The sequence below is a fragment of the Nicotiana sylvestris genome, chromosome 3, assembly GCF_000393655.2.
Source record: "Nicotiana sylvestris chromosome 3, ASM39365v2, whole genome shotgun sequence".
Taxonomy (NCBI): Eukaryota; Viridiplantae; Streptophyta; class Magnoliopsida; order Solanales; family Solanaceae; genus Nicotiana; species Nicotiana sylvestris.
Genome location: NC_091059.1, coordinates 127561729 through 127633817, shown reverse-complemented (window position 1 = coordinate 127633817; position 72089 = coordinate 127561729). Strand labels below are relative to the sequence as shown.

At 38.7% G+C, this 72089-nt stretch overlaps 4 protein-coding genes and 1 long non-coding RNA gene across 7 annotated transcripts; 4 read left to right on the top strand and 1 right to left on the bottom strand.

Annotated features, from left to right (window-relative positions):
• The first annotated feature begins 8106 nt into the window (after nt 1-8106).
• LOC104229178 (uncharacterized) lies at nt 8107-9411 on the top strand. Its single transcript, XR_711545.2, has 3 exons — nt 8107-8418; nt 8856-9072; nt 9335-9411. It is a non-coding gene; the product is annotated as an uncharacterized lncRNA (long non-coding RNA).
• A 2942-nt stretch (nt 9412-12353) lies between these two features.
• Nucleotides 12354-14667, top strand: LOC104229177 (uncharacterized). The gene has a single exon (XM_009781762.2). It carries the CDS (start codon nt 12462-12464, stop codon nt 14373-14375), a length of 1914 nt encoding a protein of 637 aa, XP_009780064.1. The 5' UTR covers nt 12354-12461; the 3' UTR covers nt 14376-14667.
• Nucleotides 14668-23189: 8522 nt separating this feature from the next.
• Nucleotides 23190-37159, top strand: LOC104229176 (urease accessory protein F). Of its 2 annotated transcripts, XM_009781761.2 has the most exons (4): nt 23190-23328; nt 23448-23555; nt 32013-32300; nt 35682-37159. In XM_009781761.2, exon 4 carries the CDS (start codon nt 35692-35694, stop codon nt 36421-36423), a length of 732 nt encoding a protein of 243 aa, XP_009780063.1. In that variant the 5' UTR covers nt 23190-23328; nt 23448-23555; nt 32013-32300; nt 35682-35691; the 3' UTR covers nt 36424-37159. The 2 variants fall into 2 exon arrangements, with proteins under 2 accessions (XP_009780063.1, XP_009780062.1); XM_009781760.2 differs by lacking the exon at nt 32013-32300 and having other exon boundaries at nt 23192-23328.
• On the bottom strand, nt 30588-32562 carry LOC138888008 (uncharacterized). The gene is made up of 3 exons (XM_070169803.1): nt 32070-32562; nt 31644-31720; nt 30588-31544 (listed from the first exon to the last, which is right to left on the bottom strand). Exons 1-3 carry the CDS (start codon nt 32560-32562, stop codon nt 30588-30590), a joined length of 1527 nt encoding a protein of 508 aa, XP_070025904.1.
• Nucleotides 36794-39403, top strand: LOC104229175 (transcription factor TCP19). 2 transcript variants are annotated; one of them, XM_070171001.1, is made up of 2 exons: nt 36794-36877; nt 38044-39403. In XM_070171001.1, the coding sequence occupies exon 2, from the start codon at nt 38068-38070 to the stop codon at nt 39145-39147; it is 1080 nt and encodes a 359-aa protein (XP_070027102.1). In that variant the 5' UTR covers nt 36794-36877; nt 38044-38067; the 3' UTR covers nt 39148-39403. The 2 variants fall into 2 exon arrangements, with proteins under 2 accessions (XP_070027102.1, XP_009780060.1); XM_009781758.2 differs by lacking the exon at nt 36794-36877 and adding an exon at nt 37668-37771.
• Nucleotides 39404-72089: the final 32686 nt, after the last annotated feature.

The following is a 72089-nucleotide window of genomic DNA, read 5'->3' as shown; positions in this document are numbered from 1 at the left end:
AGGAGGTGGAAGGCTGTAGTCAAGTGTGTGTCTCTAGGTGCTTGCATAAACTGACTGATAAGTTGCACATTGTATGCTATGTCAAGTCTTGTGTTAGTTAGGAAGTTCAGCTTTCCTTCTAGTTTTCTATAGTAAGTAGGATCTGGAAACAAGGTTCATTCATTGGCCTTTAGTTTCAATGAAGGATCAACTAGAGACGACAAACTACTGTATGCAAAGCAGTCATATTCCTTGAGCAGGTCTAAAGCAAATTTTCTTTGAGAGATGAGAACTCCATCTGATTTGTAAAGGACTTCTAAGCCCAAGAAGTAGTGAAGCCTCCCTAAGTCTTTGATTCTGAATTGTTTGTCAAGAAAAGCCTTCGGGTTAGCTTTCTCTACTGAATCAGTGCCAGTGACTATCACATCATCAACATACACTGCCACGAAGATGGTGGAGGATGAAGTTTTTTTGGAGAATAGTGAATAGTCATTCTCGTAGTAATTGTATCCCATGGAAGATAGAGCCTCAGTCAGTTTGGCATACCACTGCCTGCTGGCTTGCTTCAGTCCATAGAGGGATTTGTTCAGTTTGCAAACCATCTTGTGTGAACTGGAATGATTAATCAAGAGACCTGGTGGCACCTCCATATACACCTCCTCATACAAATTACTATGGAGGAAAGCATTTTTCACATCAAATTGGGAAATATCCCAGCCTTTCTTTACTACTACAGTAATTAAGGCTCTAACTATTATCATTTTGACAACAGGGGGAAATGTTTCTGTGTAATTAATCCATGCTTGTTGGGTATAGCCTTTTACTACTAGTCTAGCCTTAAATCATTCAATAGTTCCATTTGTCTTATGCTTAACCTTATAAACACATTTACAACCTATAGCTTGTTTTCCAGCAGGTAGGGGAACTAGATCCCAAGTATGATTGGCATGAAGAGTTTCAAATTATTGTGTCATGGTTGCCTGCCATGCAGGACTAAGTGCAACCTCTTCATATGAAGATGGCTCACTATCATGACAAACATTTGTCACTAGGTGCTGACTTTCAGAACATAGAGCATCAATACTGATGTGATTGTGATTTGAGAATAATGTATTCAAGGAAGGTGAACATTGAGAAGTGGTAGGTTGGGTTCTGCTAGGAAGGGTGTAGACATAATCTTTTAGATGACTAGGAGTTTTGTGTGTTCTGGTGGACTTTCTGATTGTGGCTATATCCAATTGAGGGGACATGGATGAATTAAGATCAGCAACCTTATAAGAGGATGCAGGAACAAAATTATGGGATGAAGAATTATTAGGTGGTGTTGAAGTATCATTTACAAGAGAGAATTCAGGGTATTGGTGTAAACCTGGAGATGTGATATCTACAATGTCTTGACTGTCAGGAAGGAGATCTTCACTCTCAACACATGAAGGAAATGTAACTAACTTAAACATGCTATATGGGAAAACATTCTTGGAACTCAAAGTAAAAGGCAAAATATTTTCATGAAATATGACATCTCTAGATATGTGAATTTTCTTAGTGGCTAAGCTTAGTACTTTGTACCCCTTTGTCCCAAAAGGATATCCTATGAACACATGGGGAGTTGTTTTGGGCTCAAATTTGTCCCTGTGCACTTTAGATGTAGTAGGGTAACAAAGGCAACCAAAACTTCTTAAATGAGAGTAGTTGGGTTTCTTATTGTACAAAAGGGCATTTGTTATTTAGGTAGGTGGTAGGCAATTTGTTAATTAGATAGGTGGCTATCAAGATACATTCTCCCCAATATTGGGTTGGTAATTTGGATTGAAACATGAGTGCCCTAGTAGTTTCCAAGAGGTACTTGTGTTTTCTTTCCATTACTCCATTTTGTTGTAGTGTGTAAGTGTAGGTTTTCTGATGAATAATCCCTCTGGATTGGTAGAAAGTGATAGCTTCGTGACTGGTGAATTCCAGCCCATTATCTGATATGATGATCTTAACAGATGTGTTAAATTTATTTTCAATCATGACTATAAAGGCCTTAAGGGTTTGGAGAGCATTGCTCTTGCAACTTAGCAAATGTCCAAGTGGATCTACTGAAATCATCCACTAATGTGAGGAAATATTTGTAATTATTATAAATGTTGACATGGTAGGGACCCTATATGTCAACATATATTAGCTCAAATATTTTGGTAGAGACATTGGTTCTTTGTGAAAAAGGAAGTCTGGCCTATCTAGCCATGGGGCATATTGAACAAATAAATAGTTATCTGGGTGAAAAGGATACAGGTATGGAAGATATTCTTTTCATTTTGACAAAGAGAACATGACAAAGCTTATTGTGCCACAAGAGATTTACATCATACTTATCAAATACAATTGAGGACTCATTCTTATTATTGTGAGGGAATGTATTTATATTTGATGAAAGATGATATGAATGAGTAGGACTTCTGAAGTCTTCACTATTTATACTAGTAGTGGAAAAATAGTTGCAACAAGAACCAGATACATCAAGATTGGAGAAAATGTTTTTACCCTTTAGACATCTGGAACACAGATAGTACAGCCCCTCCCTGCTACTACCAATCACCTGAGGCCTCTTCACTGAAGGGGCATGTAACAGACACAGTACATTAGTAGAGAGTACAATACATTTAAGCAAGAGAATGGACAGATATTAGGTTATATTTGAAAGAAGGGACATAGAGGATTTTGTGTAGGATGATATCAGGACTAAGTATTACATCTCCAAATTCAAGTACCTTCACCCTATATCCATTTGGTAGGCTGATTAATAAGGGATATGGTAGAGTAGTGATGTTACTAAGTGCTTTTCTATTAAAGGTCATATGGTTAGATGCTCTTGAGTCTATGATCCAAAGGTCAGACTTTGATTCAAAGCATTTGCATAATGTTTTGTCAAAATCAATAGAAGAAGTGCAGACCACAATACCTGAAAAGTTGGCAGCAGCATTAGTGATGTTGGCATTGTTAGATAATGCTCCTATGTTGCTTGTCTGAAAATGTTGCAGAAGACTCATTATCTCCCCATACTGTTCCTTTGTTAGGTTGACATTTTGATCTTCTTCATGTGTTACTGAATCATCTTCCCTCTCATGAAACACGTCAACTGGGACTCCATGTACATTTGCCACAGCTCTTTTTCCTCTGTTGAATCTGTGAACCATGTGCCTGGTTTGAATTGTTATTTTGATTGAACTGCTGAGTATTGGCTCGATTAGGATTTTGATTGTTGTATGAATTTCCTTGGGTATAGCCATGGAACTTGTAACACTTTCCTTTGTGTGACCCGATCTCTTTGTAGTCACAGAATAGACGGCCTCTGTTGTTTGGAGTATAATGTGTCTTGAAATTTTTAGCTCCAAATGGACTTTGGTGCTGTGTAGGTGTAGCATTCACATGTAATGAAGTAGATTCTAGGTTCAGTTGACTACTTGGCCTGAACTCCCTTTGTTTCTCTTCCTGTATTAGGAGGGAAAAGAATTGTGCCAAATATGGTAGGGGCTTCATCATCAGGATACTTCCTCTCACTATTGTATAGACCTCATTTAAACCCATCAAAAATTGAATAAGGCGTCGATCTTGTTCTGCCTTGTGCATTGTCTTCTTTGATCCACATGTGCAAATGCAACTACACTGAGATTTAGCACTCATAATGCTTAATTCTTCCCACAACCTCTTCATTCATGTATAGTAGGCAGTAATATCCAATGATCCCTGAACAAGGTTGTTGATCTCCTTTTGGATCTTATATAACTTCGCTCCATTTGTTTGATCGTATCGGTCTTCCAGCTCCTCCGTAACTCAACAGAGTCATTCACATACTCCACGCTATCAGAAATCTCCTTTGCAAGGGAATTGAGAATCCAGGAGGTCACCATATCGTCATATCTTTCCCATTGGCGAAATTGAGCTGAATTAGGGCTAGGTTTCCTACATTCCCCATTAATAAACCCTAGTTTGTTTTTAACCGACAAAGCTCGTAATACACTTTTTCTCCAAGATCTATATCCAATTCCGTCGAAAGGAACTGGCACTAACATCGCTCCAGGATTGTCCGATGGATGAATATATAGAGGACAGCTTGCATCAATGGCCGGCTAGTCATTTCTGGTCGCATCGGATGTTGTTTCTTCGCTTTGATTTATGGCCATTTGAGAAATTCTGATTTATGAAATTAGTCAATGTATCGATCGATTTTGTGAGCAGAATGATCGATTTCACTGAGGAACTCCGATTCATATGAAAATTTCAGCAAAGATCGAGGGATCGAGAAACCCTAGAAATCAGAAAAGAGAGAAGAGGAATTTTGAGATACTGAAAGAAGAACTCCGGCAGACTTCGAGTAGATACGGTCAACCGGGCTCTGATACCATATTGAGATTAGCTTGGGACTGAGAAAACCAAGCTTATGCAGGACCTCCAATGGAGGTTCTAGAGACTTCTGAGAAACAAAGAGAGAGAGAGAGAGTAAAGACAAAAGATAGAAAATGAAATATATGTTTTCTTATTATCACTGTAAAAGAAATGTGTATGTATATATGTACATGTGCACCCACGTGTGACACCTAACTACTCCAACTCAGCTAACTACTCCAACTATGTAATTAACTACTATGCTAACTATCAACTCTACCTACCCTGTATACAATACAATACAAGTACATGAGACATATTAAATTAAGTGCCTATTCTCAATATAAGCCGTTTGGGCTGCTCTCTTGTCGTTAATATAAACTCTTGATAATACTACATCATATAATAATTAAAGTTTTTCCTTTTTTTCTTAAATAAAATATGAAAATATCGTATAGAGCAGAAAATCATTTTGAATGACAAACTTATACAGACTACAGTTTATGCGCACCTCGACTATTCCATCAAGCACCTGCTAGACGAAATTTGTATTTTTAATTTTTGTGCATGTATTCGCATGTATTCCTATATAATATCCAGATTTGGACTATTAAACTGCTGCAATTGTTCAGCTTCATTAAACTTGAACATTGTCTTAAGAGGTAGACATTGTTTCTGCGTTAATGCGGGCCGCACGCGAATGCGCGCCGTATGTGATCAGAGGCGCAAAAGATTTGAAACTGACGGGCATAGGATAGTGAAGATAATGCTATCAGTTCGGGTTATCTAGATATGCAAAACGGAAACAAATGTCGACACTTTGAGTAATATGAGAGTAACTCAACAAATTCATAGCCTGGAATCTTAAAAATTTAGAAGCATAAGCAAGACTGGCATTCTGGAAATCGAAAAGCCACATGAAAGGTAAAAAGAGAACCCAAGAAACATAGAGATTTAATTTGAAAAAGAAAATAAGAAGAGGAAACCAAGGAATATGACAAAGGATATGCTGTTTGAAGGTTCTCATTACCTCTATTGTAACAAGTCTCAAGAGTCAAGTGACAACTTCATATAGGCATAAAATCAAGCAGCATCTCCAGCTTTCAGCAACGTTTTCCTGCATCTCTCATATTACTCGAGAGAATCTGGTGAAAATATTTTTTTAAAGGAGCTTTCACAAAATGGATTTGTAAAAGGGACACCAAAGTTATCCCCATTTTCTGACCCTAGAAAAAGCAACCCTCTAATGGATATGCCGATTCTCCAGTAGTTTATTCCGTCTCTTAAACTCGGACTTCTCTATAAAGCATGGAAAGGGGCTCTTTTGTGATGAACCATAAGCAGAAAATTGAGTAAGAATTGCGTTGGTGAATGAATGATAATCTTGAAAATAAGGGAAACAGTGATAAGGCTACTCTCTATTGGCATGCAACTTTTTTTGTGGCTCCATACTGCTGCTTGATCACATATTTGAGCTGACATGCCAAAGGAGAGTTGCCCTGTTACTGTCTCTGCTTAATCCTTAGACGCACCTCCACTCTTTATAATACTAAGATGCAGAAGGTATTGTTATACTTAGCGTGTCTTAAACGTTTACGTTGGTTTAATTTTAATTTCTCCTTCTTTGCGGCAAGAATTGATGTAGAAGCCAATTAATTATCAATTCAGCTTAGTCTCTTCTACTTGAATTCTCTGTTTTCTTTGTATGTCTTCTCATAAATGCGTAACGTTATAACTAGGCGCCGTAATTGAGTCGCTGCATTCTTCTTCTTCTCTAAAAGCTGAAACTAAATTTCCGGCTGGGGTGCACAACACTGGCTGCTACAATGAACAATCTGTCGATTAGACCATAAATTGCAAGAAGGGATAGTTTCTATATAGTCTAAGGGGTCGTTTGGTAAGGCGTATAAGAATAATGTTAAATAAGGTGCATTGGTAATGCACGGGTTAGTAATGCAAGCATTAGTTATACAAATATTATTTCTTATGCATTGTTTGGTGTCGTGTATTAAAAATTAAAATGCATTGCATAATTTTTAAGAAATTTAATTGTTTACAAAAATGCCCTCCATATTCTTTAACTTAAGGGACTTTAAGGATAATTTTGTCTTTAATCATACTAATGCATGTATTAATAGCCTTTGTATAGCTAATGTCATGGTTTTCTATGCATTAGCTATACATAGGATAATACCAAATAGAGTGTATAACTAATGCTTGTATTAGTTATACATAGGTTGAAAAAGTGTACTCCTACCAAACAAAGCATTACTAATACACAAAGTTAATACATGCATTATTTTCTCTAACACACTCTACCAAACAACCTCTAAATCTGTATCTTGTCAAATGTGAAATAGTTATTGAAGGAAATCCACCAGCGTCATATATTTGGTACTGTGCGATTGTGAAAATATTTAGAACTCGTCGCCGATAGCTCCACTAGGTACAGCTTTGTCACTTGCCAGCCTAATGTACTTTTGATTGTTACCGAATTGCCTCGTGTACGTGTTAGTACTAAGTTTTATGAATATATTATGTTTATTTGGCATAAGTACTGTTGCGACTTGTTTTACGGGTATAGCTAATTATCTTTTTAAAGATAACAAACGCAGATAAACACAGCTATGGATATGCCTATAATGCAGTTATATAAATAGACTAGGGGTCGATCCCTGATTGCAATGTCTTTGTTGAAGTGAGAATTTTAAAGATATGGTTTGTTTTGTTTGGATTATGTTGATAATTAGGCTTCGGTGGAAACAAATTGACATAGCTTGCGTACTAGGTTATATAATGGTAATAGTGAAGCAGCACGGCCAAGGCGGATTTAGGGGTTTCGCTAGAAAATTATATTGTATATATATATAAGGCAAAATCATTTTTTGAATCTCCTTGTCATAGTCCAGAAGCATAGTTCAGTGATTACGGAGTTCAAAATCTTTATAACGTTGCCGCTTCAATTTCCTTCTTTTGATGAAAAGACAATTATTTTTTCCCTTACAAAGTTGGGCTTATATTGGCCTCAGTTAATATAAACATGACACATGTATACACGGCAGCATAAATTTCGCGGCTGAGAAATCACATATTGGAAAAGAAATAAGTAGGCCTTCTAACTAGTCATTTTAAGGGCCTTGTCAGTGACCATAGCACTCTGCCACTCTACTCATATTAAAATGAGAATGTACACTATATTCTTTTTTAAACTTTCCACCAATCTATATACATATATAAAACTGGGACTTTGACCCGCTGATGTGGCCTGCCCAATTGATCAGCAATTACCTTTATCTTTTTTCTCCATTTTTTGAGTTTTCTCTTATTTTTCCCTATTTACCTCATTCAATAATAAATTTCTTCTTCTTCTTTCATTTACCGGTTAATTTAATTGACAAATCCAACCGTTACATATTTCCTTCATTAATAGTACAGCCCACTAATTTCTACCAAACCCTTTCTTCTTCCTTTTTGATGACAACAGTTTCAAACGCTAATATCTTTTCTTTCGCTCCATCTATCTATTTCTGTGGATAAAAAGAGAATTCCTCTTTTCTTCTGGAAATCCATCAAAGTTATTGTCAAAATTGCACCGTATGTGATGTGACTTGTAATTCAACTCAAGTTCGTAATTTAAGGGGGGAAGGCTGGTAACTTCTTTTTTTTCCTTTTTCTTTTTATTTCTATAAAAAAATTCTTGGTTCAAATATGATATTCTTCACATTTTGCTCTTTTGATTTTTTTATTTTGATAGGGAAACGATGTTGGCCAGTGTTATCAATACATGCCGTCACCAAAAGTTCAAGCTTTGGTCATCTGCCTTCACTTTCTCTTGTACATTCAATCATAAATTAGAAGATAAGTTTTTTTAAAAAAAAAAAATTGTAGCAAAATATCAACCACTATTATCATTAGTTGGTCTTATATTTAATTCCATTCTTCTAAACTGTTGCTTATATGCCTTTTTGGAGACGGGCATATGTATCGTCCTTCCACCGAACTTTACAACTCGTGCTTATGGCGACGGAAGAAGAGAAGACGACTCGCCATTCTCCTCTCGATTTTTCCATTGTGAGGTTCTTAACAAATTAAATTTTTAAAATTTATTTTTGGAGATAATAAAAGTTATTCAGAGTTGTAATTTACTTTGTGCTAAGAGTAAAGCCTACATATAGAAGATAAAACAATAATTTGTGTAATCCAGATAATTTTTTGTCATATTAGTGTGAATGGTGGTTGTTGTTTGGATGATTAAAATTGTACTAATGTCCTCAAATTTCCAAATCCTACCGCAATATTGAATTATTCGTAATTATAACTTGATTTGTTTTCAATTTTCTTTTTATCTCTTATCCCCGAACGATACTATATTTTATCCCATATAAATTCAGTTATAATTTTTATATTTAATTCTCTTTTCCTATTTAATAACCTTACGTAAACTTTGGGTTACAAAGTAAATTCTCATTTTATGATCTTACCAATTCACAACTTTCACTGTCTGTCAGTTTTAGTGGGAATCCGGACTATGCCAAAGATGCAATTCCTCTGCTTGCAAGTTACAGTAATGACCTGCATCATATCCCCTCAACTGCTATCCAAGTTGGCTGTGGTGGATATATTTGATCTGATGTCATGGTGGTGGTCGGGATAGCCCCGCAACTCCAATATGCATGACGATGATAACTTGAAGAACTCTAAGAACTTTTTGAAAGCATTGAAAAAGTAATATGAAATTTTCTTTTGGTTATGATTTTTGTTTCAGAGTTATTTTTCCATTAGCAAATCATTGTTTTCCTTTACTTCACAACTCCATGATATTCAATGTTGTATTGCTACTTGAAGGATGAAGATAACATGTCCGGATATTGAGTATTTTAGATATTTTTAATTTTTAATGATAATATAAATATTGCATAATTTCAACCTGGCGAATCAGTGCACTGTTTGGTAATATGAATGTTAATTTAAGTTTACTCTTCTGCAGTTATGCTTGAGGTTGGTTTCAGATAGGATAAAAAGATTCAATGGTCAAAGTTGGAAGCTAATGAAGGATGATTTTGGGTCGGTTAATGGATTTTAATGGAACTGACTGTGTTAAAGATCTTAGTTATTGTTTTGTTCGGAAACTGTAATTCTAATGTGAAAGTTTTAGTTTTAGTGTCCATCAAGAGAGAAAATAATCATGACAATGTGTATGAATTAAGTGTAACAGAACAAAGAGCTAGATATACTTTCTTGTAGCATTCACATATTCTTCGGCTAAGGCAACATTATATTGTGCAACTGCAATGATAAGAAAGAAGTAGCAACCAAGACGACACAATTTCTGATCATTACACTATGGGATAATGGTGGAATTAATGCAGATGTTGAACAAGTGGATAACCAAGGAAATGCATTAGGTTTAACTGCTCATATGTCTGATGCTCATACTCTCAATAGGAAACAGGACATTTTTCCTGTTCTCAAAAACGTAAAATTAAAAGATCGAAATTGATTTTAGCCTATTATTTTGATTGTATCCAAACTAAGGTGTTTAGAATGTTTTATACAAATGTAAAATATATGTGGCCTTTCTTTTTTTAATAAGTAATAATTTTGATATTTATTTGATGCATCAGGTATTGACTTTTAGCTTCAATATTTTTCTTCAGATTCCTTTGCCATGTAAGTTGGAAAGGAAAATTAAATTGTTAATATGACAGACTTACATTGAAGTTGCCATTTCAAATGGTAATAGATACTTTATGAAGCAAATGTGAATTCGAACGTAAAAGTGAAGCTAAATGGAGAAACACCATGGCTAATGACTTAAGTCTATTCATCCTAAATTTTTCTTGTGCTTCCTTCTGATGTAAAAATCTGCGTATGATATTTCATTTGTATAGTTTCTTATTTTGTTTTATTTTTCCAAAATTTTCTCTTAGATAAATATTCATCGGCTTTCTGTTATTTTCTAATATTATATATTTAGAAGAAGACTAACAATGCTGCATGAGTTTTCATCTAAAGGGTTTAGTAGACCCTCATGAATGGAAATATTAGTACCACATTTGCTTGAAGACAAAAATACACATTACTTTGCTCGAAAAAATTATATCGCTTTACCCTTGAGGCCTTGATTACATAAAATACATACAATACTAGACATTCTAGTTTGTCTTTGACAAATATGTTGTATGTTAGATGTTCTGGTTTGTCTTTGATGAGCTCTCGATTATTCTGTCTATCTTCAAATTACAACTACAAATGCATTCCATATATATTTATGTTTTATTAAATCAACTTACTTGGTTTCAATTATTCTAGGCTTTAAAAGCAAAAGCTTCCAATAGTACAAAGAAGATTAGAATCATTGGCTGTCAATTCCTAGGATAAATTTTTGTGTATTTTAGATGAAATTGTATGACCGCGCGAAGCGCGGACAAATTAACTAGTACATTATGAAGTCAATTAAATGTACTAAATCTAAAAAACAAATCGGAGAGTAATATCTCCTAATAAAAGCAAAAAAGAACAGTTCTTAGAAGGAATAAGAAAAATCCAATGGTTGGTTTATTTGGATTATATATCACCTAATTCAGTTATTCTTTACCAAATCAATCCATCAACTATATATAATCTTTGTTATGTTTCATGCCAAAAATAAACTTTTGATATACAACTTGCTCTATTGATTAGTTTACTAGTAATATACACTTTTTAATAGAGCAAGTTGAATAGAAGTGACCATTTAATTATCACTTAATTAGATAATGAGATTAGTTTTATTTTTATATGAGTAATCATTTATACGCTCTAAACTAAGAGCAATGTGATTTCAGCTCTTTTCTGGGAGGTGCATGACGATAATGTCTTGACTTTAGACTTTTTTCTTCTGTCCAAAAAGGGGAAAAGGAAAAAAAGGAGCCTTTTGTACAAGCATCAACTGCAAATCATAAGTACAGCACGCATGCTATGAGGAAATGGGAGACCCATTGTCCAATTACTTAATAAGGTAGAATTGCTCCTGCATGTTGTTCAGTTGTTTAACGAAGCTCCTTTTGTCAGCAATAAACGCCTTTTGGGCCAGCCCCTGCATTCATGTTGCCGCACAGTAGTGGAGACTCTTCTTTTCTAAATTCTCTCCTTCTACCTTTTCTCTCTTTTTTTTTTTTTCCTTTTTCATTTCTTTGCTCACTTGCCCACTACTGTTTTGCTTATTTTTTTCCTTTAATTAGTCCAAAATAGGCCGAGCGCACCTCAATTATTTCATCAGGAACTTGCTAACACATGTATCTTGCTACCTTTTATTAGCACATGTATTAGATAACTCTGTCCATCAAAACTTGATAATTGTCTTAGATGTTTGTTTTGCTTTCTTTTACCATTCAATCAGGGGCGAGCTACCTTTAGTAGAAGGGGATTCAACTGAATCTTGTTCGCCTAAAAATTGTAGGATAGAAACAACAAAATTCCGTGTATGTATAAACTCTTGAATTAACTTGGCATTGTTTCATATCTTCGATGTGACATTTTTATTTGTATTTGCTTGAATCCCCTTACTCAAAATTTTGGCTTTGCCACCAACCAAATAAAAGAAGGAAGGAAATAGTGATTAGTTAGAGACCCAAACAGAGTGATAATATTGTATGAAAGGAGGGCCTGTAAGTAGTAAAATATAGATTCATACATTGACAGTAAAAAGTAAGGTATGGACTGATTAACTTTATAATAATATTCTGTGGAATTAGTAAAATACGTAGCGAGTGAGATATATTTATCTTTTTTAAATTTTTTAAAGCTGAGTCAACTTTAGCAGATACTGGAAGCAAAGACGAGAATGAGTGGGAAAAGGGCAAAAAGGAAGAACTTTTCTTTATTGAATATGGAGAAAAGGTCAAATACAGTAGCTCGAAGAAATCTATAGTAATCATCCCAGGTCCCATTGATAGCAACCTGGCCAAAACGCGCTCAAGGACAATGATTATGGGTCATTTTCTTAACAAGTAAGCATAACTATTTAAACATGAAAGCTGACTTGATAGAAAGCAACAACCAAGCAATTACAAAGCAAGAGTTGAATGGAGATAATTCATCAAACTGTTTAGAAAAAATCCAGAAGCTAAAGTATGTCATCCTCTTACATGAAAGAGGCTGAGAAAATATCAGGCCAACAGGGTTGTTGCCCTAATCCTCTCCTTATACTACTTGAGTCCCAGAACCAGCAGCCTCTTCCCAAGATCAAAAGCACTACTGCAGCTTGCCGCCATAGCTTCGCAGCCACAACAACTTCCTCTTTCTTCCCAAATACCCATTTCACTAACCATGAATCCCTTCCTTCATATCAAGAATCATTTGCTCAGTTCATCAAAACCTACCCTAAATACTCAGAAACTCGCCAAATAGACAAAATTCGAAGTCAAGAATACTATCATCTGTCAATCTCCAACCATGTGTGCCTGGATTACATTGGCATTGGTCTCTTCTCTTACTCACAGGTTCAATCACAGCTCTCTGCACTTGTCCCTATGACTTCCTCTTCTTCTCCATCATCATCTAATGAATGTTGTGATTATCCTTTCTTTGACATATCTTGTAAGTCTGTGAATCTCAAATCTGAACTACTACATGGTGGTCATGGATCAGAATTGGAATCTAGTATCAAGAAAAAAATCATGAATTTTCTTAACATGTCTCAAAATGAATACTCAATGGTTTTTACTGCTAATAGATCATCAGCTTTCAAGCTTATAGCAGAATCTTACCCTTTCCAAACTAGTCGAAAGCTTCTTACAGTTTATGACCATGAGAGTGAAGCATTGGAGACCATGGTCAATACATCAGAAAAAAGAGGGGCTAGCATATTGTCAGCAGAATTCAAGTGGCCACGGCTAAGAATTCACTCGGAAAAACTTAGGAAACTAATTATAAGGAAGAAGAAGAAAAAGAAATCAAAGGGATTGTTTGTGTTCCCACTACAGTCGAGAGTGACTGGAGCGAGTTACTCTTATCAGTGGATGAGTTTGGCACAGGAAAATGGTTGGCATGTCTTGCTTGATGCATGTGCATTGGGACCAAAAGACATGGATAGCTTTGGACTTTCACTCTTCCATCCTGACTTCCTTATTTGCTCTTTCTACAAGATTTTTGGTGAAAATCCTACAGGGTTTGGATGCCTTCTTGTCAAGAAATCACTCGTATCAATGTTGGAAGCTTCTGTCAGTGCAGGTATTGTAAGTCTTGTTCCACCCACACAGTTATTAAATTCACTAGATTCATCAGGCAGTGGCACAGAGCTTGAACAAAAATCCAACTTTTATACAAAGCTGGATGAACTACATATATCTGGCTCGCGTTCAGCTCATGTTCCTGCAAACAGTGAGAAAGAAGAAAGAGAAGTTGCTCAAAAGGAAAAGAGCAAAGAGGAACCAGATCAATCCATTGTTTCACTAGGAAACAATACTAAGGTGGAAGAAAAGGAAAGCTTGGAGATTCATTGCAGATGCTTGGATCATGTGGATTCGCTGGGATTGATGCAAATCGGTAACAGAAGAAGGTATCTAGTTAATTGGCTCATTAGTGCACTACTGAAACTTCAGCATCCAAATAGGTTGGACCATTTTCCTCTGGTCAGAATCTATGGACCAAAGATAAAATTTGACCGGGGAACAGCTCTGGCGTTTAATCTGTTTGACTGGAAAGGAGAAAGGGTGGAACCAATTCTCATACAGAAGCTTGCTGATCGGAACAATATTTCTCTCAGCCATGGGCTTCTTTCGCGCTTGTGGTTTCTAGACAAGTATGAGGAAGAAAAGCAGAGGAATACAGAAAGAAATAAGGGTGAAGAAAAAGATGCAGAGAGCAAGAAATCTAAAAGAACTGACTTTGGCATATCAGTAGTTACAATTGCCCTTAGCTTTCTGGCCAACTTTGAAGATGTTTACCGGCTTTGGACATTCATAGCCCAGTTTCTTGATGCAGACTTTGTGGAGAAAGAACGGTGGAGATACATCTCTCTGTATCAGAAAACCATCGAAGTCTAAAGCAGCAGTTTTTGCCGGCAAGTCTTTTTACTGCAAAAGATTTGAAGAGTGATACTTGTATTAGTCAATGTGAAATGGAAACAAATGCAAGATCTTTGTCCAGAAAATGGATGAGAGTCCAAACATTTGAAGAAAAAGGCACATAAGGGTCAGGACTTGGATTCACATTTTTATCAGTTTTTTCACCTTGCTTCAATTGCTAGAACCTGTGTATTGTGAATATTTGTGGATGACGAGAGAGAGCTATAATTAGTTGATAAGAACGTTGCAGTATCTAGTTGCGTTTGAGAAATTTATTCTGCCCCACAAATCCTTTCTCTATAAATAACTTGGATAGCAGGTCATAAATTTTCAGGAAGAAAAGTTGGTACTATATTTTAAACAAATGAGTGCAAACATAATAACATGTAGCATATTCTGACATATGTAGCGCAGTCATTGCACTATTCGGCAAGATTATAAGAATGCAGCGCATCAAAAGGAACACTAAATGCTGATATGCCATTGTTCCTAACAAAAGGACCTTTAGTTTCATCCCTTGAGGTCTAATGTCATGTCAAATGCAGTGAGGCCATCAATGGCAAAACCAAAAAGCACAAAAAGGATAAGTAGTAGACAAAAATTTCAAAGCTAACCACCATGTAAAATAAAGGCGCTAACCACCATGTAAAATAAAGGGCATAATGGCTTTCTAACCACTTAAACTTATAGGGTTTTAAAAGCACATACACGAACTTTAAACTTTCCCATTTGAATATTCGAACTCATGACTCCCTTAATCAATAAACACATCTGATCATTGAACCTTACACAGACGTGTCCATCCAGTTAGCAAATGACCAATGAATTTATTACACATCTCATGATGAGTAGGCATTTTATACCATTAATTAGTCAAACTTCACTAAAAATATTTTTGAGCTTATTTTAGAAGCATAAACAAAGAGGCTATAAGAAGCTCCATTAATTAATAACATATCAAGTAAGCAAGAAATGATGAAGAATCTCCACTCAGCCATTAATGTTGTCGTTTTATCACTTGTACTCATTTCCACGGAATCATCTCGGACTGTCTGCATTATCGGCATCGGAATCAGCAGCTCCTCCGTGGCACACTTCCTGTGGAGCTATTCAAACTCTGAAATCGGCACAATCAGAATCTTAGAGTGGCACGATGCTGTCGGAGGGCGCATGGCAACTACCACGCTTTGAATTACACTAAATATCTTATATTTCTCTATCCGACCTTCTGAATATGATTCCTCATTTGGCATTTAGGATGGACGTGAGTTTGTTTTCAAAACCTTCACTTCCCAATCGAAGCTCCCTATATTCCAAAGCCTTGTGTCCTTCGCCAATTCCATCTTGGTTTTCTTTTGCTATGGCTTCTCTCTGTTTTGCATGAACACCTTCGTTGAGGTATTCCAACTTCACTAGCAATTGTGGAACATGCCAACAACTACTTTTTTCCTTTTCTTATTAACTAAAAATTTGTGGAAATATAACGAAAAACAAGATTTTTTTAGTTAATGCTATAGTGAAAAACTGATGCAGTGGGCAAAAGATTAGGAGAATATAGTTAATATAGCTCTATTGTTCTGTAAGTTAGTAATGGGATCTAAGGAGCAACTTGCGGTGTAGGTATTTAAAAGCAAGCAAGGTTGTTAATTAAAGGGACTGAGGCTTTGTTAGTTGGTACAGATTTCTATCCATATACAACCAATTTTGGACTGTTGGGCGTTGGGAAGAGGACTTTCACGCTCCTGTGCGTCGTGTTCCTCACGCAGCAGGCTAATTAGGACCAACTGATGCCACATGGGCATGGTCAACAGTCAAATGTATTTATTAGTTAAGGGAATCATGTTCAAACGGGAAAGTTTAAAGTTTATATATTGAATTTTGAAAGCTCTACAAGTTTAAGTGGTCAGGAAGTCATTACGCGTAAAATAAAAGAGTTAAATAAACTATAGAGATTTTTTCATTCCTATATAATATTTAAAACTTATTTACCCCCCCCCAACAAACAAGGATTACTTACAAATTACATACATTCCACCCTCAATTTCCTTATTCTCTGCTGGCTCTCTCCACCCAAAAATTTGCATTCCTTTTAATTGCACGTTCCCTATTCAACTCTAACTAATCTTCGTCACGTTCCCTATTCTCTTTCCATAGTTGGCATATCAACTATTCCTTTTAATTGCAGAATTATTTTGCATTCCTTAGTTGTCAGCATGGTTTTCCTTAAGGAATATAAATTGTTTCCTTCATTGCAGAATCTTTGCTTTTCTTAACTGATTTATCTTTTTCCTTTTTCACCTAGTTCATCCTAGAAATTATTTGGAACAGATTTGTGCTATCCTCCATGTCCTTATTCAAAGCTTCTGTAAATATTCCCAACTTTTGAAAAGTTTTCCGGCTTCACCAAGCTCTATTTTGATTGAAATTTTAGAGAGGAAGAAACACACACCACAAACAGGACATATATATCAATGATCTCGAGATTAGTTGGAGTTGAAGTGTAAGCAGAACAGTGAGATGATAAATCTGTATAGTACAACAACATACAAATTAAAAAATAAATTTCGTAAAAAATTAATACAAATTTGATACATCTACAACACCATATAAACTAAAAATAAATATTATACAACTAATTATATAACATACAACTTATTTATAACTTATCTACAACTTTCATACATACTAAAAATAAATTTCATACAACTAACTATACAGTATACACTTATTTTCAACTAATCTACAACTTTCATATATTATTTTACCCAGTTAAATACAACTACAATATCATACAACTTAAATATAATTTTTATATAAATTTATATAATATATCTTTTGTATATTTGGTATCTGATTTGTATATATTTTATGTTTGGTGTGTGCTTCTTCCTCTCTAAAATTTCAATCAAAATGTACTCTCTTAATACAATTGTAACGACCCAGCCGGTCGTTTCGAGAGTTGTAGCCCCGTTCTCCCATTTTCTATTCCTTTTGTTTTCTATAGTTGTTATATGACTTATCGGGTTAGCTGGTTCGGGTCTGGAGTAATTTCAGAATGAATTGAGACACTTAGTCTCTTATTTGAAAGCTTCAGTTGGAAAAGTTGACCGGATGTTGACCTATGTGTAAACAACCTCGGATTTAAATTTCGATGGTTCCGTTAGGTGATTTTGAACTTAGGAGCGCGTCTGGATTTTGATTTGGAGGTCCGTAGTAGAATTAGGCCTGAATTGGCGAAAGTTGGAATTTTGGAAAGTTTTGACCGAGAGTTAATTTTTTTATATCGAGATCGGATTAGATTTTTGGAAGTTGGAGTAAGTTCGTGGTGTCATTTATGACTTGCGTGCAAAATTTGAGATCAATCGGACATGATTTGAAAAGTTTTGATGTCGTTTGTAGAATTTGAAAATTTTGAAATTCATTGGGCTTGAATCCATGTGTAATTCGTATTTTTGATGTTGTTTGAGGTGATTTGAGGATTTGACTAAGTTCTTATGATGTTTTGGGACCTTGTTGGTATGTTTGGTTGAGGTCCGGGGGCCTCGGGTTGATTTCGAGTGGTTAACGGACTTGGTTTTGAGTTAGTGAAATTGCTAAAGCTGGTTTGTTACTGGTGTAAACGCACATACGAGGGTTTCGCTGCAGGTGCGGCAGGGTTGGCACAGATGCAAAACTGGAGCTGGCCTAGGGAAAATGCAGGTGCAAAAGAGAATGCGCATTTGCGAACCCGCAAATGCGAGACAGGCTCCACAGATATACGAAGTTTGAAGGTTTGGTTGTTTCCGCAGATGCGGACAAAGGACTGCAATAGCACCTCTGCATGTGTGAGACTTGGAGCGCAGGTGTGAGCCTAGTGATTTAAGTGGTTTCCGCAGAAGTAGAGGAATAACCGTAGAAGTGGTTCTGCAGGTGTAGATAAGATGTCGTAGGTGCAAAAAGCCTGGGCAGAATGTTCAAAAATAAGGGTTCGCGATTTTAGTCTCATTTCAACATTTTGGACTCGGACTTAGGCAATTTTGGAGAGAATTTTTGAGGGGATTATTGAGGTAAGCTTCTTGTACTCGTTTTTTATCATAAATCTTGTTTCCCCATTATTTTTCCCTCCTAGATTGTGTGATGTTGAGGTGAAATTTGGAGGTTTGAGGCTAGGGATTTGGAGAGTAAGTTTTGGGAATTTGAATGACCATTTGGTGTCGGTTTTGGATAAATTTGGTATGGTTAGACTCGTGAGTGAATGAGCTTTCGGGTTTTATTGATTTTTGTCAGATTTTGAGACATGGGACCGGGGAGCCGGGTTTGAACCAATTTTGGATTTTTAGCTCTAATATAGTATTTTTCTTGTGGAATTGATCCCTTTAGCTTATATTGATTGTATTGTACTATTTGTGGGTAGAATCGGGATGTTTTGAGACCGATTTGAGAGGCAAAGGCATTTTTTAGTAGAGTTTTGCTCGGATTGAGTTAAGTAACACTTTCAAACTTGGTTCCGAGAGTTCAAAATCCCAAATTATGTGTTATGTGATTGGTATTGAGGTGAGCACATGCCAAGTGACGGACAACGAGCGTACATCGTGAGAGTTGTGACCCAGTTGATTCCATGGCACTTTATAGTGACTCTCTTATTGATATCCGTATTTTCATCATGTGATAAAGTAATTGAGCTGTCAATCATGCTAGATATCATGTTTAGGCTTTATGCCGGTACTGTTGGGGCCCATAGTGGTCATTTCTTGCTGTCACCTTACTGTTTTCAATGATATTTCGTACTCAACCATATTCATTTATTTCATATCATATCTCAGTCTCAGTTCTTATTTATTGAAAGATCATATCATTATTTCGGGCTAGTTTTTATGACATTGTGAGCCCGTGAGTGAGACTGGAGAGATTGATGACTGAGTGAGGCCGAGAACCTGATTGTGAGTGACAGTTATGGGATCGGGTTGCACGCCGCAATGATTATACTAATATTATGATAGCGTTTGGGCTGTAGGAGCCCCTCCGGAGTCTGTACACACCCCCAATGAGCGCTTGATACTAATGAGGGATGGATCTTCTTTGTACATGGATCTTGTCCGAAGTACTTGATAACTGGAAATGGATCTTCTCCACAGGGCTGGATTGGCCTTCCTCGGTACTGGGTGACTTATAGTCGATGATATATATATTCTGGGTTGGATCTTCCCTGGGTTGTATGGGCCATATACAGTACCGAGTGGTTGAGCATTGAGAGTGTGAGCACATAAGGATGACAACATAGTACATCACATACAGCATGTGTATTTGCATGTAGAAATAGAAGAGTTATATTCTTCACATTGCTCAGATCTGATCTACTTTACTGTTTTGAGCTATTTGTTTCATTTGAAAGCATGCCTACATTTCTGCACTGTTATCTCTATTGTTAATTGTACCGGTTGAGTTCGTCACTACCTTTTAGTCCAAAGGTTGGACTTGTTACTTACTGAGTTAGATGTACTCATGTTACTCCTTGCACCTCGTTTGCAGATCCAGGCGCTTCTGGTCACGGCGGCTGCTGAATGAGGCATTAGAGTTCGGAGACTATCGAGGTAGCTGCACGGCATTCACATGCCTTGACTCTCCTTCTTTATCTCTATTTGTATTTCAGTTGTTATTCTCTAGACACAGTAGTGGACTATATTCTTGTTTAGACGCTTATATACTTTGTGTCACCCTGGTTTTGGGATAGATTGTATCGTATTTTGGATTATTCTGTTTTCAAAAAAGCTTTTCTTTAATATTAACTGCTTCCATCTTTATTTTCAAAGTTTTTACTGTGTTGAGATATTAAGTAGAGGTTGGCCTAGTTTCACGATAGGTGTCATCACGGCTGTTGATTTTGGGTCGTGACAACAATTTTGATACATATCAACAACTTTATGTAGAAAGATAGTATTGATAGCTTAAATATAAATTTTATAAAATAATTCATACATTATATAATTATTTTTCAACTTTCATACAATATTCAGATAAATATATATATATATATATATATATATACAACAGAATATAATTTACATAAAATTATAATACAACTTTACTATAATTTCGTAAGTATATTGTATGTCATGTGTCCTTCTTCTTCTTCGAGTTTCAATCTGAAATTCAACCAAAATCAAGTCTAATATTCACCAAAACACCCTAAAAATTGAGATATAAACTCCAAACAATATTCCCAATTGTTTGCAACAACACTCAATCCAAACAAATGATGATTTTTGAAAATCCAAATTCGATTTCAAAGCTTTAAAACTTTTTAATGGCTATTAATGGTGGAGAGTCAAACACCTTCAAAATTTATTTATTGACAATTTCAATTTGAACACCAATTGTGCAACATGAAAGGAAAATTTCTAAGTTAAAACGATTAAAATCCACTGATGAATTCCATTAAAACTATATACAATAAGAAAGTATAAAAAAACATAGAACATCGAATGAAGAAAATTTGGGGAAAAATAGAGAAGGAGAGTAAAGAGACGAAGAGGGGGGGGGGGATAGAGAGAGAGAGACGGAGAGAGGGAGTGGGCAAGTATAAAGGGATAAAGAAATAACTTATATTCCTTATTCAATTCCTAATATAAAAGGGATACTCATTTAAAACTTCTTTGTATATAATTGGTAAATTGATATGACCATGTAATTAAATTGAAACTTGAGTTGGGAGGATGATAAAGTTTCAAATAGTGTATAGGAAGGTAAAAATTCCTAAACTATATAACCTTTGTTAGTTGCCTACCTAAATTATCACTTGTCTCCGAAAATCCTGAACTATATCCCCCTTCATAATATAATGCACTCTCCAAATTATTTTTAAAATCCGCCATGTGGCAATCTATGTGGATAGTTGTCTAGCTTAATCAAAAAATTACACTTAATTAAGATTTAATACTTTATTATATCATTGTAAAAAATTACGGTAAAAATAAAAAAAGGAGGCTAGGGTTAAAACTAGTTGGACAATTGCAAAAAATTCATTTTCTCTTTGTTCTCATTGGAGACTTTGCTCTCATCGGAGAATGGCCACACTAATCTCTCAGTAGTGATTTTCTCTATTAATTTTGGTTCTAATCTCGATTGCTTTGTCTATTCTTGCTTCTGTTAAAAAATTGAGATACAAACTAGGGTTTCTACTCCTGAATCGATATAGAAGATTAGGGCTTTGACATGCCTGAATTCTAAAGATTGTTGAAAGGAGATACCGAAGCCGTTAAAGAAGATAACTACACACAAATCCTATTTCTTTATTCCTTAATTTCTTGAAAGGCATTAAACCTCATGCTCTATAAATAATTGAAAAGGTGTTTCTTCTTTTAAATAAATTTGGGTAAGAAATGAAGGATGAATAAAACGAGAAAGATAAGAAATAGACTCAGAAAAAATAAGAGAGAGGGAGAATTTCAAATGGATTCAGATGAAGAAATGGAGAAGAAAGGTGAAAAATAAGGAAGGAAGGTGAAATATAAAGAAAAAGAGAAGAAAATAATAAAAAAAGGGTAATTAGCCGTTAGACATTGTCGGATGGGCCATTTTAATGGTTTTTTGTAGCCTTCACGAGCTCTTGGGCGATTTATTACGCACATTATGTCATATAAGTGACGAGGGAGTTTTATTATAAAGGGTGATATAGTTCAGGAATTTTTTGGGGACAAGCAATAGTTTAAGAGGAAAATGATAAAAGTTATATAGTTTAGGCGGGTTTAAGGTATTAACTCTAAAATAAATATATTTTGATAGGTCTGTTTTTTTTTTGGGCAGTAAAAGCTCAATTTTATTTAACTATTATAGAGAGCCATTAAGCTACTTTTTATTACTACAACATCTGAGGCGGATTCTGTATTTGGGGAGAGGTGATCAGACAAGACATGATGATACTTCAGCTGATCAAGGATATGACCTTGATAGGAGGTGTGGAGGTCGAAATTAGGGTAGAAAGCTAGGTAATTGAGTATTTTCCTCTTTCATACCAGTAGCAACAACATTAGTATTGTATTTTCTAATTAGTAGATGTCCGTTACTATTTGTTGTTTCTTTCACTTTGATTTTCTTATTGGATTGTTGGTATTACTGGTTATTGTTACTGCTTCTTTTTTTCTTCTTTATCATTCCAACACACTCACTCGTGGGATTACATTGAGTTTATTGTTGTTGTTGGAATTAACCTTAAGATTCTTAGTATTTAACCTATTATATTTTTAAAGTTATGAATTCGTATCTATTATTTGTTACAATTATAGTAAATTCTTACACATTAATTATGCCCTCGTTGAAAGTATTGGATTCAGATGAACACCATACATTTACGCTGTATCCGCCCAGATAAAATATCACATAATTTTACCTAAATATCATAGAAAATTACTAGTGGAAGTACTACCTTTTTGTGCATGATATAATTGTGACTTTATGTGAGACTAGGTAAAATTGAGTTTTTCTTTATTGTAAACTCTAGACATAAATTAATTTGCGATTGATCAATCTGAACTTAGAAAATTTTGCAACAATCAGCTCATTCTAAATGTAAATTTCTAATGGCATTTTAACAATTTTAATAAAAAAATAAATTATCAAATACAATAATATTCATTCTTAATTTGATACAATACTATAAAAAATACATAACTACTTATTTAAAAAATCAAATTCTAACACTTCATATGGAGTATTACTGTACCAGTTACCTTCAGTCATTATAAGTCAAACGGGCTTGTAATCAAGTAACCCATGCTCCTCCAATCGATTTCCAATTTGGGCTCGGATCCGGTTTATATTAGCCCATCAGTTTATTCTGAGCTTCTTCCTCCGTCTCTGTTTCTGCGTCTCTCCCTCTCTTTCACCTTCAACGCTTCCTTTCCCATCCAACGGTAGAAATCTAATACTCCCCACAGTTTAATTAAAATCAGCACAGGTTGGTCATAGTTCTTCTTGATATCTATAAATAAATTCGCAGTCTTATTTGCTTCAAGTGATCATAATTCAGACCACGTAATATATTAATCTTTATGTTGTTTGTTTTGAATTGTTCAGATGAAATTCGAAGACTGAGAGTTGTTCACTTACTCCTTGTATGAACAAAACTACATGCTTCAATTTCTAACCACGCAAATTTGAGCATTTGACATCATTTGATCTAAGGTATACCCTTTTATCCAAATTAGCTATTCAATATGGCCAGTGAGTTAATTTAGTATGTTAGACGATTAGTGAAAATTATAAGTTAAATATTGTTAACGAATAACGATTTATCGTCTATCTAAATCATCAATTATTAGAGATTAGATTCTAGATGCTAGTCAGGGGATTGTAAGTGACAAGAGTCTGACGTGTATAAAATTTAAACTCGTACTCTGTCAAATTATTAATTATAGTATAGAAAGATGTCGAACCCACAGAGATTGGTTTATCGAGTCTACAGACGTTTCTTGTTTTAATTAGTATTTGAGAAAACCAGGAAGAGTTGAGTTGTGAATTAACTAACTAAAAATGCATGAATAGAGCAATAGAAAATATTTTATTTTTCACAAATATAATAAAAAGGTGTTGGGATCATAACTTCACTTAATATTTCTATTATATAATAGGTAAAATTATCCTTCAATTTTTATTTCTCACAAATGTATAAATGCCTCTCACGATTACATTTATATATCATTACTTAAGTTGAACAATTAATTGCATTCCTCTCGGTTATACAAATTAATCGTCAGAATAATAATATTAAAGAGCCAGAAATATATGCTTAAACTAAAACTTGCTCTTTTTAGTAAGTCCTTTTCGGTTACCCTACTTGTTATAACTGATTACTACAATATTTGCCTCTTTCGATTACAAATAAGTGTAGAATCAATTTTAACATATAAGAGTTAGATGTCACTAAATAAATGTTAACATTTATCAATACCAAAATTAACTATTTACTCTTCCGCCTCTTTCGATTACAGAATTAGTAAGAGTTAATGTTTAGTATGAAATAGATAGATGTTAACAAATTAAATAACACCTAACTATAAAGCAAATAAAATTTAAATGAAAAACTTCTGCTCAAACATGTGAAATTGAGGGATAATATCTACTATTATATAGAAATATTAAGATCCATCACTCTCCCAACACAAGAAAAGTTACTCCATAATGGAGTTAGTACTGACAACGGAAATATTCTTGCCCATTAAATAAGAAAATAGAAAGAAATATTCAAGAGAATAATTCCCCCTATTTAATTAAAAACAGGTGATAGAGTAATTTTCAATATTATAATTTATTCGGAACTAGAAATGAAGCCAGTATAGTGGCTAAAAGAAGAAAGAAAATATTCACAAAATAAGAACTTAGAAAATTGAAAGAAATGAGTTGATCAAGAATGAGGCTTCTGCTTTCTGCCCTCAATCAACTCAAGATACAACTATTTATAGCAAGTTCTCCCCAACACTTCCCGTTATTTCTGGACTTCTTTTTCAATTAAATAAAACTTTGTCAGCCTTTTCATTTAAGTTGGCCCGAGTTGCCAATTAACAAATGCCAAATTGATTTCACAGCAACTTGGATCTGCTTGGCAAATTAAACTGTGTCTTGAAATTGGTTTTGCTGACAAAGTTTTCTTTCAAAAGTAGCACATGTCCACTTGCTACTAATGATTTTATTCCTTTTTGGTTTCCTCTTTCCAGCAATGGTTGTCCCTTTTCTTTCTCCATTTTGTTTGTCTTGGGTTTTTTTATGTGCACAACTACTTTCATCATTTGTAAAGTTGCATAAACCACTTTACTTTTAATTTTTCAGCATTATAGTTTTTCTTTGCAAATTTGGAAAGTGAACTTTTTCTTCTCATTGTTCCTTTTTCTTATAAGTTTAATTATTTCCTGCAAAGAAAGAGAAAAATATTAGTACTAAAAATTAGATTCCAGCTCAACTTATGCATGATATTTTTCTCTTATCAAATTCTCTCACACTTAAATGTTTGCTTGTCCTCGAGCAAAAAAGAATATCAAATAAACATGGTAGCTAAACACTTTAAGTGAAATCATGAGAAGTTTTGACAGAGAAGAATTAATTAAGACTAATCCACGAGTTCAAACAACTTTAACCGTACTCATGTTCACCTATTGAGTATCGAAATCATAATAATTTTTTAATCCCAAGTGTGTCTCACTAGATGAAGAGAGATGCCCATATATTGCACAATATATAGATAAAGAACAGAGAAGGGCAAGAATAAAAAATTTCGCTTACTCTAAAAAAAAAAAGTACCTCAAGCTACTGGAAATTACCATAAGCTTGACTATAATGTGATTCTCTACTAATATAAGACTCTATGAGTTGAGATCATGTAGAACTTTTACAAGGTTGTAATGAAGGCTTAGGGATCGAAAGGATACATATGGATAATAGTGACTCAAATTCCCTGTAGGCTCTACACTTTACTTTATCGCTCAAGCACGACTGTTTTCCATATTTCTTTAAGCAATCGACATCCCCCTTCTTCTTCTTCTTCTTTTTTAAACCCATTCACAACTTTCATTTTTTTTTTCACAAGCAACTTTTGTTTTATTTTATAAAAACATCTCAAGAGATCAACAAGCTCAAATACTTGTTCTTACATCAGTTCTTTCCACAATTACACCTCACCCCTAGATTTTTACATTTAGATCAACTCTTAAAGTGCCCAAAGGGAATTGGGTGAACAAATAATAAGTCTTAACAACAAACAAGATAAGAGTTGAAGCTTGGCTACCAAAAATAATAATAATAATAATAATAATAATAATTTATTTAGGCTCAGCTGGGCTAACTAGGGATAAAGATCATCAAGGTAGGTTAATTTAGGCAATGGCTCAACAAAGAAGGCCTACTTTCATTTCTCAACTCAAAGATCTACCTAGAATTTCGCTTCAAACCACATTCAAGGCAAGTTCTAGATTTCCAAATAAGCAGGAGAACTAGACAATATAAGCTAACCGCACAATACACTTGGAGCCACAAAAATTATGATTTCAATCACCAATAAGTAAGTATGAGCTTAGAAAGGTAATCATAAAACCCGTGATTGGTACTTAATCAATTTCGTTTTTTTTAAGTCTCATGCTTTTCAAGTCAAATCAAGTTTAGCCAACTTATTTACCAAAACAAATTAAACAACTAAAAGTCCTAAAAAAAATGTTCGATTCAAAATATTACGACCATGACAAAGAACCGAACAAGAAATCCATGTAAGTACATGAAATAAGTCGCCTTAGGAATAAGGCAACTCAATTTTTATCAAGTTTTTTTTTACCTTTTGCTTTTAATAGAGGAAAAAGAAAAAACTTTAAAGAAAAACATATATAACAAAAATATTCCTCTACCCCAAGCTTAAATAGTATCATGTCCTCATGATAAACAAATAAAAAAAATAAAAAATAAAAGGAGATAAAGGTGCTTCCCTGATTTTTTTTCGATTTTGGACTCATTTCCTTTTCCATGGCTTCTCAAGGTTTTTCTCATATAACAAAGATAAGATTATGGCAAAGAAAATATTCTTTTTCATTATAGGAGAAAACTTTCATTGTCAAAATCATGGGAGTGCTTCTTTATCATGGCAAAATATATTAATACATACTAAATACACACACACATACATACATATATATATATATATATATATATATATATATATATATACAAACATGCAATTATTATTATTATTTTTTTAGTTTTTTTTATATAAGAAGGAAAAAAACTAAATTTATTAAATAAATTTACTAAAAAGGAAATATTATATGTTACTACTAATAATTACTTAAACAATTAAAGAGATGGAAAGAAAATAGTTCTGAGTTTAACGTCGCCAGCTCGACTTATTTTAAAAATTAGGCAAAAAGGATTGTTGAAGTCTGTTTGTTGAAGAATCTGCTGATATAAGGCTTCAAACGATGACCGTTTACTTTGAATTTGTCTCTCTCATCTGTATGTTGTATTTCAATGGCACCATAAGGGGTAACTTCTGTTACAATGTACGGTCCTGACCAATGTGACTTGAATTTTCCCGGGAATAATCTCAACCGGCTATTGTACAAAAGAACTTGGCCTCCAATTGTAAACTCCTTATGGCGAATGACGTTATCATGCCATTTTTTTGTTTTTTCTTTGTACAAATTAGCATTTTCATATGCTTCAAATCTGAACTCCTCCAATTCATCAAGCTGCAACAGACGGTTTTTACCTACATCTGGGAAATTTAGATTTAACAACTTTATAGCCCAATATGCTTTATGTTCAAGTTCCACGGGTAAATGACAAGCTTTTCCAAAAACTAATCTATAAGGAGATGTGCCTATGGGAGTTTTGAAAGCAGTTTTGTATGCCCATAAAGCATCATCTAACTTTAAAGACCAATCTTTTCGAGAAGAACCAATAGTTTTTTCTAAAATTCTTTTTAATTCTCTATTAGATACTTTAACTTGTCCGCTTGTTTGAGCATGATATGGAGTTCCTGTTTTATGAGTTACTCCATATCTTGATAACAAACTAGCAAATTGTTTATTTACAAAATGAGTTCCCCTATCGCTTATGATAACTTGTGGAGTTCCAAATCTAGAAAAAATATTTTTCTTGATAAAAGTACAAACAACATGAGCATCATTTTTTCTAGTGGCCATTGCTTCTACCCATTTTGAGACATAGTCAACAACAACTAAAATATATTCACAACCGTTTGAAGGAGGAAAAGGACCCATAAAATCAATGCCCGAAACATAAAATATTTCACACATAAGGATAGAGTTAAGAGGCATCTCATCCCTTTTTGAAATGTTACCGCTTCTCTGGCATTTGTCACAAGTGGCGACATAATTTCTTGCATCTCTAAATAAAGTGGGCCAAAAAAACCCAGCTTCAAGCATTTTTGCGGCTGTTCGTCTTCCTTCGTAGTTTCCTCCTACAGCTCCATCATGACAGTGGCTTATGATATTGTTCATCTCTATTTCTGCTACACATCTTCTGATCATACCAACTGCACAAAATTTAAACAAGTCAGGATCTTCCCAAAAATAGTATCTTATTTCTTTTTTGAGCTTTTTTCTTTGTTTGTAAGATAAATCTTTTGGGATCCATCCTCCAACTAAGTAGTTGGCAATGCCAGCAAATCAAGGTGTCTGATTTGTAACTGTAGCGATTGTATAAACATGCTCATCAGGAAATTCCTCCTTGATATCTGTTGTTTCAGTTGGAGGATTTTCCAAACGTGATAGGTGGTCAGCCACCTGATTTTCTGAACCTTTTCTATCTTTTATTTCAAGATCAAATTCTTGCAAAAAAAGTATTCATCTTAGCAATCTAGGTCTAGCATCTTTCTTTGCTAAGAGATATTTTAAAGCAGCATGATCAGTAAATACTGTAACCTTCATTCCTATCAAATAGGAACGAAATTTGTCAAATGCAAATACTACTGCAAGTAGCTCCTTCTCAGTTGTGGCATAATTCTTTTGAGCTTCATTGAGGGTTCTATTGGCGTAGTAAATAGGCCTGAAAATCTTGTCTCTCTTTTGTCCCAATATTGCTCCAACTGCTATATCACTTGCATCACGCATTATTTCAAATGGTTCGCTCCAATCAGGAGAAATAACAATTGGAGCATTAGTCAAATGTTCCTTCAGAATCACAAATGCTTTCCTGCAATTATCTGAAAATTCAAAATTCACATCTTTCATCAGTAGGTTAGTCAGAGGTTTTGAAATTTTTGAAAAATCTTTTATAAACCTTCTATAAAAACCTGCATGACCTAAGAAGCTTCTTATACCTTTAACAGTGGTAGGAGGGGGTAATCCTGCTATAAGATTAATTTTAGTCTTATCAACTTCTATTTTTTTAGCAGAAATTTTATGTCCTAAAACAATTCCCTCTGTTACCATGAAGTGACATTTTTCCCAATTAAGAACCAAATTTGTCTCTTCACATTTTTTAAGCACCAAAGTTAAATAATAGAGGCAATCTTCAAATGTCATACCAAAAATTGTGAAATCATCCATGAAAATTTCAAGAAACTTTTCAGTCATGTCTGAGAAAATTGCCGACATGCAACGCTGAAATGTAGTAGGAGCGTTACATAGTCCAAAGGTCATTCTTCTGTAAGCATACGTACCTTGGGGGCATGTGAATGTGTTTTTTCCTGATCTTCTGGAGCAATTAGTATCTGATTATACCCTGAATATCCGTCAAGAAAGTAGTAAAAACCATGGCCTGCAACTTTTTCAAGCATTTGGTCAATAAAAGGTAAAGGAAATGATCTTTCCTTGTGGCATCATTAAGTCGTCTGTAATCAATACAGACTCTCCATCTTGTGACTGTTCTAGTAGGTATGAGTTCATTATTTTTATTTTTTATTACTATCATACCTCCTTTCTTTGGTACTACCTGTACAGGACTCACCTAAGGACTGTCAGATATTGGATAAATGATACCTGCTGCTAGAAGTTTCACCACTTCTTTCTTGACGACTTCCTGCATTGCTGGGTTTAGTCTCCTCTGGGGTTGGACTATTGGCTTGTAATTAAGAATCCTATGCGTGCAAATAGCTGGACTGATTCCATTGATGTCAACTATAGTCCATCCTAAGGCTCTTTTGTGTTCTCTTAACACCTTCATTAGTTTTATTTCTTGTTCTGCAGTCAAAGAAGATGAAATAATTACTGGAAATAATTCAGGTTCAAGAAAAAGATATTTCAAATGAGAAGGAAGAGTTTTGAGTTCAATTTTTGGTTGAACTTCTTCTAGTGAGACTTTCTCAGTTTCAGAATTTTTTTCCAGTATTTCAGCTTCTTTTCTGATTGTGATGTCATCATCACTTGTGGTACCTGACTGTGCCAAACATCTTTCCAATGAATCAGTAATCAGTTGATCATCTTTATATTCATCTGCAAGGTGATTCAACAAATCAATTTGAAAACAAGATGATGATGACTCATCTTTAGGATATTTCATTATTTTCTGCATATCAAAAATCACTCTTTCCTCATCAACTCGCAAAATTAATTGTCCTTGATGGACATCAATTATTGCTCTTCCTGTTGCAAGAAATGGTCTGCCTAAAATCAATGGTACCTCAGTATTTTCTTCCATTTCAAGTACTATAAAATCTACTGGAAATATAAATTTATCAACTCTAACAAGGACATTTTCAAGTATTCCTTTCGGTTTTTAAGTACTTTGATCAGCCAATTGTAGAGACACACCAGTGTCCTTCATTTCACCAAGTTCTAATTTTCTGAAAATTGAAAAAGGCATTAGATTTATTGAAGCACCTGAATCACATAATGCTTTTTCAAAGTTATGCTTTTTCTGTGGAAGCTTATTTTGAAGTATAACACTACATTTTTCTGTAAGCATAATTACTGAAACTTCTTCCAGTTTTCTTTTACTTGACAAAATTTCTTTAAGAAATTTAGCATATGCCGGCATTTGCTTCAAAGCATATGTAAAAGGTATGTTAATGTAAAGCTGTTTTAAAATTTCTAGAAACTTTGAGAACTGTTTGTCAAGCTTTTCTCTTTTTAGCTTTTGGGGAAATGGGAGGGGTACAGAGTAAGGATTTGTCATCAATTCATTTTCTTGTACCCTTTTTCCTTTATCTTTTTGTTCTTTTAGAAGTTCAGAGTCTCTTTTATTCTCACTTTCATTTACCTGTTCAACTTCTTGTGGATTTCCTTGTCTATCTGCATATGGATCATCAAGAGTTTTACCTGACTGCAGAGAGATGGCTTTGAAGTGTTCCTTTGGATTTTTCTCGGTGTTACTTGGTAAAGAACCTTTTATTTGCCCAGACATGAGGGTTGCTAATTGGCTTACCTGAATTTCCAAATTCTTGATAGCTGAATGTTGACTTTCAACCTTCTCGTCAGTAGCCTTAATGAATTTGTACATCAGGTCTTCAAGGCTTTGTTGATGGGCTCTGTGGGGCTGCTGCTGATTTTGTTGAAAATTTTGTTGCCCTTTATTTTGATTTTGAAAACCAAGTAGTCCTTGTACCTGCTGCTTTTGATTAAAAAATCTTTGAGGATTTTCAGCACCATTAGGATTACTCCACTGAAATCCTGGATGTTTTTGTGTCATGGGACTACCAAATGAGTAATTATTTCTATAACCAATCATATTTACCTATTCCTCATTTTGTGTTGAAGCTTGACACTCATGATTGGGATGATTACCTCCACAAACGTCACAATTCTCAAGTTGAGATGATGATTGATTATTTACCTGAAAGGCCTCAACTTTTTGTGTCAGAGTTGCAATTTGTTGCGCTAATGAATTCCAAGCTTCCACTTGATTGACTCCTGCTGTTTTTTAACAATCATTCAGTCAAAGGGCCATTGAACAACATTTTCTGAAATTTCATTAAGCAATTGCATAGCGTCTGCAATGGTTTTGCTCATTATGGATCCTCCTGATGTTGCATCAATAACATTTCTAGCAAAGGGTTTAAGACCATGATAAAAACTATATAAGATGTCAGGATCTTCGATACCATTGTGTGGGCATTTTCTTAACATTGCTTTTAATCGTTCCCATGCTTGGTATACAGATTAAAATTATTGATTTCTTGCTTCATTTTAAATGTTTTTGCAGGTGAAAAATATTTATTAAGAAATTTCTGAGTCATTTGGTCTCATGTAGTGATTGAACCTCTTGGCAGATTTCGCAACCATGTTTTTGCTTCACCTTTTAATGAAAAAGGAAAAAGCCATAACCTGATAGCGTCTGTTGTGACTCCATTATACCTGCAAGTTTCAACTAATTCAAGAAAATCAATTAGATGGGTGTGAGGAGCTTCACTCGCAACACCAGCAAACTGACATGACTGTTGAATGGTTTGAATCAAGCCTATGCGAATATCAAAGTTGTTTGCTGCAATTGGTGATCTCCTCACACTTGATTCTCCTTCAAAATGATCAGGCCTTGCATAATCTCTGAGTATTCTATCATGTCGTGGAGCCACCTCATCGAGCTGTTCTTCCACTTGATGTGGTGGAAGTTGGTTATTATTAAGCTCTTCATTCTCCATTTCTTCACAAGTTATACTTTGAGGAGATGATGTTTGTTCTTTCCTGCGCAATCGAAGAGTTTTTTCAATTTCTGAATCGTAATTCGCCAACTCTTTTGTAGAAGAGCGAGTCATAAACTACCTGAATTCCTTAAAGAAAAGAATTTTTTTTTGAAAGAAAATCAAACTTAGTTCCTAAAATAGTAGTGGTGATACTAAAAAGAAAAAAATGGATAATTAAAATAGTAGTAGTAATTAATATAACTAGTGATACTAATTAAAAATAGAAAATAAAATATGTTTTTTTAATGAAATGAGCTAGCTGATCCTAGAAACAATAGGATGATACCAACAACAACAGCCTAGTATAATCCCACAAGTGGTGTCTGGGGAGGGTAATATGTACGCAGACCTTACCCCTACCCCGAGGGGAAGAGAGGCTGTTTCCAGGAGACCCTCGGCTCAACACAGCGACAAGAGATGATATATTAGTACTATCAATAGACTCATAATAAAATAACATAACATAACATAAAATAAAAATAACAGCAATATAAGAAATATAGGAAGTACGAAAAAGATGGAAGATATAATAATATCCAGCAGATAAAGCCCTGCATCAGTAGCTGACCAGTAGCATCCTAAGACTAACTTCTAACTGGCTAGTCTCACTCTAGTGCGCTGTAGAAATACTCACAACTTCCCCCTAACCTACAACCTTAATGCTCGACCTCCACAATTTCCTGTCAAGGGTCATGTCCTCAGTAATCCTAAGTCGCGCCATGTCCTGCCTTATCACCTCTCCCCAATACTTCTTAGGTCTCCCTCTACCTCTCCTCGTGCCCACCACAGCCAGTCGTTCACACCTCCTCACCGGTGCCTCAGTGCTCCTCCTCTGAATGTGCCCGAACCATCTGAGTCTTGCTTCCCGCATCTTATCCTCCATGGGGGCCATGCCCACCTTCTCTCGAATATCTTCATTCCTAATCTTATCCATCCTTGTATGCCTGCACATCCACCTCAACATCCTCATCTCTGCTACTTTCATCTTCTGGATGTGTGAGTTCTTAACCGGCCAACACTCGGTCCCATACAACATGGCAGGCCTAACCACTGCTCTATAAAACTTACCTTTTAGTAACGTTGACACTTTTTTGTCACACAGGACTCCCGATGCTAACCTCTACTTCATCCACCCCACCCCTATACGGTGTGTGACATCCTCGTCGATCTCCCCGATCCCCTGAATAACTGACCCAAGGTACTTGAAACTACTCCTCTTAGGAATGACTTGAGAGTCAAGCCTCACTTCCACTCCCGCTTCCGTCGGCTCGGCCCCAAATTTGCACTCGAGGTATTCCGTCTTTGTCCTGCTCAACCTGAAGCCTTTAGACTCAAGGGCTTGTCTCCAAACCTCTAGCCTCTCTAAACAATAGGATGATACCGTAGAATAAAAATAAAAATTAAAAAGATGAAGAAAGAAAAATGATACGAAAACAGTAAGTAGTAATATTGTTAATAAGAGATTCTAGAAAGACATTACTAGTAACAATAATTACAGTAGTAACAAAAAAAACAAAACAAAGATAACAATAATACTAATGCTACAATAATAATAGTAAGTTCTCAAATTAATAACAAAACAATTAATCTGAAGTAGATGTTGCCAATCCCCGGTAACAACGCCAAAAATTTGACGAGAGTCTGGCGTGCATAAAATTTAAACTCGTACTCTGTCAAATTATAGTATAGAAAGATGTCGAACCCACAGAGATTGGTTTATCTATTCTACAGACGTTTCTTGTTTTAATTACTATTTGAGAAAACCAGGAAGAGTTGAGTTGTGAATTAACTAACTAAAAATGCATGAATAGAGCAATAGAAAATATTTTGTTTTTCACAAATATAATAAAAAGGTGTTGGGATCATAACTTCACTTAATATTTCTATTATATAATAGGTAAAATTATCCTTCAATTTCTATTTCTCACAAATGTATAAATGCCTCTAACGATTACATTTATATATCATTACTTAAGTTGAACAATTAATTGCATTCCTCTCGGTTATACAAATTAATCGTCAGAATAGTAATATTAAAGAGCCAGAAATATATGCTTAAACTAAAACTTGCTCTTTTTAGTAAGTCCTTTTCGGTTACCCTACTTGTTATAACTGATTACTACAATATTCGCTTCTTTCGATTACAAATAAGTGTACAATCAATTTTAACATATAAGAGTTAGATGTCACTAAATAAAAGTTAACATTTATCAATACCTAAATTAACTATTTACTCTTCCGCCTCTTTCGATTACAGAATTAGTAAGAGGTAATGTTTAGTATGAAATAGATAGATGTTAACAAATTAAATAACACCTAACTATAAAGCAAATAAAATTTAAATGAAAAACTTCAGCTCAAACATGTGAAATTTAGGGATATCTACTATTATATAGAAATATTAAGATCCATCATAAAGCACTAAAATGAAGATTTTTTTTAATCTTTAAGCTTTTCAGATTTTGCGGTCCAGCAAATGGAAACGAAAGTGATTTGCAGTCCAGAAATTGTGAATAGTTTATGGTGACGATGGAGTACTTTATGTTTCTTCCATACTTCGTTATACTCAAACTTAACTAATTTGCTGTTAACTAGAGAATTAAAGACTACTTTGTAAGAACGAAAGGATGGTCTATAATCAAATAGTTCTAAGAATAGCAATCCCATAAGTTGTTAAAACATATAGCTGCTTTAATAAGTTTGATGCCTAATTAACCTCAAGATAGCTCCTCGGTCCAATGTGATTGCGCAGATATTATCTTGGTAGTCTCAATGATATAGAGCACCTTGCGTGTTAAAGTAACAATTGTTTGCTTCTGGGTAGCCAGTGGGTGAAACCTTGGTGTTGTAGATTCTAAGATTGTGTATGGAAGAAATCTGTCTAGGATATAAATGTTCAATTTCGCTTGCTGGACATGAGGTTGTTAGTAAGAACCTGATCTGAATATTAAGATCCTCAGTATGTTTTCGTTGGACAGGAATCTATTCCTACTTCTGGCAATGTATCTAATTGCACAAGGTTCCTCTTTCTATTTGATTGCACAAGATTTCTTTTGTTTAGAGTTATCAAAAAGTGAACTTAATTTACATAATCTTTCTTGGACCATTCTGACTGGTTCAACATGGAGTGCTGTTTCCTCCTGTTTTTTATTTGGTTATTCTTTCCTGCTTATGACTTCTAAATTGCTCAGGCCTTTAAAAATGGAGGATGTGGTAGAGAAATTTGATGACACTCTCCAATTTGCACCAAATGGATCACTACTTCAGTGGAGCCAATGGCAATTGCTTGATTCCGTTCTTCCTACGGGTGGTTTTGCTCATTCTTTTGGCCTTGAGGCTGCTATTCAAGCTCGGTTAGTCTCTGGGCCTGAAGACCTTCGAACATTTGTGACCCATATACTGGAGAATACAGGAAGTCTATTGCTTCCTTTCATCTATACTTTGAATGCATCTCCTAATGTCGAAACATGGTATAAACTTGACAAAATATTGGATGCAACACTAACAAATGAAGTTGGTAGGAAAGCATCTATCTCACAAGGATCAGCACTTTTGAGGGTAGCTGCCGCCGTGTTCCAGGAAGTTCCGTCTTTAAAAACAATGCGAGAAATGTCTTTGACTAGCGGAGCTGTCCGTTTCCACCATGCCCCCATTTTTGGACTTGTATGTGGGCTTCTTGGATTAAATGCTGAAACTTCTCAGAAGGCTTACATGTTTACTACAATGAGAGATGTTGTATCTGCTGCAACAAGGCTCAATTTGGTTGGACCGCTAGGTGCAGCTGTATTGCAGCATCAGCTTGCTGCCAGTGCAGAAGAACTATCAAAGAAATGGATGAACCGTCCTGTACAAGAAGCATGTCAGACTAGTCCTTTGCTTGATACTGTCCAGGGCTGTCATGGTTATTTGTTCTCCAGGCTTTTTTGCTCTTGAATGATGGAACTGAAGATTCAAGATAACGGGGGTTTGGGTGGATGAGAAAGTTATTGATCTTAATACTACAGTCCCATAAACAATTGTTGAGAACATTTCAAGCTTGTGCTTTCGCTTGGGTGTAATCAGAGGCACCAACCACAGTGACGGCTTCTCTTAGAACTGCTGAAGGATATATGGTTTTCACACTTCCAAAATGTGATTTTTCTTCTTCGAATGATGGATATGTCTCTTGACTTGAACTACAGGGGTTACACCACTATGTTTGTTTCAAGAAAGCATTATTGATGAACCACAAGGCTTATAGCAATATGTTTGTTTACAGGAGGCCACATTCAATCCAAGAAAGTTTGAGTGATGCTTGCAGATATGCTTTGTTATCAGGAGGAAGTACAAGAATGTGAGAGCTGCAGTTAGCTAGGTCAGCAAGCTAATCGGAGTAATCAGCTCGCTTGTAAGACCGACATCTCTCTGCCATTCATTTCCCCCCGCAAAGATTCTTCAACCAATATGCAATTGAATTGCAGGTCGATAGTGAATGGCCTTTGGACAATTCTTAAGATGGAAAAGTTGGGGTCATAAACTTGCATAAAATGGTGTATTCTTCAAGTTTTCAGAGGTTGCTTGTTATTCAAAGGCATATATTGTTGAATGATGAAGACTACTAAAAAACTGATATCCTCTTACTGGTGCCAAAAAAACTTTTTATAATCTCAAATCTTTTCGCTTTCTTGAACAAAAATCACACGCCCTCTCACAAACTTTATGAAATCGACTACCTGCTCTTCTTTGTTTTATCTTCCTTCTATACTTTGTTTGTTATTAGAATGCCAGCAATAGGTCTGTCCAAATGTTCATTGTTGCACTGGATATGGCCTGGGTTCTGTTTCCATATTTTAATATGGCTTGCCAACCTATATCAAGTCAGAACCAATACATGTGCATAACTCCAAAATCCCAAAATCAAAACGATGCTATTATATCTATAATTAAAAATGTCAGCTATATTCATTTTCTGTAAATAAAAAAAGAAAAAACCGTGTTCCAATTTTAAGCAACATAATTTAGAGACAATTTATTATCCAGGCAGAACAAGTACAAGTCATGGCGAATATCCCAATTCAAAATCCAGTTATTTTACAGCAAAGGCCCAAAGAATGGACCCCACTCTAGTTTTCTAAGTGCAGTGACGTGTCAAGATCTCGGGGCCCAATCTTTTCATTGAGATTCTTAGCCGTGGATTACTCTTTTCCCTCTGATCTTTATAGGGTTTGGCAAGAGGGCCCCTTACTCTTTCTCCTTGTATGGAACCCAGTAAACAAGTGGGGCTCTCTTTTTCATCCCTAAGGTCTGTTATCTTCTCTGAATCCGTTTTTACTGTTATTTCTTTTTTTTTTCTTTTTCTCAAGCTCCTTCTTCATTGTAGAAAATTATCAGTCAACTATTAGAACCAACGACGAATTTTTTTGCTTCTCAGTCGCTTCCCCATTTTCTGATTTTTAGTCACTCACAAGCACACCCTTTGTTCTCTTCATATTTTACACTTTCTGTGGATTTAATTTCGGCTATAGTTTTTCTGGGGTTTAATCCTTTTGTTTCCCATTTTTTCTTGGATTTCAGTTGTTTTTGGCTTTTCTCTTCAACATGGAGAACAAACAAAACATTGAACCGGAAAATGACGAGGTTAACGACTCGAAGATATTATCCGCTGATCCATTACTCGGCGATTCTGAAGAATACACCATTACAGCAGTAGGGCAGCATGTAACTGACGCTGAACGTGTCGTCCCTTCTCCGCCGCCGTCAACAGATATTGTGCCTTTGTTAAAGGAAGAGCCGGCAGAAAACGATTTGCGAGGAGGCACTATGTCAGTTGGGCTAAATATGCAACTGCAAAAGGTAGAAAAACCGCTTGCTAAAAGATCCTCAAAAGACAGGCACACGAAAGTTGAAGGCCGTGGTCGGAGAATCCGGATGCCGGCGGCGTGTGCTGCTAGAATCTTCCAATTAACACGGGAACTAGGCCATAAATCCGACGGTGAGACTATACGTTGGCTTCTAGAACGCGCCGAGCCAGCTATTATTGAAGCTACCGGAACGGGTACGGTTCCGGCGATTGCCGTATCAGTTAACGGAACGCTGAAAATACCGACGACATCGCCGGCGACAAATAGCGAAGGAGAAAACGCGACGAAGAGGAGGAAAAGGGCCGCGAACAGCGAGTTTTATGACGTGCATGAGCCGTCTAATTTTGCACCAGTGGCTCCAATTGCCCCGCAAAGTCTCCTTCCTGTTTGGGCAGTGGCCTCTAGTAATGGGCTTGTACCCACCACCAGTGGGACGACTTTCTTTATGGTGCAGCCGCCACCCACTAGTACTACTACTATTGCTACTGCTGGGCCTTCGTATCCACCTCAGTTGTGGGCCACCCCAATATATAATATTCCAGGAAGGCCCATTTCAAATTATGTATCTGGAATTAGCTATGCAGGGGTCTCTGCTGCTGCTGAAGGTCAAGTGAGTTCGTCAAAAAGTGATGGGAATGTTTCAGCCATGGCTCCAAGTTCCAGTTCTACTGGTGTTACCGCTACTACAACCACAAGTACTACTACTACACAGATGCTTAGGGATTTTTCATTGGAGATTTATGACAAAAGAGAGCTTCAGTTTATGGTTGGTTCTGGTTCTAGTGAAAATGATCAAACTTCCTCCTCCAAATCCTGATACATTTTCAGTTGGGGCAGAAAATCGGTTAGGGTTCTAGGCCCATAAAGTACTCTTTTAGTTTCTTTTTTGTTTTAATTTTCCATGTCTTTTGTTATCTAATCTGACGGATAAGCATCTAGCATTTCTATGTTTTTAGTTAGGTCTTAGCTTTAATATTTTGCTTGTAGATAACTCCTTGAGCTTTTAGAATTTGGTTCCTCCTTTTGAAGTAGCTCTGTTTTGATGACAAAGGTTGGTTAACTTTGGATGTCAACTTGCTAAATACTTTTTAGTGCTGGGGCACTCAATTTTATGCTTTTTTTTTTTTTTTTTTTTTTGTGATCCTTAATGTGATTGGCAAAAGCAAAATGGTTTTGTTTAGGTTGGATTGATTTTAAATCCTTTCTTTTTTTTACTAAGCGTGGGACCATTCTTTGTGCCTGTATTGCCGTGTAACACTTTATAATCCCTTTGTAGCAGTGCCACAGTTTAGTGCTTTTCATGGGGTCATTTGCCCCGTGCGCTTAGATTACATCAAAATTGCACGTGACATTCGTCTAGTGCACGTGGAAAGTGGGCCCCGCGGAAAAGAAGTGGTCCCCATCTCAAGAGGGTGTGGGTCAATGAATTACTAGTCAATATACAGCATAACGTGGGGTCCAGCTATCGCAGTGGTGGGCCAAAGCTAGTATGGTATGCTGGCCAAGAGGAGAGAGTGTAGCTGTGGGCCATATATTTAGGTCATTTGGATGGCAGGGCTCCATGCCCCACATCTAGGAGAATGGGCCCCAGATCTCTATTCAAGGCGGCCGCGTGGTGGTCCACTCGCTACGACTACTACTCACTACCTTTCAGGTTTGACTTTAGGTCTGCTCCTTTTTCTGGTTTTTGAGGGGTCCTATTAACGTGGGGACGCGAGACTAGGTTCGCATTTTCTGACACGTGTTGTGTGATTAGTTGTTATGTGGGACCACGTACCCGGCAGGTTGACACGTGGCAACTGCTGCCCTGGCTTTGCCGTTTGCAAATTTTACTTTATGTACCCATTGAAGTGCCGAGTCCGAAATATTAATGTTGTGGTTTTGGACTCAAAATATGTTTTTACTGTTAAAAAAAAAATATTTTTTTTATATATAATGCGGTATTACATTGCGCTATATTTTAACGGTATTTTTGTCGTTAAAATATAATGCAATGTAATACCGCGTCATATATCACGCTCTCTAATACCGCGGTATACCTGTTCATTAAAAATTCCTTCTTCCCCCAAAGACAGAACCAGTAAGCCTCCCCCATTTTTAAAGTATGTGATGACCAGGTCATCACTTGTTTTAAAACGAAACTCCGTGTTCTGAGGCCTTGAAAACCTCATTTAGAGTCACCTCGATTTGCGTGTGTAGTCCGGGCGCGTAGCCGAAAAGCTTAAATATAATAATCTGTGAAAAATGATAAGTTTTGATTATAGAATGAGCTAATTTGACTTCGGTCAACGTTTTGGGTAAACGGATCCGAACCCGTGATTTGACGGTCCTAGAGGGTCCGTAGGAAAATATGGGACTTGGGCGTATGCCCGGAATCGAATTCCGAGGTCCCGAGTCCGAGAAATGAATTTTCAAAGAAAATTATTTTCTGAAATTGTTTAAAAAAATTTGAAATGAAATTTGATTAGAACATGATGGTAGCAGGCTCGTATTTTGGTTTCGGCGCCCGGTATAGGTCTTATATACGATTTAAGACATTTATGTGGAATTTGGTGAAAAACGGATGTCATATGACGTGATTTGGACTTAAATTGTAAAGTTGATGTTTAAAGAAGTTTGAGAAGATTTCATTGATCTTGAGATTTAATTTGATATTCATGATGTTATTTTGATAATTTGATTACACGAATAAGTCCGTGGGATGTTCTTGAGGTTTTGTGTGCACTTGGTTTAGAATTCTGAGGGCTCGGGTGAGTTTCGGGTAAGTTTCGAGATGTTTTAGGCTTAAAACCAAAAATTTGCAGGTCTCTAAACCCCACCAGTGCGGTCCGCAGTCGACCTTGTGCGGAGCGCGGGGAAGGCTGTGTGGTCGCGGTTGCCTTTGTGCGGTCCGCACAGGGGCGCTGCTGTGCGGCCGCAGTCGATTTTGTGCTGTTCGCACAGGGCCCTGCTGTGCGGCCGCAGTCGACTTTGTGTGGTCCCCACAGGGGGTCTGAGGGAGGTATAAATAGACGGGATTTTCAGTCATTTTTCATTTTTCAAAACCCCAAAAACATAAGAGGCGATTTTTCAAATAACCTTTCTTTCCAAATCAATTGTAAGTTATTTTTAACTAGTTTTCTTCAATCATTAACATCTTTTAACATGATTTCACTTCAAATCAATGATTTTCATGGGAGAAATTGGGTGTTTTGGGTAGAACTTAGATTTTTCAAAAATTGGGGATTTGGACCTCGATTTGAGATCCGATTTCAAAACAAATTATATATTTGAGTTCGTGGGAATGGGTAATTGGGTTTAGGTTCGAACCTCGAGTTTAACCACGTGGGCCCGGGGGCGATTTTGACTATTTGGGTAAAACTTTGGAGAACTCATTTTTCATGCATTCAAATTGATTCATTTAACGTTTATTGATGTAATTAAGTAACTTGTGGCTAGATACGAGCGAATTGACGGAGGATTCAAGGGGTAAAGCTATAATTGAAGCTTGAGTTGTGTTCGAGACATCGATGTAAGTGTTTGGTCTAACCTTAGCTTGAGGGATTAGGAGTTGTGTCCTACTTGCTATTTGTTCCTTGTTGAGTACGACGTATAGATATGGTGACGAATATCTATGCGCTGGTGTCAAGCATGACCGTGAGTCTTATATTGTGATTTTCATGATCTCGTTGTATTATTTATGCTTTGGTAAAGATTTCTATTTGTAATGTAAAGTTGTGGAAAGAATTGTGACCTATGAACATTGAGGAGCGTTGGCTCCAATTGTATAACGAATTGTGAATGTATAAGTGATAATCGAAACTCTAGAGCATTGGCTCGAGTTGTGAAGTGAATTGTGGAGAAAAAGTGAGAAAGAGAAGAGATCATTATGTTGCCCCTTGCCGGGCTATTGTTGAGTTGAGGTTCCCTTACATTGTGTTCTTAATTGATATTACGGATGCTCAGGTTGATGATTCTTCGTGTTAGGTGTTGTAACAAGTTTGGTTATAGCTGGGTAGTTAGGTGTTGTAACAAGTGTAGTTATAGCTGAGGTAGTTAGAGGTTGAAACTAGTTGAGTTATAGTTGAGATAGTTAGGTATTGGAACAAGTTTGGTTATAGCTGTTTCTCCCTTGCCGGGACGTATATACTTGTACTGTAGAGTTCTCTTGCCGGGATAGTGTAGGCTATTGTTGATCCTTTTTCGGGACGGTTAATTATGATTATTGTTGACTGTATATTTGGAACGGGTTGCACGTCGCATTAGATATTATATTAGATCGGGTTGCATGCCGCAGCAGTTATATATGTGTATCGGGTTGCACGCTGCAACAGATATTATTTTGGATCGGGTTGCACGCCGCAACAGATATTATATTGGATCGGGTTGCACGCCGCAACAGATATTATATTAGACCGGGTTGTAGAGTTAGGAAAACTTCACATTTGTTCTTTCTCGTCGTGCGGTTTTGTTTCTCAATGCTAATTGAACTTCTACTATGTTCTTTCGCAGATGACGAGAACACGCGCTTTCTCGTCTACCGCTCAGCAGTCCAAGCCCCTAGCAGTAGCTCCCACGAGGGGTAAAGGGTAAGGGCGAGGCCGAGGCCGTGCCAGAGGCCGAGGTAGGGGTAGAGCTCAGCCCCGAGCAGCAACCCCAGTAGCAGAGCCTCAGGTTGACTTTGATGATGAGGTTCCGGCTCCAGCAGCTCCGGTGGGCCCAGCTCAGATCCCAGAGGGGTTTATTGCTACCCTAGTCCTTCAGGATGCTCTTGTCCGACTAGTGGGCCTCATGGAGAGTGTCACCCGAGCGGGCTTGCTTCCTGTAGCACCAGCCGTCTCTCAGGCTGGAGGAGGGGCCCAAACTCCTGCTACTCGCACTCCGGAGCAGGTAGCTCCTCAGATTCAGACTCCAGCGGTTTATCCAGTTGGAGCAGTTCAGCCGGGTATGGTAGCTTAGACCGGTGATGGAGCGACTATGTCTGTCGATGCTTTGTGGAGGCTGGATAGGTTCACCAAGCTCTTCACTTCCACTTTCAGCGGTGCATCTACTGAGGATCCCCAAGATTATCTAGACAACTGCCACGAAGTTCTTAGGAACATGGGTATTGTTGAAACCAATGGGGTCGATTTTGCTACATTTCGCTTGTCTAGATTCGCCAAGACTTGGAGGAGGGATTATTGCTTAGCTAGACCAGCCGGATCGCCAGCCTTGACTTGGGAGCAGTTCACACAACTATTTCTGGAGAAGTTTCTCCCCATTACTCAGCGAGAGGTTTATCGGAGGCAGTTTGAGCTCCTCCAGTAGGGTTCCATGACGGTTACCCAGTATGAGACCAAGTTCATCGACTTAGCTCGCCATGCTCCTATCATGCTTCCTACCAAGATAGAGAGGGTGAGGAAGTTTATTGATGGTCTTATTCAGCCAATTCGCCTTCAGATGGCTAGGGGGGCTAGGAGTGAGATCACTTTTTAGGAGGCGGCCAATGTGGCCCGTATAGTAGAGATGGTCCTGTCGCAGGGAGGTGGTCATGGGTCGGATAAGAGGCCCCGTCATTCAGTGGTGCCTCATCTGGAGGCAGGGATTCATATAGTAGAGGCCATCCCCCTAGGCCCTTTCAGTCAGCTCTTCAGATCTCTCACGGCACTTCAGGTAGCCGTGGTCCGCAGATACGGTATTCTGATCAGTAGTCCTACAGTGCACCACCGCTCTAGAGTTTTGGGGGTGGTCATTCGGGTCGCCAGGGTCAGTCTCAGTTTCCTCAGCCACAACACTTAGGTGAATGTTTTGAGTGTGGTGAGTATGGTCATATCAGGAGGACTTGTCCGAGGTTGGTGGGTACTCAGTCGCAGCAGCAGGGTTCCCGTACTATCGTCTAGGCACCAGGTGTTCCACAGACCGCCCAGTCAATTAGGGGTGGGGGTAGAGGTGCTAGAGGTAGAGGTAGAGGATTTAGAGGTGGAGCTCAGGCCGCTAGAGGTGGAGGCCAGCCAGTTGCAGGCCGTCTTAGAGATGGAGCCCAGGGTGGTGGGGCGCAACCCCGATGTTATGCTCTTCCAGCCAGGCCCGAGGCTGAGGCTACAGATGCAGTTATTACAGGTACAGTTCTGGTTTGTGATAGAGATGCTTCAGTGTTTTTGATCCAGGGTCCACCTACTCGTATATGTCATCTTATTTTGCACCGTATCTGGTTATGCCTAGTGATTCATTGAGTGTTCTCATTTATGTGTCTACATCGGTGGGTGATTCTATTGTAGTTGATCGAGTCCATCGTTCTTGTATTATAGTGATTGGAGGTCTTGAGACTCGTGTAGATTTGTTGCGTTTAGACATAGTCGATTTCGATGTTATATTGGGGATGGACTGGTTATCACCTTATCACGCTATCTTGGACTGTCATGCCAAGACTGTGACCTTAGCTTTACCGGGTATGCCTCGTTTAGAGTGGAGAGGGACTCCTGGTTATGCTACCCGTTGTCACACCTCCTTTTTACCCGCGCTAACAGGGGCGCAAAGGGAGTTTTTCCAATTAAAGGACAATCGAAACAGGATTTATTTATTTATTTCAGAGTCGCCACTTGGGAGATTTAGGATGTCCCGAGTCACCAGTTTAATCCCGAATCGAGGAAAAGAATGACTCTGTATTATAATTCGCGAACCAGAAATCCGGATAAGGAATTCTGTTAACCCGGGAGAAGGTGTTAGGCATTCCCGAGTTTCGTGGTTCTAGTACGGTCGCTCAACTGTCACATTCGGCTTATTTATCTGATTTTAACAATTATGAGCTTATATGCAAGTTTTAACTCTTTACCGATTTTATTATTATTATTATTATTATTATTTTAACAGAGAATTGCAACGTTGTGAGAACGTATCTCGAACCACGTCACATCAATGTACCCGTGGTTATCGACGCATTTCGACTCCGTTGAGATTTGGATTTGGGTCACATAAATGTGCACCCGAGTTTAAGAAAGTAGATTATTAAAGGCGCGCCTAAAGCGACTAGCGTATCATTATTTTGGGTAAGGCCGTGAAATTTTGCTAAACGGCCCATCCCGAAGTCTAAGTAATTTCATCAACACGTATAGAGGGCCCCTCAACTTGTGTATTTTGTTTGTCGAGGCTCGTCTTATTCATTATTTTTTTTAAAAAAAATTTGCAACGTCGTGGAAATGCATCTCGAACCACGTCAAAATCAATGTACCCGTGATTAGCGACACATTTCGACTTCGTTGAGATATGGATTTGGGTCACATAAATGCGCACCCGAGTTTAGGGAAGTAAGACTATTAAAATACGCGCCTAAAGAGACTAGTGTGTTATTACTTTGGAAAAACCGTTAAATTCGCTAAACGGTCCATCCCGAAATCTAAGTATTTATATATACACTTAATGAGAGCACCGTAGTTTATTTGTCTATTTTGGCGAGGCTCGTCTCATTTTTATTATTCAAAAGAGCAAACCTAAAAGCTATGGTGATTTTCCTATTTTTTACTTGCCTAACTAATTATTATCTTTTAAGACATACTACATCTAGATCTGCAAATTCCAAACAGTCTACGTGAAGGAATCATAATCCAAGCCCAACACAAAACTGGATGAATCGCAGACATGGGTCCAGGCCCCAAACAGATATGCATGTCAGACCCAGGCCTGGGCCATTTATTTCGGCCCTGAAGCTCATACTTTAAGCAAAGGGGCTGTCGAGCCCCAGCCGTTAAATTAAACAATGCTTCAGTTTAATGTGCACAACTGTTCACTGAAAGTTTTAAACCATCAAGTTTAATGAACTAGCTAAACTCAAAGAACAATTATTCTGATTTTTACCCCAGTTCTTATGCTAACCAACATTATCAGCTCGAGTTCATGTGTTTATCAGATTTAGAGCCGTTGTTCATGCTAGGAATTGACACGGGCAATCAAGGAAAAGCTTAACTTGTTGGGGTGATAAGCTATTGTACCGTATTATTCGCGCAATTAGTCATGTCTAATTTTGTACCCGTTTGTGATCCAAGCATCCTAAATGTGGAAGCTATAATAGTTGGCTATTAACAGTTAACTAAATCAACTATAGCAAATCTGAGCATCTCCTACAGTCCAGTACATATTCAAGGTCATATAATCAATAATCCACAGTCTCTCTAGTTTAATTACAAGACAAGTTTCAGAAATTCTAATCGATACTAATGCGTATTTGAAATCTACAACTACAAGCTATAGTAATAATGGAATACAGAAGCAAATTCATATGATAGCCGTGCCTCGTCATTTGGTTTCATAATCATTCAGATACATAGAATGACACTTCAAGGCATTAGAAACAACAAGGTACCTGGAAATATAATCGAATAGAAGGAGGAGTTAGCAACAGAAGAGCAAACAGCAGCAGCCAGGAATTCAAACAACAACCCTCACAGTTCAAGACCAATTTTTACCCAGAATCAACTCGACCACAGCCCAGAGCATGTTGCAAAACCAATAGCAACAACAAATATCAAAACGATCAGACTCAATAGAGTTTGGATTAAACCAAAAAAAACTCAATCAGTAGGCTGCTGAACCACTACAGTAATGGGAATCACTGTCCAGAACTCAACTTACACCTATGAATGCAATGAAACCCTATATTTTTCTGGTTTTCTGTCCTTAAACTCCCCAGAACTCTAAAAAAACTGAATGTCTTAGCTTTTAAATGTTGTCTGAGACTGCCTCTTTAAAGAACTCTCAGAAACTCCCTATTTTCAGATTTGCTTTTTCTCTTCTAAGGTCTCCCAAAAGAAAAGCCAGACCAGACTCAAAGCCCCCCTCTAATTCTGTCCAGACCCCTATTTATATCCAACACTTGACCTTGCCCCCTCTCAAAAGCACTCAGGCAGAATTCCTCAACTAATTCTGCCCATGATCTCCTTTTAATTCCACTAGAGTATGTCTTTCTCCCATTATCCCTTGTCCTTTCCTTATTTAAGTTTAAATAGGTATGGGCTCCTATTTCTTAATCCATTTCCTTTAAATCTTCCCCTACCATTATGTTTTGATCCCCATTAGCACTTAAACAATTCATTAGTTTAATGGTACTTTAGTACCCTACTGTCAGACCATTCAACTCAAACCAATTTCAAACCTTTTAAATCCTAAAATACCCTCCTAGAGTCCCTGAAATTACTGTCCTACCCCATCCCTTTCACTCTGTACCAAACCCTTCAGCTATAACCAGTTCAAACTATCAAAATCCTAACAACTGACTCCTAACTCAACTGGACAGATTACAAAACTTCAAATTTGAAAGACCAGTAGACCTCCTGATGACCAACTAGGTAGGTAATCGACAACATGAATTGCAAGCAAAGGGAATCACACACTATAGAACAAGTTTTAATTCACAACAGTTTTGACTAAACCCAACTACTCTCAACATGAGACTGCAATAGAGATGAGGCAAAGCAAGTGTCATGAAAAGAAACCTGATTAATAGCACAAGTCTAGATTCAAACAATCATGAAATATTTCCTAAGCATTAGGTCTATTGTATAGGCCAACATCACTGATTAAGGAATCACAATGACAAAGTAATTGATAGCCTGAACTTAAACCAAACTAAACAGACATAAATTAGACCAATTCTTGACAAATTCAACTCGCAAACTAGCCCAAATTTGGACCTTAGACTACTGACCATAATTCAAACGGGAAATTCATGCCAATTTATAGAAGAGGAAGGGACAGAGTAAACAAATGGAACTACAAGAGTGAACAATCAAAACTGGACGTAAAAGACTTACCCGAATCACAACTCGATAAAAACAACTCGAGGCTCTTCCCACTTTCAAGCCGAGACGGACCTTAACCATGTGTTTTCGAAGAAAAACAGCATGGCTAAAGTCAGTCTCTGGCTCAAAATTCTTGGAACCTGGCCTGCCTAACTTCGATCTGGAATCCGAGCTACCCCACGATGATTTGAAAAGAGTCGATCAAGGATTCATGGTGAGGGGGTCCAGGAGATCACAGGGTGTGAGTTTGGTGGCCATTGAACGGATTAGGGTTTGGTTCGATTCCTTTGATCTAAGATTCGAGGGGCTCGGGGGTGATTCGAAGAACAATGAGCGTGGATTCAGAGAGGGGATGGTTTGGTGGTTCGGGGGTGTGATTTTCACGATCATCGGAGCCGGCGCCGCTGGGTTTTCAGGCGAAGGGAACGAGGGCGGCTAGGGTTTTGGTTGGGTCGTTTGGTTTGTCTCTGAAAGAGACGAAGGATGAAAATGAGGCGGGTGAAGGGGTTTGGGGGTGTTTTGATATATTGAAAATAAGTTGATTAATCTGGGCCATTGGATGATGGGAACCAACGGTCTAGATTAATTTACTTAAGCCAAACGGGGTCGTTTAGTAGTGACGTGGTCGGGGCGGGTATAGGAACAGGTATGGGGAATGGGTCAACATGGGTTGTGGGAGGGGTAACCTGGACCGTTGGATCAAATCATACCAACGGCCCAGATTGATCGTCAGTGAACGATGTCGTTTTGGCCGTCTCCGAGACCAGCCGGCTTGGGCCTGGGTTGGGGTGTGACATTGGGCGGTTGGGGTGTGACATTGGGCCTGACCCTTTCTTTTAACACCAGCCCAGTCCTTTTTCTCTTGTTTCTAGTTTTTCTTTTATTTTCTTTTTTGATTCCTAATTACCAAAATTCCAAAATTAACTTAGAAAATACTAATTAACCCTTAATAATAATTATCACGCAAAATTTAGATACAAAAATAATCACTCAATTTGACATTAAACCCTAAAAATGTGAAGTACGTTATTTTTCGATTTTTCCATTTTCGTAAAACAAATTACTGTTTAATTAAAATTGTAAATGCAAATGCAACACATATAATTTTTGTATTTTTGTTAATTTAATGTAAAAATAAACATGTACAGACAAAAATACAAATAAATTACAAACAACACAAAACCATTTTATTTTGAATTTTTGGGAGTAGTTTTCGTAGGGCAAAAATCACGTACTCACAGCTGCCCTCTTTGTCCGGAAACACGAAGAGTTTTCGTGCAAAGATAAAGTGAGCGAATACGAGCGATTTTTGCCCGCTCGTCTACTCCGTGTGAAGCATTTTTGAAAGATTTGACCGAACCTCTGCTTCAAAGGTTTCCTACATATCCCTGGCTAAAAGGGAATCAGGTCAATGTAGTTCGGGAAGTTTTGGTAGCTGGGACTACCATGGGACTAGGATTTTGCTGTTACTGCTGTTGCATGCTGCTGCTACTGCTTACCGACCTCCTTATTACACTATGCGATAAGAAAACAAGAAGCTAGACTAAACTATGAATTACAAACTCCTTATCTTCAGCTTGATCTTGCCTCTCTTGTTGCCTTGCTGTCTTGTTGATTTGTGTTTCCTCCGCTGTTTCTTTACTTCTGGCTCGACTTGTGGTTTTCCTTCTACTTTCTGCTGGGGATTTTTTTTTGTAACCCTCCGCTCTCCGAGTGGGCTCCTGACTTCCACTACGACTTAAAAATATAACACCTCCATTCTCCAGGCGGGCTCCTGACTTCAACTACTTCTTAAGAATATAACACCTCCATTCTCCAGGTGGGCTCCTGACTTCAACTACTTCTTAAAAATATAACACCTCCATTCTCCAGGCGGGCTCCTGACTTCAACAACAACTTAAAATATAACACCTCCATTCTCCAGGAGGGCTCCTAACTTCCGCTAATATAACACCTCCATTCTCCAGGCGGGCTCCTGACTTCGACGACTTCTTAAAATATTACACCTCCATTCTCCAGGCGGGCTCCTGACTTCAACTACTTCTTAAAATGCGTTCTATTGCCGTTGTTCCTTCCTGCCTCCTGGACCATTTTCCTTCTAACTTGAATTATCTTCTTTCAGAACTGCTTCCCTCAAAACTGGTGTTTCATTCCTCTGAAAACTGCTGGGGATAACACCGGTGTTTCATTCAAAAATATGTTATTCTCTTCCTTCAAAGACTACTTCCCTTAAAACTGGTGTTTTCCTTCCTCTGAAACTACTTCCCTTAAGACTTGTGTTATCTTCCCCCAGACATTGCTTTCTTTAAAACTTGTTTTGCCTTCTCCCGAAAACTGCTGGGGATACCGCTTCCCTCAAAACTTGTGTTAGACTTCCATAAAATTTTCGAAATGAGAGAAAATTTTCCGCCCCAGTTTGACAATCCTTCTTGTGGCATGTCTTTCCGTCATCAATAACATTTCCTGTCCCTGCTTCAAATCAAAGAAAATTTGTTAGTTTAAAACGTGGGGGACGTTCCTGCTGGGGATGGTTTTCCCTTTTTCCTTTTTCCATGCTCTGCGTGGTTCGACCATCTTGAAACTTGGCCGATAACTTTCGACCTTCTTGATGCTTCTGTATCCACCCACTTCTCGATCGTTGTTTGTCACTTTCACTCCATACTTTCCATGACATCTTAGAACAATCCGTCATTTGGTCTTATAATGACGTCTTTCTTGTCCCGTCACATTATCTTCGGCCTATCTTATCCCCATTTACCTTATCCCATGTTGGCGACTGGTAGTTGGCTTTGAAAATCCTTCTTAAAAACAAACTTCCATAAATATCTTTAACCAAAAGAAATGAAAGATGATGACTTCAAAAGATAAAAAGAAAAATCTTCCTAAAGAATTGTTTGAAGAGAAAAAAGGAAAAGGACTTATCTGAATGGTGTAACCGATCTCAATGATCATGTCGTGCATTTCGGCTTAATCAACCCAGTCTATTGTATCACTCAATCTTTCTGATGGTCTTACTTTGCATTTCAAAAGGTCCTGCAACCCAATTCTTTTGCCGAATCAACATCTTTGTTCTACTTGATGCCTCGACGGATCATTTCTGTAAACCTTACCTCGTTTGCCCACTTTCATTTCCTTGTCGCCTTATAGTGCCCTTCGAGGGGTTTTCACTAATAAGACTCTCTCGTTTCTCTTAACTCCCGTCGCCCTATGGTGCCTGTGAAGGTTTTCACCAATAAGACTCTCATTTTATTTCTCTCAACTTCCGTCGCCTTATGGTGCCTGTGAAGGTTTTCACCGATAAGACTCTCATTTTATTTCTTTTCAGCTGGGGATTGGGATGTTGCTGATAAGATTCTCTCATTTCATTTCCTTTCTGCTGGGGATTCTCTCATTTCATTTTTTTCTGCTGGGGACCAGAGTGTTACTCCAGACTTCCATTTGCCCGACTTGACACTTCTCGGATACTGATCGGGAGGTCTTTTGGACATCAATATGGGTTTCTGGTGTATGGCTAAAGAAAAATTTAAAATAATTTTGATGGGTAAAACCTTACAACTCTTGGAATCAACTTTTTTTCCCCAAAAATTATAAACACCACTTCTGCCCCAGTTTTTCTTGCTTGGGGATTTTTGATTCTTATTACACTATGACCGAGCCGTGAGGCGCCTACGTATCCTTTTGAGGAATCAGGTCAAACGTAGTTCCCATTTCCTTTGTTTTTCTTGTGACTTTTCTTTTGTCTTTATTATCATTATTTTTCTTTTCTCCCTTTTTTCATTTTCATTACTGATTCCAAAAGAGGGGTATGAAAGAATAAATAAGGCTCAAGAGGGGAAGCAAAGGTTGAAGTGTCTGGATGGAAGAACAAATTGCCTCCGTCATTTCATTCTCTGATACCATGCCAAATGCAAACAAACAACAATTACAATTAAAAGAAATCATACATAATATCTCTTAACTGCGTCAGAGTTGATAGCCATATCGATGCATTTTCCTTCGACATCTGTTAAACATAAAGCACCATTGGACAACACTCTGGTTACAACGAATGGCCCTTGCCAATTCGGGGCGAACTTGCCTTTTGCCTCAGCCTGATGTGGAAGGATGCGTTTCAGTACTTGCTGACCCACTTCAAACTTCCGGGGACGCACCTTTTTGTTGTATGCTCTTGCCATTCTCTTTTGATATAACTGGCCATGACACACAGCTACCAATCCTTTTTCATCAATCAAATTCAACTGCTCCAGATGAGTTTTGACCCATTCATCATCATCAATCTCAGCTTCAGCGACAATCCGAAGGGACGAGATTTCAACTTCTGCAGGTATTACGGCTTCAGTTCCATATATCAACAAATAAGGAGTTTCCCCTACTGAAGTACGGACAGTAGTGCGATAACCCAGCAATACAAATGGTAATTTTTCGTGCCATTGCCTTGAACCTTCTACCATTTTCCGAAGTATCTTCTTTATGTTTTTGTTGGCTGCCTCAACTGCTCCATTCGCCTTGGGACGATATGGGGTGGAATTGCGGTGTGTAATCTTAAACTGTTGACATACCTCTTTCATCAAATTGCTGTTAAGATTAGCACCGTTATCCGTGATGATCACCTTCGGGATTCCAAATCGACAGATGATATGTGAGTGAACAAAATCAACCACCGCTTTCTTGATCACAGACTTGAAAGTTTTGGCCTTAACCCATTTGGTGAAATAATCAATGGCTACCAGAATGAACCTATGCCCGTTGGATGTTGCCGGCTCAATTGGTCCAATGATATCCATGCCCCAAGCGACGAAGGGCCATGGTGCTGACATTGTGTGCATTTCCGATGGTGGAGAATGAATCAAATTTCCGTGTATCTAGCACTGATGACATTTGCGCACAAAACCAATACAATCTCGCTTTATGGTGAGCCAATAATAACCTTCTCGGAGAATTTTCTTCGCCAGCACATATCCGCTCATATGTGGTCCGCAGACTCCTGAATGTACTTAGGACATGACAGCCATAGCCTGTTTAGCATCTATGCATCTTAACAATCCCAGGTCTGGTGTTCTTTTATACAGAACTCCTTCACTCAAGAAAAATCCACTTGCCGACCGTCGAATTGTCCTCTTTTGATCCCTCATGGCTTGCACTGGGTATATCCCCATTCTGATGTATTCCTTGATATCGTGGAACCATGGTTCGCCATCCAGTTCTTCTTCAACTATGTTACAATAAGCATGCTGATCTCGGACTTGAATATGAAAAGGATCGACATAAGCTTTGTCCGGATGGTGCAGCATTGATGCTAGGGTAGCCAAAGCATCGGCGACCTCATTATGGACCCTTGGAATATGCCTGAACTCCACTGATCTAAATCGTTGGCAAAGATCATGTAAGCATTGTCGGTATGGTACGAGCTTCAGATCTCGCGTTTCCCATTCTCCTTGAATTTGATGTACCAGAAGGTCCAAGTCTCCCAAGACCAAGACTTCCTAGACATCCATGTCTGCAGCTAACGTTAAACCCAAAATACATGCTTCGTACTCAGCCATATTGTTGGTACAATAAAAACGAAGCTGAGCCGTAACAGGATAGTGATGCCCTGTTTCAGAAATAAGCACAGCTCCTATTCCGACTTCTTTCATGTTAGCAGCCCCATCAAAGAAAAGTTTCCAACTTGGTTTTTCGTCCTGTTCTAGTTCATCAATATGCATCACCTCTTCATCAGGAAAATAAGGCCTCAGTGGCTCATACTCTTCATCGACCGGGTTCTCGGCCAAATGTTCGGCCAATGCTTGGGCTTTCATCGTAGTCCGAGTCACATAGATTATGTCAAACTCTGTGAGCAAAATCTGCCATTTTGCAAGTCTTCCTGTCGGCATAGGCTTTTGAAAGATATACTTCAACGGATCCAAACGCGAAATGAGGTAGGTAGTGTAGGATGACAAATAATGTTTCAACTTCTGTTCTACCCAAGTTAGGGCACAACATGTCCTTTCCAGGTGAGTATACTTAACCTCATAAGCCGTGAACTTCTTGCTAAGATAATAGATGGCTTGCTCTTTCCTGCCGGTGACGTCATGCTGCCCCAGTACACAACCAAATGAATTTTCCAAGATTGTCAAGTAAAGAATCAAAGGTCTCCCTGGGTCTGGGGGAACTAGCACAGGTGGGTTTGTCAAGTAACCTTTTATCTTGTCAAACGCTTCTTGACACTCATCAGTCCACCTGATCGCAGCGTCCTTCCTCAACAACTTGAAAATAGGCTCACAAGTTGTCGTGAGCTGAGCAATAAACCTGCTGATGTAGTTCAGCCTTCCTAACAGACTCATCACTTCAGTCTTGTTCCTCGGAGGGGGCAAATCTTGTATGGCTTTGATCTTTGATGGGTCCAACTCGATGCCTCACCAGCTGACTATGAATCCTAACAGCTTTCCGAATGGAACACCAAAGGCACACTTGGAGAGGTTAAGATTGAGGTTGTACCTGCGAAACCTATGGAAGAATTTCCTCAAATCCTTGACGTGGTCGGCCTTATGCTTTGATTTTATGATCACATCATCTACGTATACCTCAATCTCCTTGTGTATCATATCATGAAACATAATAGTCATTGCCCTCATATAAGTTGCCCCAGCATTCTTCAAACCAAATGGCATTACCCGATAGCAATAAGTTCCCCAAGGCGTGATGAATGCCATCTTTTCTGCATCTTCTTCATCCATTAGAATCTGATGATACCCGGCATAGCAATCCACAAAAGATCCAATCTTGCACTTGACACAATTGTCAATCAGAATGTGTATATTGGGTAGTGGGATGTTATCCTTCGGACTTACTTTGTTGAGATTGCGGTAATCGACACATACTCTGATCTTGCCATCCTTCTTCGGCACAAGCACAACATTAGCCAACCAGACAGGATATCGATTGACCCGAATAACCTTTGCCTCCAACTGCTTGGTAACTTCTTCTTTAATCTTCACAGTCATCTTAGTTTTGAATTTCCTCAACTTTTGCTTGACGGGTGGGAACGCTGGATCAGTGGGAAATCTGTGGACCACTAAATTAGTGGTTAAACCTGGCATGTCGTCATATGACCACGCAAAAACATCTTTGTACTCAATGAGTGCTTTGATTAACTCCTCCCGGATTTTTGGCTCGAGGTGGACACTTATCTTAGTCTCTCGAACATTGTCTGTGTCACCTAAATTGACGGCTTCTGTGTCATTCAAATTGGGTTTGGGTTTTCCTTCGAAGTGAATTAACGCTTTACCAATATCTTCGAAGGCTTCATCATCATCATCGTATTCTGATTCGTAATCGCAATCTACTTCTTGAACTATCATTTCGGAATCAGATTGATTTTTAAGACTGGGCTGAGGATTCCTTATGCACGCCATGTCATTAAGACCAGTATAAAGAGAACTGTACAGAAAAAGAAAAGAAGAAAACAAAATTAAAATAAAATAAGGAATGAAGAAGAAACTTTTTTATTTTATTGAATTACGGGATAACAAGGTTTCACACTTTGATGAACACAACAAAAATAAAAGGAATCTGGACTACAACCCTGGAATAATCCAGAAAACAGGAAGGAAAATCAGAGCCAACTACCAAGACTCCCTCCGAATGGGAAAAGGAGTAGCCATCCAATTGTTGATTTTTGCCTTTGGCCCCACAAACTGCACATCCGCCTTGCCGGACCCTTCCCCAACTTCTACCATGTTGATTTCGGTGAACAATCTTTCAAATCCCTCATTTAAGTCTCCATCTGCACCAATCAATGGCCCTGTAACCTTGGACAACAATTGCTTTTTGATGCTCGGCCTGACAAAAGATTTGGACAGGCGCGGGATTGGCTTAGGAAGGACCCAGACTCTTTTTTTCAACTTGCGGGCCCATCTCACATCCGCCACTGTAGGCTTGAACCCCAACCCAAAGGTATCCAGAGTTTTGGGCAAAGAAACCGGTTGAACAATACCCTGAAGATCAACCCCTAAACATTTGCCTGGCACAAACCTGTTTTTCAACATCTCCGAGGCTACCATGACAGTTGCAACTGCTATTTTGGGAAGTGGGATTCTTTCACCCTCGGGAACTTTGTCCACTGAAACCGTATCGAAAACCTGGTAAACCCACGACCCTTTGTCATCGTCAGTCTCTATGAAGGGTACGATGGCATCACTTACGGCGCTTGTATTATCTTCCCCATGTACTACAATCTCTTGCCTATCCCATTCGAATTTGACCATCTGATGTAGCGTACAAGGCAAAGCTTTGGCGGCGTGGATCCAGGGTCGCCCCAACAGAAGATTATATGACACTGCCACGTCTAACACTTGAAACTCCATGGTGAACTCGACCAGACCAATTGTTAATTCAAGTATGATGTCACCCACTGTGTCTGTACCACCACCATCAAACCCTCAAACATAGATGTTGTTCTTGTGAATTCTGTCACCATCGACCTTCAGTTTGTTCAAGGTGGTCAAAGGACAGATATTGGCACTGGACCCATTATCAATCAATACTCGAGTGACTACCGAGTCTTCACACTTCACAGTCAAATAGAGGGCTCTATTATGTTCTGTACCCTCAACGGGCAACTCATCGTCTGAAAAAGTGACCTTGTTGACCTCAAAAATCTTGTTTGCTATTTTCTCCAGATGGTTCACAGAGATCTTATCCGGAACATGGGCTTCGTTCAGAATTTTCATCAATACCCGGCGGTGCTCATCTGAATGGATCAACAAGGATAATAATGAGATCTGTGCCGGGGTCTTCCTTAACTGCTCCACAATGGAGTAATCTTGCGCCTTCATTTTCTTTAAAAATTCTTTCGCCTCTTCCTCGGTAACTGGATTCTTTGTTGCTACTGGATGGGCCCTTTTTAACTCTACGGGAGCAAAACACCTTCCCGAACGAGTTAGACCTTGGGCTTCACACACTTCTCCTTTGACTTCTTTCCCTTTGTAAATCACCATCACCCGTTCATAATTCCAAGGAACAGCCTTTCTGTTGATCACTGGAAGTTGAGTTACCGGTTTTATAATAACAGGCTCTGTGCGAGCACCCTTCACGACCACAACAGGTTTACTTGCAACCCCTGGCACTACCACTTTAGCTTTCTCGGGTTTCACTGCAACAAGGCTCGACGACCCTCTCTCGCCTACCACAACTGGCTTATCATCTACCCCTCTCAACTGGACCACTGATTTCCCACTAGTTACTTTTTCCTTTGAGCTTGTTTCGCTGGAACGGATCATCATTACCGTCTGTGAGGGCTTCCTGGGCTCCCCCTCTTTGTGTATCAACTCAATCATGTGTATCTCATGGTGAGCTGGCAGTGGATTCTGATTAATATTTGGTGCTTCTGGTGCTTGAACCTCGATCCGATGAGTATCGATAAGCTCTTGCACAGCTATTTTCAGCTTCCAACATTTCTCTGTATCGTGCCCTGGGGCCCCTAAACAGTACTCATAACTCACCGAATTGTCAAGATTTGTAGGAGGAGGATTTGGCATTTTAGGCTCAATGGGATTCAGCATGCCCAACTGCCTCAATCTGTGGAAAAGACTGGTATATGATTCCCCCAGTGGAGTGAAAGTCTTTTTCTTTTCTGACCTCTCATTCTTGAGGGTTGGGTTTGGTCGGAAACCTGTCCCGGGGGGATTTCTGTAGGCCCTTGGGGGTGGATATATGTTTTGTGGAGCTGGGTATGGATTTTGTGGAACCGGTGCATGCTATGACGCGTGTGCCGGAGTTTGGGTATAGGTTTGTGCATGATGGACGGAAATATGGGGATCTGGCGGTGGATAGTAATGTTGTGGAGGTCTATATGGAGTATGGGGGTAATTTTGGTGGTAGGGTCGTGATTGGCTATAGTAGGGTGACGGGCCTCTAGATCCGAACTAGGCTCCGGACTCAACAGTCGTGACATCTTCTTTCTTCTTCTTCCCAAGTACACCCCGAGTGCCGCTTTGGATGGCCTGAGTGGTTGCCTTGATCGCTGAATAGCTCATGATTTTGTTGGACTTAAGCCCCTCCTCGACCATGCCTCCCATTTTTACAACCTCATTAAAAGACTTGCCAATTGCGGACACCAAATGACCAAAATAAGTTGGCTCCAAAGCCTGCAAAAAGTAATTGACCATCTCGCTTTCTTTCATTGGGAGATATACCCTTGCTGCTTGCTCCCTCCACCGGAAACCATATTCTCTACAGCTTTCACTCTACTTCTTTTCCAGTTTGGTCAGGGATAGTCGGTCTGGAATGATCTCAAGATTATATTGAAAGTGACAAGCGAATGCTTAGGCCAAATCGTCCCATGTGTACCACCTTCTATGATCTTGTCTGGTGTACCATTCTAACGCCGATCCACTTAAGCTTTGGCTGAAATATGCCATGAGTAATTCATCTCTTCCGCCCGCTCCCCTCATCTTGCTATAAAAACCTCTCAGATGAGCCACCGGATCACCGTGTCCGTTGTACAAGTTGAACTTGTGTATTTTGAACCCTGTCGGTAGTTGTACATTTGGGAATAAACACAGATCTTTGTAAGCCACGCTTACCTGACCTCCTAGCCCTCTCATATCCCTGAAGGATTGCTCTATTCTTTTCATTTTTCTGAACATCTCTTCCTGTTCAGGATTTCTGGCCGATTTTTCTGCTTTCCTGGTAGGTCAGAATGTGGATCATGTGAATAGGCTTCGGGCGCTTTGAAGGTAAGCTCCGGGGCAAAATACTGGTTGTCCTGCGCTTAGAACAAAGGTTCATTCGGGGATTTATGGAGTGCAGTTGGTGGAGATGCCACAAAGACAGGGGTGGTTGGTGGAGGAGGGTATGGAATTGATTTTGGCAGTGGAGCTTGTGGCGTATGAGAAGTAGTGCCATGGTAGTGTTGATAAATGGGAAAACCTGGATCGGTGGTGGGATGATCCTAAGACTGAGCTAATGGTGGGGTAAAAGCCGGGTTGGCTGGGTAAGCTGGCGGTGATTGCCCTTTGGACCAGGCCTGGTACATTTTGGCCATCTGTTGCTTAAGCTTGAGCATCTCCTCTTTCATTTTATAGATGTCCAACTCCTCTACCTCAACGCTAGTGTCGACATCTGGGCTAGACATGATTTCTGGTACTGGTCCCTTTGATCTGGTTTGGTAATGGTAATGTGTCAGTATCCTCTAAATAAACTAACTGCTTGAATTCTCTGGAAATCAACAAACTTGTTAGTTTTTAGAGTTTAACACATATGCAATTAAACGTTGGGATGCAATGCACCTAGGAAATTAACCATTTCTATCATGTATTTGCTTCGGTTGCGTGCGTCATTCCGACCTCTCATAATTGTGCCCCTTTTTTAAGCTTCATTCTTTATTTATTTTTTCATTTTTCCCTTTTTTTATTTTTTATAGAGGTGGTCGAATCCTATAGAGATTGCCTACGTATCATGTCCCCGCATGAATCAGACCGTGCGTAGTTCTGTCACGAGTGCGAAAAATAAAGACACCATTTTTGGATTTTTCAATCTTCATCAGCAAAACGTTTTATTACAAGGAAAAACATTTTTGAAAGGAAACTGACAGGCTTGATACAGACTACAGACTTTATGCAAAAAGGGAAATGCAAACTCCAACGGACAATAGACTCCGAAGACAAGGAAAATACAGACTCAAACTATGAATGTCTCAAAGTTTTGAATTTTGGCGCCCGCGGGGCGTCGTTCGGCCTCGCCGTGGGCTTTGGTGCAAGGCCCCTTTGCTGATCTTTCAAATCTTCCATGATCTGGTGGACATAAATCATTATTGAAGCAAAGAAGGTGGTATGGAACATATCCTCACAAGATAGGCACTTTATGGTGGTGTAGTGCCCGATATCGTCGATTCTTCCCTTGATTTTGTCCCTTTCCATAAGCAATCGCTCTATTTGTTGATTCCGCGTCTCCAGCACTTAAGCGTTGTAAAAGAGTTGATCCTGAAACTCATTCATCTGTTTCTTCATTCGTGCCACCAGATCATAGTAGCGCTTCTTATTTGTTCTGGTATCTCGGGCTTGTCTGAAGATCCGCTCTTCGTAGTCCCTCTTCATTTGTTGCATGAACTGTACTTGCTCTTCTGTCTTCTTTATCCATTTCTCCTGGATTCTCGCTAGACCAGCTTTAGATTTTTCCAGGTCTTCTTGATACTCGAGGACTTTCTTCTTTAGACCGTTTATGAGCCTTTTATCAGCCTGGCTTCTCTCCTGGCTTCTGGCAGCTATTTTCATTTCCTAGATTTGAGTTTTGAGGACCTCGTTTTCCTAACCTAGTTTTCTCCTTTCTCCCTCATCTGCAGCGATATGCAAATCTTTCTCAAATTTCAAATCCATAACTTGCTTCTCCAACTTGCCTATTGTCATCCTGTACTCGTGTTCTTTAGCCAACCAATCCCACTGTTCTTGCGATGCCTTGACGAACTCCTGGAGATGGGGTCTTTTAGCCGGCCTTTCATGCTCAAGTTATCTCTTGTACCAAGCAAGGTATCCTGGTGCCACTTTGCCTTTGGCCTGATCCTGCACGCAAGTATCTGCTTTTAAATATTGGCATTCACTCCAGATCTGACGGACTCTTGCTTTAGGAAACTGTCCGTCAGGGCTAATCTCAATTACTTGAGCACTAAGATCTTCCTCTTGTGGCACTGTTTGGCATCTCCCGAGTTGTCTCAAAACCCGATATGGCGCGTAGGGCTGAATGCTCTTGAGCCCCATCAATAGAAAGTGGGTCCTAGCTGCCGGCATATATATGACCTCATCAACGGGCAGCCATCCTAGCGTCCACTGTATTTGGCTGGCGGTGAGGGTCCGAAAGAATGATATCCATGCTGTAACTCCCTCGGGTAGACTAACCCCCTTGATTCTTGTGTAGAACTCTTCTATGCAAGTTTTCTTCGAGGAACCATAACTCAAGAGCTGGGAACGGTGGCAGAGATGCTCAGTCATCCATATTTGTAGCAACAAGTTACACCCCTCGAAAAAGTTCTCTCTGGCTTTGCAGGCTGTGAGAGCTCGGAAGATATCAGATACTATCATAGGTGCAAGAGTGCTTTCATCTTGAGTGAGCAAGGTACTGACGACCCCGGCTATTTTCAAATCAATGTTTCCATCTTTCCTTGGAAACATTAAAAGGCCCAAAAAGGTTATCATAAAAGCCACTCGTCTATGCTCATCCCATTTCTGACGGTTACTTTTGCTGCATAACTTGTTACCCAGATTGTTGAATCCTCCGACATGACCGTATCTGTCGTATATGAAGCGCGGATTACAAAAACCCACGGCCAAATCTGGGTTATGGACCGTCCTGGGTATCTTTAATGAATCTAAAAACCGATGCGCGGTGACAGCTCTTGGAGCAATCAGGTATTTCTGCCTTATCAGAACTTCAGCATTTCCGATGTACCCGGCTATTTCCTCCAAAGTCGGGGTGAGTTCAAAATCGGGGAAGTGGAAGACATTGTGTGTCGGGTCCCAGCAGGTGACCAAAGCTCTTATGATATCCCCCCGAGGCTGGATTTCCAATAAACCCGTAAGACCTTTTAGATATTTCTTGACCTCATCTTGCCCCTTACCACCTAAATCATCCCACCATAGCCGCAACTCGAAAGGGATTTTAGTCATTATTGAAAAAGGTTCATTTTGCATCGTGCTCATCCTGCACATTTATTAAGGTGATTAAGAAATAAAATTCATTTGACTCAACAAATTGACTATTTTTAATTTTTCACAGATTAAAAGGAAGATCTGGTTCCGAACACGGCTTTTCAGCACTTCGGGAACGAAGATTTTAAAGCTGGGTGAGTCAACCGGTCAAAAATCCAAAAATTCCTAAAGGTGGCCGTTTATGCAAAGTCAGCCTTCCGGCGTCCCTTTCGGGAACATTCGGCTATTTTTGCCAAAAACGGCATTACTCGATTTATTATTGACTCTTTTTTTTCAAATTGAAATAAAAGCCCCGGTTGAAAACATGGCCTTTCAGCGCTTCCGGGAGGAAGATTTTAAGGCTGTGCCCGCAAACCATTTTAAAAATGACTCAGGGTGGCTGTTCTTGCGAAAACAGCCTTCCGGTGCCCTTTTGGGGACATTCGGCTTATTTTAAGCAAGAATGGCGCCACCCGACTTATTTATGACAAAAATTTTGACATTTTTGTAAAAGGGAGGTTAGACCCGATGAGGGTTGCCTACGTATCCCGCACCCTGTGAGAATCAAACCGGCGTAGTTCGGGACGATAAAACAAACTTCTTTTGAAAACCAGACTCATCAGCAAATAAAACTATATTTTTTTTCTTTTTCTTTTTTTTTTTTTCTCAAAAATTCGGCAGAGTTTCGACACTATTTGGACATTGGTTTTTTCAAAACAGGCGATTAACTCTCTTTAACCCTCATACTGTTATTTCTCTTTCCTCAAAATATTCAAAAGTCGGTCAGCATGCAAGTCCGAAGCAAATAAATGCACAAGTAGCAAGTAAGATGCATCAGGATGGTCTTTTTCATTTTTGGTACACCTGTCCTAGACAGACCCAACCCCTGTGTCGAGCCTTTAAAGTTAAATGCACGTGATGCAAACAAACGTTCCTACTAGGGATCCGGCATGAAATCACGTTATTCTAGGTTCAAAGCCTAGGTATTTGTTATATACTGTGTACCCGAGTGGACAACTCGAGTCGAGGAGGGGGCAACGTACCGGGGACCCGTGAGATCGTCTAGTTTTGTAACTTGTCCGGCCTCTTTCTTATTTCAGGGTATGACACTAACAGAATAAGGAGTCTTAACCAGTAAGCACATCCCCGGAGGTAAGAAGAGAAGGGTTTCGGCACAGTTTATATATAGTTCAGATAATATCAAAGCGGTAAAAGCATCATTTAGCACATTAGGCCCAAACATGTGAATAAAATCAGATAATAAATAAAGCCAAATACAACAATTATTCTAAGCTCGAATTCTGAACCCTGAAACAGAGATTCTAGGTTCGGTCCCCAGCAGAGTCGCCAGAGCTGTCACACCTCCTTTTTACCCGCGCTAGCAGGGGCGCAAAGGGAGTTTTTCCAATTAAAGGACAATCAAAACAAGATTTATTTATTTATTTCAGAGTCGCCACTTGGGATATTTAGGGTGTCCCGAGTCACCAGTTTAATCCCGAATCGAGGAAAAGAATGACTTTGTATTATAATCCGCGAACCAGAAATCCGAATAAGGAATTCTGTTAACCCGGGAGAAGGTGTTAGGCATTTCCGAGTTCCGTGGTTCTAGCACGGTCGCTCAACTGTCACATTCGGCTTATTTATCTGATTTTAACAATTATGAGCTTATATGCAAGTTTTAACTCTTTACCGATTTTATTATTATTATTATTATTTTAACAGAGAATTGCAACGTTGTGAGAAAGTATCTCGAACCACGTCACATCAATGTACCCATAGTTATCGACGCATTTCGACTCCGTTGAGATTTGGATTTGGGTCACATAAATGTGCACCCGAGTTTAAGAAAGTAGATTATTAAAGGCGCGCCTAAAGCGACTAGCGTATCATTATTTTGGGTAAGGCCGTGAAATTTTGCTAAACGGCCCATCCCGAAGTCTAAGTAATTTCATCAACACGTATAGAGGGCCCCTCAACTTGTGTATTTTGTTTGTCGAGGCTCGTCTTATTCATTATTTTTTTTAAAAATAATTTGCAACGTCGTGGAAATGCATCTTGAACCACGTCAAAATCAATGTACCCGTGATTAGCGACACATTTCGACTTCGTTGAGATTTGGATTTGGGTCACATAAATGCGCACCCGAGTTTAGGGAAGTAAGACTATTAAAATACGCGCCTAAAGAGACTAGCGTGTTATTACTTTGGAAAAACCATTAAATTCGCTAAACGGTCCATCCCAAAATCTAAGTATTTATATATACACTTAATGAGGGCACCGTAGTTTATTTGTCTATTTTGGCGAGGCTCGTCTCATTTTTATTATTCAAAAGAGCAAACCTAAAAGCTATGGTGATTTTTTACTTGCCTAACTAATTATTATCTTTTAAGACATACTACATCTAGATCTGCAAATTCCAAACAGTCTACGTGAACGAATCATAATCCAAGCCCAGCACAAAATTGGACGAATCGCATACATCGGTCCAGGCCCCAAACGGATATGCATGTCAGACCCAGGCCTGGGCCATTTATTTCGGCCCTGAAGCTCATACTTTATGCAAACGGGCTGTCGAGACCCAGCCATTAAATTAAACAATGCTTCAGTTTAATGTGCACAACTGTTCACTGAAAGTTTTAAACCATCAAGTTTAATGAACTAGCTAAACTCAAAGAACAATTATTCTAATTTTTACCCCAGTTCTTATGCTAACCAACATTATCAGCTCGAGTTCATATGTTTATCAGATTTAGAGCCGTTGTTCATGCTAGGAATTGACACGGGCAATCAAGGAAAAGCTTAACTTGTTGGGGTGATTAGCTACTCTACCGTATTATTCGCGCAATTAGTCATGTCTAATTTTGTACCCGTTTGTGATCCCAGCATCCTAAATGTGGAAGCTATAATAGTTGGCTATTAACAGTTAACTAAATCAACTATAGCAAATCTGAGCAGCTCCTACAGTCCAGTACATATTCAAGGTCATATAATCAATAATCCACAGTCTTTCTAGTTTAATTACAAGACAAGTTTCAGAAATTCTAATCGATACTAATGCGTATTTGAAATCTACAACTACAAGCTATACTAATAATGGAATACAGAAGCAAATTCATATGATAGCCGTGCCTCGTCATTTGGTTTCATAATCGTTCAGATACATAGAATGATACTTCAAGGCATTAGAAACAACAAGGTACCTGGAAATATAATCGAATAGAAGGAGGAGTTAGCAACAGAAGAGCAAACAACAGCAGCCAGGAATTCAAACAGCAACCCTCATAGTTCAAGACCAATTTTTACCCAGAATCAACTCGACCACAGCCCAGAGCATGATGCAAAACCAATAGCAACAACAAATATCAAAACGAACAGACTCAATAGAGTTTGGATTAAACCAAAAAAAACTCAATCAGTAGGCTGCTGAACCACTGCAGTAATGGGAATCACTGTCCAGAATTCAACTTACACCTATGAATGCAATGAAACCCTATATTTTTCTGGTTTTCTGTCCTTAAACTCCCCAGAACTCTAAAAAAACTGAATGTCTTAGCTTATAAATTCTGTCTGAGACTGCCTCTTCAAAGAACTCTCAGAAACTCCCTATTTTCAGATTTGCTTTTTCTCTTCTAAGGTCTGCCCAAAAGAAAAGCCAGACCAGACTCAAAGCCTCCCTCTACTTTTGTCCATACCCTGATTTATGTCCAACACTTGACCTTGCCCCCTCTCAAAAGCACTCAGGCAGAATTCCTCAACTAATTCTGCCCATGATCTCCTTTTAATTCCACTAGAGTATGTATTTCTCCCATTATCCCTTGTCCTTTCCTTATTTAAGTTTAAATAGGTATGGGCTCCTATTTCTTAATCCATTTCCTTTAAATCTTCCCCTACCATTATGTTTTGCTCCCCATTAGCACTTAAAACAATTCATTAGTTTAATGGTACTTTAGTACCCTACTATTAGACCATTCAACTCAAACCAATTTCAAACCTTTTAAATCCTAAAATACCCTCCTAGAGTCCCTGAAATTACTGTCCTACACCATCCCTTTCACTATGTACCAAACCCTTCAGTTATAACCAGTTCAAACTATCAAATTCCTAACAACTGACTGCTAACTCAACTGGACAGATTACAAAACTTCAAATTTGAAAGACCAGTAGACCTCCTGATGACCAACTAGGTAGGTAATCGACAGCATGAATTGCAAGCAAAGGGAATCACACACTATAGAACAAGTTTTAATTCACAACAGTTTTGACTAAACCCAACTACTCTCAACATAAGACTGCAATTAGAGATGAGGCAAAGCAAGTGTCATGAAAAGAAACCTGATTAATAGCACAAGTCTAGATTCAAACAATCATGAAATATTTCCTAAGCATTAGGTCTATTGTACAGGCCAACATCACTGATTAAGGAATCACAATGACAAAGTAATTGGTAGCCTAAACTTAAACCAAACTAAACAGACACAAATTAGACAAGTTCTTGACAAATTCAACTCGTAAACTGACCCAAATTTGGACCTTAGACTACTGACCATAATTGAAATGGGAAATTCATGCCAATTTATAGAAGAGGAAGGGACAGAGTAAACAAACGGAACTACAAGAGCGAACAATCAAAACTGGACGTAAAAGACTTACCCGAATCACAACTCGATAAAAAAAACTCGAGGCTCTTCCCACTTTCAAGCCGAGACGGACTTTAACCATGTGTTTTCGAAGGAAAACAGCATGGCTAAAGTCACTTTGTGGCTCAAAATTCATGGAACCTGGCCTGCCTAACTTCAATTTGGAATCTGAGCAACCCCACGATGATTTGAAAAGAGTCGATCAAGGATTCATGGTGAGGGGGTCCAGGAGATCACAGGGTGTGAGTTTGGTGGCCATTGAACGGATTAGGGTTTGGTTCGATTCATTTGATCTAAGATTCGAGGGGCTCGGGGGTGATTCAAAGAACAATGAGCGTGGATTCGGAGAGGGGATGGTTTGGTGGTTCAGGTGTGTGATTTTCACGGCCATCAAAGTCGGCGCCGCCGGGTTTTCAGGCGAAGGGAACGAGGGCGGTTAGGGTTTTGGTTGGGTCGTTTGGTTTGTCTCTGAAAGAGACGAAGGATGAAAATGAGGCGGGTGAAGGGGTTTGGGGGTGTTTTGATATATTGAAAATAAGTTGATTAATTTGGGCCGTTGGATGATGGGAACCAACGGTCCAGATTAATTTACTTAAGCCAAACGGGGTCGTTTAGTAGTGACGGAGTCGGGGCGGGTATAAGAACGAGTATGGGGAATGGTTCAACATGGGTTATGGGAGGGGTGACCTGGACCGTTGGATCAATTCATACCAACGGCCCAGATTGATCGTCAGTGAACGATGTCGTTTTGGCCGTCTTCGAGACCAGCCGGTTTGGGCCAGGGTTGGGGTGTGACATTGGGCCTGACCCTTTCTTTTAACACCAGCTCAGTCCTTTTTCTCTTGTTTCTTCTTTTTCTTTTATTTTCTTTTTTGATTCCTAATAACCAAAATTCCAAAATTAAATTAGAAATACTAATTAACCCTTAATAATAATTATCACGCAAAATTTAGATACAAAAATAATCACTCAATTTGACATTAAACCCTAAAAATGCGAAGTACGTTATTTTTCGATTTTTCCATTTTCGTAAAACTAATTACTGTTTAATTAAAATTGTAAATGCAAATGCAACACATATATTTTTTGTATTTTTCTTAATTTAAAGTAAAAATAAACATGCACAGACTAAAATACAAATAAATCACAAACAACACAAAACCATTTTATTTTGAATTTTTGGGAGTAGTTTTCGTAGGGCAAAAATCACGTGCTCACACCCGTAGTGTTATCTCTTATGTGAAGGCTCGACGTATGGTCGAAAATGGGTGTTTGGCCTATTTGGCATATGTTCGTGATTCTAGTGCCGAGGTTCTCTCTATTGATTCTGTGCCCATTGTTCGAGAGTTTCTTCATGTTTTCCCTTCAAACCTGCTGGGTATGCCATCCGACAGGGATATTGACTTTTGCATTGATTTGGCTCCATGCACTCAGCCCATTTCTATCCCGCTGTATCGTATGGCCCCGCCTGAGTTAAAAGAGTTAAAGGAGCAGTTGCAAGACTTGCTTGAGAAGGGTTTCATTAGGCTGAGTGTTTCACCTTGGGGTGCGCCAGTGTTGTTTGTTAAGAAGAAGGACGGATCGATGAGAATGTGTATTGATTACCGGTAGTTGAACAAGGTTACAATCAAGAATAATTATCCATTGCCGAGGATTGATGATTTGTTTGATCAGCTTCAGGGTGCCAGGGTATTTTCGAAGATTGACTTGAGATCTGGCTACCATCAGTTGAGGATTAGGGCATCCGATGTCCCTAAGACAGTTTTATGCACTTGGTACGGGCATTATGAGTTCTTAGTTATGTCATTCGGGTTAACAAATGCCCCACAACTTTTATGGATTTGATGAATCGAGTGGTCAGGCCTTTTTTGAATTTGTTCGTGATAGTCTTTATTGATGATATTTTGATATATTCCCGCAACCGGGAGGAGCACGAGCAGCATCTTAGAGTGGTTCTTTAGACCATGAGGGATAGTCAGTTATATGCTAAATTCTCGAAGTGTGGGTTCTGGTTGAGTTCAGTTGCATTCCTGGGTCATGTTGTGTCCGCAGAGGGTATTCAGGTTGATCCGAAGAAAATTGAGGCAGTCAAGAACTGACCTAGACCAGCATCAACTATAGAGATTCGGAGTTTCTTGGGATTGGCAGGCTACTATTGCCGGTTCGTGGAGGGGTTTTCATCTATCGCAACCCCGATGACCAGGTTGACCCAGAAAGGTACCCAGTTCAGATGGTCGGATGAGTGTGAGGCGAGATTTTAGAAGCTCAAGACAGCTCTGACTAAGACACCGGTGTTGGTTTTTCCTACAGGTTCAGGGCCTTATACAATTTATTGTGATGCTTCTCGTATTGGGCTTGGTGCAGTGTTGATGCAGGATGGCAAGGTCATTGCCTATGCTTCACGATAGTTGAAGATTCATGAGAAGAACTATCCAGTTCATGATTTAGAGTTGGCAGCCATAGTTCACGCATTGAAGATTTGGAGGCATTATCTGTATGGCATGGCATGTGAGGTGTTCACAGATCACAAGAGTCTTCAGTATTTGTTCAAGCAAAAAGAGTTGAATTTGAGGCAGAGGAGGTGGTTGGAGTTGTTGAAGGATTATGATATCACTATCTTATATCACCTGGGAAATGCCAATGTGGTGGCCGATGCCTTGGGTAGGAAGTCAGCCAGTATGGGCAGCCTTGCTTATATTCCGGTCAGTGAGAGGCCGCTTGCTTTGGATGTTCAGGCCTTTGCCAATCGGTTCGTGAGGTTGGATATTTTTGAGCCTAGTCGGGTATTAGCTTGTGTGGTCGCTCGTTCTTCTTTATTGGAGCATATTCGTGATTGGCAGTATGTTGATCCCCATTTGTGCGTCCTTAGAGACACGGTGCAGCGCGGAGGTTCCAAGCAGGTTACCCTAGATGATGATGGAGTTTTGAGATTGCAGGGTCGAGTGTGTGTGCCAAATGTGGATGGGCTTCGGGATTTGATTTTAGAGGAGGCCCATAGCTCCCGGTACTCTATTCATCCGGGCGCCGCAAAGATGTATTAGGATTTGCGGCAGCATTATTGGTGGTGGAGAATGAAGAAGGATATTGTTGCATATGTAGCTCGGTGTTTGAACTGTCAGCAGGTTAAGTATGAGCATAAGAGGCCTGGTGGTCTATTTCAGAGAATTGAGATTCTCGAGTGGAAGTGGGAGCGGGTTACTATGGATTTCATTGTTGGACTCCCACAGACTCGGAGAAAGTTCGACGCAGTATGGGTCATTGTTGATAGGCTGACCAAGTCAGCGCATTTCATTCCTGTGGCAGTCTCCTATTCATCCGAGAGGTTAGCTGAGATCTATATCCGGGAGATTCTTCGCCTTCATGGTGTGCCTATATCTATCATTTCGGACCGAGGTACGCAGTTTACCTCACGTTTCTGAAGAGCAGTTCAGCGAGGGTTGGGTACGCGGGTTGAGTTGAGTACAACGTTTCATCCTCAGACGTACGGGCAATCCGAGCGGACCATTAAGATTTTGGAGGATATGCTCTGAGCTTGTGTCATTGACTTTGGAGGCTCGTGGGATCAGTTTTTGCCTTTAGCAGAGTTTGCCTACAACAACAGTTACCAGTCGAGTATCCAGATGGCTCCTTATGAGGCTTTATATGGTAGGCAATGTCGATCTCCGGTTGGATGGTTTGAGCTAGGAGAGGCTCAATTGTTGGGTACGAATCTGGTTCAGGAGGCTTTGGACAAGGTCGGGATTATTCAGGATAGGCTTCATACAGCTCAGTCCAAGCAAAAGAGTTATGCAGACTTCAAGGTTCGAGATTTAGCATTCAAGGTAGGTGAGCGGGTATTGCTTCGAGTGTCGCCTATGAAGGGCGTGATGAGATTTGGGAAGAAGGGCAAGCTTAGCACTAGGTTCATTGGCCCGTTTGAGATTCTTGATAGAGTGGGAGAGGTGGCTTATAGACTTGCATTGCCGCCGAGCTTATCAACGTGCATCCAGTGTTTCATATTTCCATGCATCGAAAATATCACGGTGATCCATCCCACGTTTTAGATTTCAGCACTGTCTAGTTGGACAAGGACTTGTCTTATGAGGAGGAGCCGGTAGCTATTCTAGACCGGCAGGTTCGTCAGTTGAGGTCGAAGAGTTTTCCTTCTGTTCATGTTCAGTGGAGAGGTCAGCCTTCTGAGGCATCGACCTGGGAGTCCGATATGCGGAGCCGTTATCCCCACATTTTCCCCGATTCAGGTACTTCATTCTTTTGTCCGTTCGAGGACGAACGGTTGTTTTAGAGGTAGAGAAGTGATGACCTTTTAGGTCATCACTTGTTTTAAAATAAAACTCCGTATTTTGAGGCCTTGAAAACCTTATTCATAGTCACCTCAATTTGCGTGCGCAGTCCGGGCGCATAGCCGGAAAGCTTAAATATGATAATCTGTGAAAAACAATAAGTTTTGATTATAGAATGAGCTAATTTGACTTCGGTCAACGTTTTGGGTAAACGGACCCGGACCCGTGATTTGACGATCCCGTAGGGTCCGTAGGAAAATATGGGACTTGAGCGTATTCCCGAAATCGAATTCCAAGGTCCCGAGCCCGAGAAATAAATTTTCAAAGAAAATTGTTTTCTGAAATTGTTTAAAGAAATTTGATTAGAACATGATGGTATCGGGCCCATATTTTGGTTCCGGCGCCCGGTACAGGTCTTATATATGATTTAAGATATTTCTGTGGAATTTGGTAAAAAACGGATGTCATATGACGTGATTTGGACTTAAATTGCAAAGTTGATGTTTAAAGAGGTTTTGAGAAGATTTCATTGATCTTGAGATTTAATTTGATGTTCATGATGTTATTTTGATGATTTGTTACGCGAATAAGTCCGTAGGATGTTCTTGAGGTTTTGTGTATACTTGGTTTGTAGTTTCGTGGGTTCGGGTGAGTTTCGGGTAGGTTTCGGGATGGTTTAGGCTTAAAACCAGAAATTTGCAGGTCTCTGAACCCCACCGTGCGGTCCGCGGTCGACCTTGTGTGTTGCGCGGTTAAGGCTGTGTGGCCACGGTCGGCTTTGTGCGGTCCGCACGGGTGCTGCTGTGCGGCCGCAGTCGACTTAGTCTGGTCCGCACAAGGCCCTGGTGTGCGGCCGCAGTCGACTTTGTGCGGTCTGCACAGGGGGTCTGAGGGGGGTATAAATAGACGGGATTTTCAGTCATTTCTCATTTTTCAAAACCCCAAAAACATAAGAGGCGATTTTTCAAACCATCTTTCTTCTCTAAATCAATTGTAAGTCATTTTTAACTAGTTTTCTTCAATCATTAACATCTTTTAACATGATTTCAACTTCAAATCAATGATTTTCATGGAGGAAATTGGGTGTTTTGGGTAGAACCTAGGTTTTTCAAAAATTGGGGATTTGGACCTCGATTTGAGGTCCGATTTTAAAACAAATTATATATTTGAGTTCGTGGGGAAATGGGTAATCGGGTTTAGGTTCGAACCTTGAGTTTTGACCACGTGGGCCCGGGGGCGATTTTGACTTTTTAGGTAAAGCTTTGGAGAACTCATTTTTCATGCATTCAAATTGATTCATTTAACGTTTATTGATGTAATTAAGTAACTTGTGGCTAGATACGAGTGAATTGGCGGAGGAATCAAGGGGTAAAGCTATAATTGAAGCTTGAGTTGTGTTCGAGACATCGAGGTAAGTGTTTGGTCTAACCTT

Excerpts from the sequence above, each read along its gene's own strand:
- LOC104229177 (XM_009781762.2), top strand. The coding sequence starts at position 12,462 with ATGTCATCCTCTTACATGAAAGAGGCTGAGAAAATATCAGGCCAACAG.
- LOC138888008 (XM_070169803.1), bottom strand. The coding sequence starts at position 32,562 with ATGACTCGCTCTTCTACAAAAGAGTTGGCGAATTACGATTCAGAAATT. Across the intron at positions 31,721-32,069 it reads GTTGCGAAATCTGCCAAGAG|GAGTCAATCAAGTGGAAGCT; the intron begins GTTCAATCACTA and ends AAAAAACAGCAG. Across the intron at positions 31,545-31,643 it reads AAAAAGTTGAGGCCTTTCAG|GTAAATATGATTGGTTATAG; the intron begins GTAAATAATCAA and ends AATGAGGAATAG.
- LOC104229176 (XM_009781761.2), top strand. The coding sequence starts at position 35,692 with ATGGAGGATGTGGTAGAGAAATTTGATGACACTCTCCAATTTGCACCA.
- LOC104229175 (XM_070171001.1), top strand. The coding sequence starts at position 38,068 with ATGGAGAACAAACAAAACATTGAACCGGAAAATGACGAGGTTAACGAC.